We start from the raw sequence: 72,089 nt of genomic DNA, 5'->3' as shown, positions 1-72,089 counted from the left end.
TGGTTTGCTCTAATGTTTCCTGCCAAACTGAGAATAGAAACGATGGTTGGTCGCAAAGTATTTACATGTCCAAATCTGGCAATGTCTTTTATAGAATCAATGACTGAGTAAACCATTGGATGTTTCTCATGTGAGTGGGCCTGACTCACTGTACCTAACTCTTGAGGAAGCTGGGCGACATTTTGGGGTTTTTGCGTTGGCTCCGCCGAGCGGCTGGAGCTTGTTTTGTGAATAACACTTTTCCTTAAAGAAACTTTTGCATTGATGAAAGATTACTTTTGCATTGAAGTTCCTGGACAGATTGAGAGTAGACACTATGGATGACCGCAAAATATCTACATGCAGCTCACACAAAGGATGTAATTTATGAAGTCGACGGATTATGTAAGTCATGGAATATACTTTTATGCAGACTCTGAGTGAATTGACTCGATCATACGGGGAACCGGGATGCCGGTTTTGTTTCTTTTTGTATTGGTTCAGCCTAGCGGCATGAGCTTGTTCTATTGAATAACACTCCTTTGGAACAGCTGTGGATTAATCTGTTCGTTCTTCATACTTATTCCTCCTGCTGGCTGTAGTTTGTTTTGTTGAGTTTTTTTACGAGACTTTGGAATGATTACGTCATCCGCTGAACTCATACAGCTGGCTCACTGAATATTCGTTTGTCTGTCCGAGGAATCTGAATGGTTTTATATCAGCTGAAATTTGTTTTGTGGAAGATCACACCTTTGAGACAGTTCTGTAAATGAATCTACACATTCTTTGTGTTCATTCTTCCTATTGACTGGGTTTATTTTACAAAGTATTTTCTGTTATGTAATTTTGCCTCACAAATTTGTGAGGCAAAATTGAGCAATCCGATGGCAAAGTTGTCATGGGGACTCGTGGGCGTTCATGGACCTTTTGAGTTTAAAGGGATTGTCGCTGGTTGGCACTTTCGTGCACGGGGTTAATGCGCACGTTTTTCTTTTTTCTGTTTGTTTTGTTCGGGGAGATGTTCGGGGTTGATTGTTTCACTAATGGGGAATGTGGTCTGTATAATTTAGTTTTTGACACACAATTTATTTTTTCTACAATATCAATATGTCAAATGTTAATATGAGTGTACTGTCTCTCTCCACATGGAATGTAAATGGGTTGGGGCACCCCATAAAAAGTAGGAAGGTTATTTCTTTTCTTAAACGTAAGAAATGTGATATAGTGTTTCTTCAAGAAACACATCTCTCCCACAGGAAACTGAAAAATTTGGGAAGATATGGGGTGGACATGTTTTCTTTAGTACTGGCTCAAGTAAGAGCAAGGGAGTCATTATATTGGTAAATAAACATCTACAATTCAAATTTCTCAAACAGATTAAAGATAAATTAGGAAGAGTAATTATTGTGTTAGTTGAAATTCAAGGGCAAAGGTTGATTTTGGCTAATATTTACGCACCTAACGCTGATGATCAGGGCTTTTTTATAGATCTTGAAGGGATGTTGCAAGCCGCTGGCACCCCTCATGATATAATATTGGGAGGAGACTTTAATCTTTTGATGGATTCAGTCCTTGATCATAGTGAAGCAAAAGTGTGCAAGCCCCCTAGAACAACACTGATGCTTCACAGGATGTGTAAAAATCTTGGTCTTGCAGATATTTGGAGACTTTTGAACCCATCTGGTAGGGACTATACATTTTTTTCATCAGTCCATAAGATTTATTCTAGAATAGATTTTTTTTTATTATATCCAAATCCCTCATTTCATCTGTTGTTGATTGCTCAATTGGAAATATCTTAGTCACAGATCATGCTTTGGTGAGTTTAGAGGTGATGCCACATATAGAGAAAAATAAATCTTATAGTTGGTGCCTTAATGTGTCCCTTTTGCAAAATCCTGATTTCCAACAAATGTTAAAGACTGAAATCAATGTTTATATGGAGACCAACTGGTCCTCAGTATCCTTTGTGGGTGTGGCTTGGGAGGCACTTAAGGCGGTTCTTAGGGGCTGGATCATACAGTATGCATCATTCACCAAAAAATCCAAAGCATGTGAACTCTTGGAGTTGGAAGGGAATATTAAAAGTGCCGAGGCAGAGCTGAAGCGCCGAATGTCATCTGATGGCCTCAGGGAATTGACCCAATTGAAATATATTCTATCGTCTGCCTTTTTGGGGCATAAAAATACTTTGCTACTGTCCTTGGTGTCTATTCTCAGTTTGGCCGGAAACATCAGTGCAAAAGCGATCTTCTGTTGATGTAAGAGTTTCTGATCGCGTTTCTCTCTTATCGAATTCGCAAAATCCAGGAACAAGAAAATATTTCTAGAAAGTTTTCCTTTGCTCCTCACCTCGCGTAACACAAGATCTTTATTGGACGATCTCAGAAATTTGGCCAGAATTGATCGGGCCTGTCTCCCTCAGCCGATCTCCATGCCGGAACCCTGTGAGCTCGCTCGATTTCCAGTTTATGGCCTGTTATGTCGAGCAGATTCGTGAAGAGCTCGTCCAGGAATTTCACCATATCTCTGCCCTCTTCATGCTCAGGAATTCCAACAATCCATATATTGTTCCTTCGGTTCCTATTTTCGAGATCTTCCAGTTTTTCCAAAATGTATTCCAAGTCTGTTTTGGACACGGGCAGATTAGCGGATAATTCCCTTTCCGATGACTCCAGATAATCGATTCGTTTCTCAACATCTGCCACTCTTGTGACCAACTCAGAGAATTTTGTTTCCATCGCCGTAAACGATCGACATATTACAGCGAGATCCTCCAAGTCAGCAACAACCTTCGTCAGCATCACCGAGATGTTGGACAGTTGATGCTGGATTTCTTCTCCTGACGTGCTTCCCAAATCGAGTCCCTTGCTCGCAGGGCCGCCAGAGGCCTCAGCTTGAGCACGTAAGTGTCTTTTAATGTCTCCAGAGTCTGAGGATTTTGACTTCTTTGCCATGCTTACCTCAAAGAGCACCTTATTTTCATCCTGCCTCCGAAGGCAGTATTTTCGTGGTTTGGTACGCAGCACCGGTTTCGTGGTTACGGCAAAAAATCTATTGCCCTCTTGTGGTCTGAGGTTTGTAACTGCCAGAGCAACGCAAGAGCGCACATAATGTATGTACAACAGGACCACGCGTTGGCCAAGCGCTCGTGTCTGCGTATGTTCGTGAAGTATGTTTCCGCCTTTAAGCAACATTTAGAAAAGTATACATTTGAAATGTATACTTAGAGGGAAACACTATATAATCCCATTAAAACAACACATTGGCTCTGCAGATAAACATGTCTCAAGGTGGCTCTCCAGGAGCAGGGTTAAGTCTCCTGCTGTACACAGTTAATGCATGCATTTCCATGTTTTTTATTATCATGAAGAATTATGCTCGCGATGTCCTTTGCTTTTAAACCATGAGTAACGCAAGTCTGCAATTCAGCCACTGGTAATCTACCATCTACAGGATTTCATGCTAAGTGTTCAGTTAGTTCTGAAGACCTGAAGAGGGTCTAGAATTCAGACTCTCCAGTTGGTCGGCTGCTTCTCTTAGAAGACGGAACAAGCCAGCCATTCTCCTCGACGGCTTAAACGCTAATAATGTGAGATAGTGATGGGTCGTTCATGTTCATTCATTCATTTTGAACAAATCTGTTCTTCTTGTGACTCAGAAGAATGAGTAGTCTCAGAGAGTGATCCGTTCATTTTGTATTGGCCGCGCATGCGCATTGCGTAACCTCCGTTTGTAATTAAATGGAATATTGCATTTTTTATTTGTTTATTTATCTGTTTTTATTAATTGGTTATTATTTTGGTTATCAAATTGTTGATTCTTTTTATCTATTTATCTACATGATTTCTCAATTGAATTATTTATTAATCTATTGATTTATCAAATGATGTTTATAACTGATTTATCAATTAATTTATCAATTTATCAATTGATTTATCGATTCATCAGTTGATTTCTCAATTGATTATTCTGTGTCACATATGGGCCCCCATACTTATCAGCATATCAGTGTGCATGTAAATACGCTCACTGACACAACTGATTTGTATTAAAAGCACGGCCGAAACACCAGTTTTTTAAAAGAAATGCACAAACTAACTGGCCATTTTTTGTCTGAAACATATGTTATTCAATATTATTTTCTTGTTTGTTGAACTTCGCCTTTCGCCGAATCCCAGCCGTGCTGACTAACTTTTGTTAAGGTTCACGAACTTTAGACTACACCAGACTTTGTGCTTCATTCACTTTCATTAATAAGCGTTTGAACGTGGTGGGAGCCCCTCCCCATAGTGGAACCTTCAAAGTTAAAAAAAGGTTCCACTATGGGGAGGATCCTGAGAGGGGTAAAACAAGAGACTGCTTTGTTTGAGTGGAAGTCAATGGAGGAGATGTCTTGCTTTGCTGAATAATTTGCTCATGTATGAAATCATTAAATGTTCATTTAGAAGTGAGCTATATTTAGAGTTTACTATGAAAAATAGCTGTTTTATAAGTGAAGTCACAGACAATTTTGCGACAGGTATGATTTGTTTTATGACACCACCTATTCATTTTTATGGTATTCACAAACTGTGACTGACAGTCGCAGATATTGAAGTATAGTCTCTGTGGTACAATAATGGCCGTTTCCCAATATGTTGGCGTTTTCAAACCAGGATGGGCGTTTTTCATCTATCCAATTAAAGGAAGTATAGGTCTCTGCAGAACAGTGATGGGTGTTTTCAAATCTGTGGGCATTTTCAAACCGGGATGGGCGTTTCTAAACTATCCAATGAAAGTAGGGAATCTCAGTGTAGAAATCAGTGGGCATTTCCAAACCAGGATGGGCATTTCTAAACTAACCAATGAAAGTAGGGAATCTCAATGGTTTGAAAATGCCCATTGAGGGGGGCCTGGGTAGCTCAGTGGTAAAATACGCTGGCTACCACCCCTGGAGTTCGCTAGCTCGCTAGTTCGAATCCCAGGACGTGCTGAGTGACTCCAGCCAGGTCTCCTAAGCAACCAAATTGGCCTGGTTGCTAGGGAGGGTAGAGTCACATGGGGTAAATTCCTCGTGGTCACTATAATGTGGTTCGTTCTCAGTGGGGTGTGTGGTGAGTTGAGCGTGGTTGCCATGGTTTGCCTATGTCTCCACGGCGACGCGCTCAACAAGCCACGTGATAAGATGCGCAGGTTGACAGTCTCAGACGCGGAGGCAACTGGGATTCGTCCTCCACCACCTGGACTGAGGCGAATCACTACACAACCACAAGGACTTAAAAGCACATTGGGAATTGGGCATTTCAAACTGGGAGAAAAAGGAAAAAAAAAAAAGAAAGAAAAAGAAAATGCCCACTGATTGGGAAAAGCCCATTTTTGTTCCAGAGTCTCCAAATATCTGTACCAGGAGCAAAATTTGAAAAACATTTGGTGAACTCTGACCTGCGAAAACAGATAGCCAGAAGACTATCCTTTTGGCTCAATACTAATCAAATAATGGTTTACAACGTTGCAGAAAAGTGGGAGTAGATGGTATATTTCAATATTTTTAATATCATATTGTTATTTTTTATTTTAACACTAAAAACAGAAGCCCTAGAATGAGACATTGTCGTTGCAATTTCACACGCTCAAAGCATAGCGAATACAGCTTCACTAGTGGGGGAATGTACTTTTTGGTGGAATGGATTTGTGGGAACTACTAAACATGTATAGGCCTTTGCATTTTTCCTTGCTTTGCAAACAGAACACTCAAGCCTCCAGATCGTGTTTTATCACAAAAGATGATCTATGACTCCCTCTAGTGTTCAACTACTTAAAGGTACACACAGTAATTTTTAAGGCCCAATCACTGAAAGTGCAAGGACCTATTGTTCTTCTAAGGATTATTATTATTAGGGCCCGAGCACTGAAAGTGCAGAGCCCTATTGTTCTTCTAAAGATTATTAGGGCCCAAGCACTGAAAGTGCGGAGACCCTATTGTTCTTCTAAGGATTATTATTGTTAGGGCCCAAGCACTGAAAGTGCGGAGCCCCTATTGTTCTTCTAAGGATTATTATTATTATTAGGGCCCAAGCACTGAAATTGCGAAGGCCCTATTGTTCTTTTAAGGATTATTATTATTTAGGGCCCGAGCACTGAAAGTGCGGAGACCCTATTGTTCTTCTAAGGATTATTATTTTTATTATTAGGGCCCAAGCACTGAAAGTACGGAGACCCTATTGTTCTTCTAAGGATCATTATTATTAGGGCCCAAGCACTGAAAGTGCGAGGCCTTATTGTTCTTCTAAGGACTATTATTATTAGGGCCCGAGCACCGATGGTGCGAGGACCCTATTGTTCTTCTAGGCGTTTATTATTTATTTCCCAAATTAATCGCATTTTTGAGGGCCTAAACATACTCGAAAACTCATGAAACTTTGCACACGCATCAGAAGTGGCGAACATTTACATTCAGAATTAGGTGTGGCAAAGTGGCTCGATAGCGCCACCTACAAACTTTCAACGATATGCGGTTTCACCTACACATACGAAAATCGGTACACATGTGTAACATGCCAATACCTACAAAAAAGTCTCTTGGACCCATGGAAGGACAGGAAGTCAGCTATTTTGATTTTTCTCTTCAATTTTTGCTCAGTTTTTGCCATTTCCAGGCTTCGTACTTTAACGAACTCCTTCTAGAGATTTCATCAGATCTACTTCATATTTGGTTATTCTAATCTAAAGGCCTTGGCCTTGCGAAGCTTTTGAGTTTTCACTGCACGGCGTGGCCATGACGGTCTGACAAAGTTCGATGTTTCGCCATGAAACAGGAAGTTGTTATAACTCATATATACAATGTCCAATCTGCCCCAAACTTCACATGTTTGATAATAGACCTGGCCTGAATACATCTACATGCCAATATTCAGTTATAGTCATAGTGCCACCTAATTCCAGGTCTTGTACTTGAACAAACTCCTCCCAGAGATTTAATCAGATCAACATTATATTTAGTCAGTCTTAATTTAAAGGCCTTGGTGATGTTAAATTGCGAAGCTTTTGAGTTTTCGTTGAAGGGCGTGTCCGTGGCGGCCTGACAAAGTTAGATATGAAACAAGTCACATTTTTGAGGCCTAAACATGCTCGAAAACTCATGAAACTTTGCACACATCTCAAAAGTGGGGAAAATTTACATCTGATACTGGTTTTAGAGTTAATTGTGGCAAAATGGCTCGATAGCACCACCTACAAAATTTCAACGAAGCAGCCCTCACGCCATATTTCACCTACATGTAAGAAAATCGGTAGGCATATGTAACATGTCAACACGTACAAAAAAGTCTCTTAGAACCATATCCTAAACCCAACAGGAAGTCAGCCATTGTGATTTTTCTCTTCAATTTTTGCTCAGTTTTTGCCATTTCCAAGCCTCGTATTTTAACGTACTCCTCCTAGAGATTAAATCAGATCAACATCATATTCAGTCACTCTAATCTAAAGGCCTTGGCAATGCTAAATTGCAAAGCTTTTGAGTTTTCTTTGAACAGCGTGTCCATGGCGGCCTGACAAATTTTGATGTTTCGCCATGAAACAGGAAGTTGTTATAACTCAAACATAAAATGTCCAATCTGCTCCAAACTTTACATGTTTTATAAGAGTCCCGGCCTGAACACTTCTATATGCCAATATTCAGTTATAGTCATAGCGCCACCTACTGGCAACAGGAAATGACATGTTTTACACTGTGATACACTCTTAACAACATTTAATTGCTATAAAATGCTAAAAAAAATTGGAGTGACATTCCCCTGGCACAGCAGCCCCAACGTGCACCAGGATACGAGGGCCCGTTCATCGCTTGCAGCTTTAATTTTTTCTTTTTCTTTTTTATTATTCTTTTCAAGGTTTTCGGGACTTTTGGGTACATAACATGCGTGAAAACTCTTGAAAGATTGTACACACATCAGAGTCGCTGGCCATTAGGGTGTGTGTGTGGGGTCTCTGCGACACCACCTAGAACATGGGCATGTTCGGGGGGCTATGTAGTACATCCCTTTTGAGCTACAGTCACCAAACTTTGTACACATATAGATCTCATGAAGCTGGATAACTTTTGCTCTGATAGTCATAAGCTCTGCCAAAAAGGAAGTTGGCCATTTTGGACTGTTTGAAAAATGCATGCTCAGGAATTTGATATACTCCTCCCAGGAATTTTATGTTACAGGTACCAAATGTGGGTGACATCATGCCAAGACATTGACAATGCTAAATTGCAAAGGGATTTTTGATATATCAAAAGGTGTTGCCATGGCAAAGCGATAAAATAACGTCAAAAAAATGGAATAAGGAAATGTCTCATATATTCTGCATGCATGGCATGATTTTACATAAAAATTGAGCCAAATGTTTGTCCTTGCAGGCTGATCACATTGATGTGGCTATTGTGGGTCACGGCCATAGCGCCACCAACTGGTGGAAGGAAGTGCGTTACTTTTAACAGACTTTGAAATATACCTATTATGTTAACCTGAATTGCTTCAAAAGATTTTAGAATAATGTCAAGACAGTGCAGATTTAAATTTCTGAAGGGATTCTTGATATCTTAAATAGTGTTGACATGGCAATGTATTAAATGTCATTATTCCTTTTTATGTATATTCACATGTTTTTGAGAAACTTGGCATGCTTGAATTTTCATGATATTTTGCACACACATCAGAGTTGTCAGCCATTAGGCCTGAGAAAAAGTTAACACATGGGCGTGGCTGGGGAGCTCTGTAGCACCACCTTTTGACTAAAGTTGTGTGGGTCAGTTTCTTCTACGATCACCAAACTTGCTACATATATTGTTCTCATCAAGCCGGACAACTTTCAAAATTACAGTCATTAGCTCCGCCCAACAGAAAGTCAGCCATTTTGGATTGAATGTGCATTTTTTGAAAATTGCAGGCCCTGAACTTTTGAATACTTCTCCTAGGGGAATCATGAGACTGTCACCAAATTTTGGCAATATTATGCCAAGACATTGAAGATGCTAAATTGCGAACGGAGTTTTGATATATCAAACAGTTTTGCCATAGTGACACAATAAATTAAGGGTAAAAATGTGAAACAGGAATTTCCTTATATCTTCTATGTGAATTGTATGATTTTGATGAAAATTAAGCTGTATGTTTGGTAATGGGGGCTGATCACATTTATATGGCTATTATGGGTCACGGCCATAGCACCACCAACTGACATCAGGAAGTGTGACACTTTGTGTGACTTTGCAAAAGTTTTCTTATATTTACCCTCTCAAATGCATGTGGCCACCATGCTTTGTTTTCCTAGAGCCACCAGGTGGCGATGGCGCCGTAGTGCTTGGGCCCGTCATCGCTGCTTGCAGTTATATTTATTATTATTATTATTATTATTATTATTATTATTATTTATTCTTTTCGAGGTTTTCGGTACATTTGGGGTACATAACATGCGTGAAAACTCTTGAAAGTTTGCACACACATCGGAGTCGCTGGCCATTAGGGCGTGGCAAATTTACAGGTGGCGGGGTGCAGGACAGGCTCTGCGGCACCACCTAGAACATGGACATGTTTGGGGGGGCTATGTAGCACATCCCTTTTGAGCTACAGTCACCAAGCTTTGTACACATGTAGATTTCATCAAGCCGGACAACTTTCACACTGACAGTCATAAGCTCTGACCAAAAGGAAGTTGGCCATTTTGGATTGTTTGAAAAATGCATGCTCTGGAATTTGATATACTCCTCAGAGGGATTTCATGTATACCAAATGTGGGCGACATCATGCCAAGACATTGACGATGCTAATTTGCGAAGGGATTTTTGATATATCGAACGGTGTTGCCATGGTGAAGCGATAAAATAACGTCAAAAAAATGGAATAAGGAAATGTCTCAAACCTTCTGCATGCAGAAAATTAAAAACATCAAAATTGAGCCAAATGTTTGTCCTTGCAGGCTGATCACATTGATGTGGCTATTGTGGGTCACGGTCGTATCACCGCCAACTGGAGGAAGGAAGTGTGTCACTTTTAACAGACTTTGATATATCCCTATTATGTTAACCTGAATTGCTTCAAAAGAATTTAGAATAATGTCAAGACATTGCAGATTTAAAATTCTGAAGGGATTCTTGATATCTTAAATACTGTTGCCATGGCAATGCATTAAATGTCATCATTCTTTTTTGTGCATATTCACATGTTTTGAGGTATTTGGCATGCTTGGTTTTTAAAGTTTATGGTTAATAAACATATGTCTTAATTTTTTTATAAATAAAATATAATACAAATATCAAATGAAATGTAAAAATACTAGAAATACTGTCATTTGTCTCTGCTCAGCTCTGAGTGGCAATTACATGAAATTTCCAATAGAGGTCAGCCAAGCTCCATTGTTGAATGATTCCCAAACACTCAGTGACTCACTCTCATTTCAGGCTTGGTTCTACAGGGGTGCTTGAGGGTGCTAAATAAAGCTTTACTTACAGCACCCTCAATTGCAGACCAGGGCAAACTACTGCCCGCGGGTCCAATTAACATGAACGTTTTTTTATTAGATCTTTCATTTATCTGGCTTTGGGACCTATCTCCTATCCACAAGCTTGTAATATGCTCAGGGTTGCCAGATAGTAGATGGAACACCCCAAGCAGAAATGTATACTTGCACAAATAGGAAATATTTCGCCTTTTGTCATACTTAAATTATGCAGTCTGGTAACCTTGCTTTGTCCTCTTCGAAAAATAAATAAATCAAATACTTAGCACTCAATAGTGCAATATTATGCTCAAAGATGTGTGATGCAGCCACTCCGTGTCCATTTGTGAGGCAACATGTGCTGTTTAGTGCCAAGTCTGCAAAACATTTTAGTGACGAACTTTAGTAAAATCCCAATAGATCTTCGCATCATTCGCACACGGAGAGGATATTCGAGCAAAACCAAGTGAGAGGAATACTTTGTTCTTTGTGTTATTTGTGAAATTCTGATGTCCCTCACACCTGTATGCAAATGTTACTCTGGTTATTCAGTTGTGCAGTAGGCTTTTCAGCTCTGAATACGTTTATTAGTTTTCATTCTGCTAGAAGCTGGCGTGACTTGTGTTCATGGTGTTTGTGTAATAATCGCATAGTCTATATTAGCTAATATTCAAAATATTTTCTTGAAATTTCAGAGCAATGTTTGAAATCATGTTATGTGCCGTTCACATGCTTGAATGCGTTTGTTTCTGCACTAAAATTACACGCAGTGTCTTGACTCGACGTTTAACAGTTTAAGTTATTTTTAACTTGACAGCGTCTAAAACACGAACAAGCCATCAAAGACGTCTGTCTAGCGCACGTTTACATTGAAATCATTTATAAAACAGCGCGGACAGACACATAAACGCGCTCAATGTGAACGACCCCTCAGTGTAAAGGCGGGTGCACACTGTACGATTTATAATAGTCCTTTATGATTGTTGCTTGTCAGACTGTACGATATGAACGCATTGATATCGCCATGGCACAGTGTGCGACATTATGTCACACTGCACGATACACATCGTAGCCGACTGTGGTCCCAATTGTTCCGATCAATGAATCTGACTCACGTTACGGGAGTGTTGCGGAATAGAAGCGAAACGGCGAAATTTGCCCACCACGGAGGAGCATTTTTTCTCTCTCTCTCTCTGAAAGTCAGGACATCAGCATTTCCGTTGCTCTAATACCACTCCATCACGAGCATAGGCTAACATTTACAAGAAAGATGGATTTTGTCAAATAGGCCTACAAAAAGAGAGCCTGATCAAATACAGAAAAGTACAGATGTTGAGAATGAATGCAAGTGCGGGAGGTAGCCCACAGTAATAATGAGCTACCACAAGCAAATATTCATTGTGGAAAAGACTTGTGGCCCGAAAAATTACAAACTTCTCCATTCACATTGGAGAAAACAAAAAAGGTGGGTTATAGTACGTCTTTCTCCTCTTATAGATTATTAACCTATCAGCAAAATTTAGAAAATTCATAAAGGCTGATAATATATCACGCTTGCAAATTCCCTATGGATAATGCACAAACATAATATATATTTCTATAATTGTATCCAACTGTATTTGCTGATTTGGATTAAAACATCCCATAAATACTTACCAGTATAAATTGTTCAATCTTTCTATTTTATATTATTTATTTATTTATTTATTTATAAATAAAATTGGTGTGATGTGAATCTTAACCAAAGAAGTTTACAGACGTTTAAAGTAAATTTACTAAAAGTAAAATAGTAATTAAAATAACGTTGTAAAGAAAATACATGATAAACGTAAAGGGAAAAAAAAAAACGAGAAAATGCAATCATTTATTTATTTTCGTTTTGTAGCCTAAGCTCTGTATTTATTTAATTAAGAGAATAATGCTTTCATATTGCTGACGTGTTACACTTTTCTCCAAGTATTTTCTGTTTATTTATTTATTAAAACTTTTTATATAAAATGAAAAGAAGAAAAAACATTTTTGACATTTAATAATATATTTACTAAATGTTCATCCAGGCTGAACAGCCCCTCAGTGTAAGACTAGAACTCAAGTCAAGTGAGCTTTATTGTCGTTCTGCTATATTTAGAGACATACAAGGGAACGAAATGTCATGCCTCACAGGACCACGGTGCTACATATATAAACATATTACACATAGACCTATCTAACTTACATACTTTACATATACTTTACATTGCCTATACTTTATTATTTGCTACTGCACATCTTCACCCTGTGTGCTGAGAATGACACAAAATTATGACACACTTATTATTTAGATTACATGAATATTAATGCGTCTCATAAGCTTCGAAGTGGAAAAAAGAATTAAATGAGCAAATTGTTGCATGACACTGGTACTATTTTTTCTTCCGCTCATCTTGATGCCCAGAAATGCTCAAATACACCAGCAGTCAGACAGCGCCCACCCTTTCAGTCACAGCGCTCGTTCAAAGAGGGAGCAATGCTTCCCTGAGGTAATGACAGAAAAACAGCATCTGGAGTTACTCACACTAAGTAATGACAAGCCTAAATGTGACATGTATTATAATGGGCTTGTTTGACAATTGTTACAGGTTTATTTAAATTCAGAATTGTTAAAACATTGATAATGATCTTTAATCCTTGTTAATAAATGATACCCTTATGAAAACTTACCATGGCTTTACTGTAGTAATATTGTATTAGTAACCATGTCTGTAGTAACCAAGTTTTTTTTTTTTTTTTCAGTAACCAAGGTTTTGATAAAATTAACCATGGTTTTACTACAGCATTACTGTAGTATCCATATGGTAACTTGGTTTCAGTAATAGTAACCATATAATAATATCTATGGTCCATTTTGAGGTTTTATATGTGGCTTATACTAACTCATTTTTTAAGGGTAAACAAAGCAGCCTAATAATTTTCTGTTTAGGCCCATAAATATATATATATAAAAATTAAGTAATAATAAAGTTGCTAATTTTATCCAAAGAATTCGTAAAAAATCAGTTTAATAGAGGTATCGGTTTTGGTATCGATATCGGCGATATTGGCCTAAAAGTACTCGGTATCGGATCGAAAAGTAAATAAGTGGTATCGTCCATCTCTACCATCATGCCTTCAGAATCCTTCAACAGTGCACGTGAATAGGCATCTAAAGTCAGTTTGTCAGATTCATCAGCCAATCAGATTGATTTATTTGTTCTTGTGGGTGTGGTCAGTGTGAACCTGCAGTATTCTAAACTAATTTATGACCTCATTTACCCTACATTAATTTAGAGGCTATTTAAACAGTTGTGCACATGAATAACGAATCACTCCCAATGGGAAGACACCGCGGAGACCACACCCAGCCCGAGGGGGAGGAAACTGTGTGGAAATATGTTACATGGTCTTACCGAGTTTGTCGGCAGTGTCTCATATGGAGAAGTCCCCGTGGTAGGTCCTACCCAGGGGGGGAGGAGCTCTACAAACACGGCGACAGGGGGCAGAGGGGCCTCTGCCCAAGGAAGACGCAGGTTCACCAACGGGGGAACTGTCTCGCGGAAGATACATCACACGGGGTTACATATGGGCAACCAGCGCATGTGGAGCACCTACTCCAGTATAGGGCCAACTTAGCACATGTACTGGGCCGGCAACGAGTTTCTCCACAAACTCGTCTGCCACAGGGCTAAGAGGAAAGACATCCAGAGTCCACGACTTCGTGAACATGACTGGGGGTAAAAAGCGCATGTCTTTGCCTCTGGGAGGAGAAAGGCGCTTTACGCAAGCGGTACACCCGGCCAGCTGTCCACAACTTACCTGCTCGTTCCTGACAACACACGGGATGAGACCGGCTTAACCCAGAGATTGTAGAACCTCACGAAGGTATTTGGTGTTGCCCAGCCCGCTGCTCTGCAGATGTCTGCTGTGATCCTCTGTTTGGAGACAGTGCTCCCTTTCCGCTGTCCACCAAAGCAGACAAAGAGCTGCTCAGAGCATCTAAAGGTCTGCATGTGATCCAAGAAGATGCGTAAAGCACGCACCAGACACAGCAACGCCAAGGCTGGGTCTGCCTCCTCCTTGGGCAGCGCTTGCAGGTTTACCAACTGATCCCTAAATGGGGTCGTGGGAACCTTGGGCACATAGCCCGGTTGGGATCTCAGGACCACGTGAGAGTATGCTGGACCGAACCCCAGGCACGTGTCACTGACAGAGAATGCCTACAGGTCCCTTACCCTCTTGATGGAGGGCAGTCTTCAAAGAGAGTGCCTTTAGCTCAACTGACACCAAGGGCTCAAACGGGCTACGGAGAGATCCCATGAAGGAATGAGGCACGGTCTGGGAGGGTTCAGCCTCCTCGCGCCTCTAAGGAACCTGATGATCAGGTCGTGCTTCCCAAGAGACTTACCATTGACTGCATCATGGTGTGCTAATATAGCGGCCACGTACACCTTCAAGGTGGAGTGGGACAGCCGCCCCTCCAGCCTCTCCTGCAGGAAGGAAAGCACTGACCCGAAGGTGGAAGCCCAGCCGAGTCCTCAGTGGCCGACTGGATGAGCCCGCTCTCCGATGCTGCTATCGACAACTCATCCTCTTCATGAGCCCAGAACAAGACCGCAAACTTGCCCTGAGAAGAGCCGGCGGTCTCATCCTGGAACTCGACCGGGGCGAACGAGCGTGCTGAGGAATGGGAGGTCCGCGGGGGCATACCCGACGGAGCGTCTCCCATTGGGGTCTCCAAATTGCTCCCAGTGCTAACCGACGCGGCCTCAAACCCATAGGTAGAAGGACCGCGGCAGGGAGCTGCTGGGGTGGCTTTCCCTCTGAGGAAGGAAAGCTGCGACCGCAACGTTGCCATGGTCATGTTCTCGCAGTGAGCCATCCAACCACGTGTGGGCAGCGCCCAAGCACGTAAAACAGCGATCGTGGCCGTCGGAAGCAGAGTGATAAAGGCCACAACTAGGAACTATACACAAACGGAAAGGCATCTTTAAAAAGATGCTCTCCATGAGTGCCACTCTTTTACAGGAAAATATACTCTTTCATGGAAGAATATACTCTTTTAATCTGTCGAAGCGCCCAGGGGCGTTCTCTGCACTCCACTTGTGCGAGAGAGGAGAAGCCGCTGTAATGCGGCATAAATCCAACAGCTTGTAGAGGTGAATGAGACAGCGTGGGAATTCAGCTCAGTGAATACACAACCGCTCGGCTCCGAAGAGAAAATCTGAATGAGTGGTTGCGAGCCAGCTCCTTTTATACCCGTATGTCTGGGGGAGTGGCATACAAATTCCACTCACCAATTCTCATTGGCCTTTTCTCAAAGATCAGAGGTGTTTGGGGCTCCCAAGAGTGACCCCTAGTGTCACTACATCGACACAATGTTGAGTGAGTGACAGATAGGGAACCCGTGAGCGACAGTTTGTGCCCCGCGCTCCCCTAGCCTACGAATCTGAAAATGGCAATATATGCTGAACATTTGTATTCTGAAAGTAAGTGCTCATACATGATTTACTGATATAAAAATTTCAATTATATACAGTAGATATATGCAATATACAGAATATGACAATATGACAAAAATGACAATTTTCATATATGTATCATGTTTTTTTAAACACTTGTGGAATTAAATGTGTACATAAATACTCAAATATATGAACTCTAAGTGTATTTGTTTGTTAAAAGTTTGTATCCAAAGTTAATGGATTTCATTTATTTTGACAGTGCACAGAGAAAAAAATGCAACAACAGAATTGCAACGAAATTACAAACCTAAATGAATTCTGTGCTCATATTAAAATCTACTTAGACTACCTTAACACCTAATGCCATGAATTACATTTGTTAATTTAATTTAAAGCCGGTTTATGGATAAATAAAAATGGTAAATAATTTCATTGCAATATAATCTTTAGATCTACATATTTGTTTTCAATAAATAATTATATTAAATTATAGCAAAAATGTCAAATAAATCAGTTAGCAAAAATTTTTAAATTACAGTTAAAAATGTAGATAGATAGATAGATAGATAGATAGATTGATTCTCTGAATGGTGATTCATGAGACTGTCACCAAATTTAGACAACATTATGCCAAGACATCGAAGATGCTAAATTGCAAACAGATTTTTAAATATCGAATGGTGTTGCCATGGCGATTCACTAAATTAATGGCAAAAACAGCCAAACAGAAAGTGTCTCATATCTTCTGCGTGTAATGTGTGATTTAGATTAAAATTGAGTTGTATGTGTTTTCTTGGGGGCTAATCACATGGATATGGCTATTGTGGGTCACGGTCATAGTGCTACCAACTGGCAGCAGGAAGTGTGGCACTTACAAAAGACTTTGAAAAAGTTCTCTTACATTTACCCAAATTGCATAAATTGTTTAGAAACTTTACTTTAAACATAGTTTACTTAAACATAGTGTGAAAAAAAGTTTTTTTTTTTTTTTTTTTTTTTTTGCTATCAATTTTCTGTGTATTCAAGTTTCTATTCGCTTAAAGAATTTGTTAACTTACATTACGTTTCGTTTGCAAATCTACAGTATATTAAACGTTTCTCTGCATGAGGCTAATTAGATGTGTACATTTTTACAGTCGAACAAACACAGAGGAGCCTGTGCATTTTTTCACCAGGCAGATACTCTTCATCTTCAACCACTGCTCAGGGCCTTCACCTACATCTCCTCACTCGTATCGCAGAAACTCCGCAAACAACAGGTAATTCCAGTAAGATAATCGCTTTTCTACACCAATTTAAAATGTTTAATGCTAACTTCAAATTGTACATCTTAAAACCAGCTAACATTTGTGAGTGTTGGTTTATATTCAGCTTCATCAATTGCATCTACAGTTTTAGTGTTCAGTCAGTGTTAGAGACGATATGAATAAATACATCAATATCATGTGAAGCATAAATTTTGGTAATGAGTTTCACTGTTGTGATTGCCCCTTGCCTTACACCATACTTTTCTCATGGGAAAATACTGTGCTTTCTCATTGTCGGGCAGTGGCAGAGAATTCCCACGGATTTTTCACCGGAGAGACAGTTCATCTTCAAATGCTGCTCAGGCATCACTCACGCGGCAGAAACTCAGCAGGCAACAGGTAACTCCAACAAGTAAATCTCTTTTCTACATGTTTTAATGCAAATGTCTCATTGAACCCCTTCGTCTTAAAAGGAAACCAGCTTACATTAGCTGAATGTTGGTTTATGTTCACTTTTCAGCTTAATCAAATGATTTTAGTAGTTCACCCAAAAATGCTATTTCTCTTGTCATTTGGCCTTCTCGCCACTTATGCCTTCTCAAACTCATATGACTTTCTGTCTTCTATGGAACACAAACTAAAATTTCCACTCAAGTCATATGGATCACATTGATGCTGCCTTTATGGATCTTGAAAGTTTTTAACCTCACTGACTTCCATTATATGGACAAACACACATCATATATCCATCAAAAATCTTTGTGTTCCTCTGAAGAAAGTCAAATGAGTTTGACATGGCATAAGACTGCATAAATGATGAGAGAATAATCATTTTTGGTTTGCCTCAAGGAGACACCTTGATATCAAAATGTGTAAGTTGGTTTGTAAAAATGAGTCACATAATTATAATACTGTTGCAATATGTAGCAGGGTTTGCAGCTGTTGAAAACTGTCTCGTCATGAATCTTAAATGTAAACTAGCCATACATGTTGCTTATCTTGTCGGTTACAATTATACTATTTATTTTTATTTTTATTTTTTGTCTAACAGGATAGGGTCATTTAAATTATAGTCCTGGCAGGTCTACAACTTTAACTGAAAGAAGAGTCAGAGGTTTTCAAGGCAAAAAAACAAAAAAAAAAAAAAAAAAATGTAGGAAACACATTTGGATGTTATTATTCATATAGAACCATTTTAACATATCCACTGACATTCATATACAGTGCATCCGGAAAGTATTCACAGCGCTTCACTTTTTCCACGTTTTGTTATGTTACAACCTTATTCCAAAATGGATTAAATTAATTATTTTCCTCAAAATTCTACAAACAATACCCCATAATGACAACGTGAAAGAAGTTTGTTTGAAATCTTTGCAAATTTATAAAAATAAATAAATAAATAAAAAATCACATGTACATAAGTATTCACAGCCTTTGCTCAATACTTTGTTGAAGCACCTTTGGCACCAATTACAGCCTCAAGTCTTTTTGAGTATGGTGCTACAAGCTTGGCACACCAATTTTTGGGCAGTTTCTCCCATTCTTCTTTGCAGGACCTCTCAAGCTCCATCAGGTTGGATGGGGAGTGTCGGTGCACAGCCATTTTCAGATCTCTCCAGATATGTTCAATCGGGTTCAAGTCTCAGCTCTGGCTGGGCCACTCAAGGACATTCACAGAGTTGTCCCGTAGCCACTCCTTTGTTATCTTGGCTGTGTGTTTAGGGTCGTTGTCCTGTTGGAAGATGAACCTTCGCCCCAGTCTGAGGTCCAGAGTGCTCTGGAGCAGGTTTTCATCAAGGATGTCTCTGTACATTGCTGCATTCATCTTTCCCTCGATCCTGACTAGTCTCCCAGTTCCTGCCGCTGAAAAACATCCCCACAGCATGATGCTGCCACCACCATGCTTCACTGTAGGGATGGTATTGGCCAGGTGATGAACGGTGCCTGGTTTCCTCCAGACATGACGCTTGCCATTCAGGCCAAAGAGTTCAATCTTTGTTTCATCAGACCAGAGAATTTTGTTTCTCATGGTCTGAGAGTCCTTCAGGTGCCTTTTGGCAAACTCCAGGTGGGCTGTCATGTGCCTTTTACAGAGGAGTGTCTTCCGTCTGGCCACTCTACCATACAGGCCTGATTGGTGGAGTGCTGCAGAGATGGTTGTTCTTCTGGAAGGTTCTCCTCTCTCCACAGAGAAGCGCCGGAGCTCTGTCAGAGTGACCATCGGGTTCTTGGTCACCTCCCTGACTAAGGCCCTTCTCCACCGATCACTCAGTTTGGCCGGGCGGCCAGCTCTAGGAAGAGTCCTGGTGGTTCCAAACTTATTCCATTTACGGATGATGGAGGCCATTGTGCTCATTGGGACCTTCAATGCTGCAGAAATTTTTCTGTACCTTTCCCCAGATCTGTGCCTCGATACAATCCTGTCTCGGAGGTCTACAGACAATTCCTTGGACTTCATGGCTTGGTTTGTGCTCTGACATGCACTGTTAACTGTGGGACCTTATATAGACAGGTGTGTGCCTTTCCAAATCATGTCCAATCAACTGAATTTACCACAGGTGGACTCCAATCAAGTTGTAGAAACATCTCAAGGATGATCAGTGGAAACAGGATGCACCTGAGCTCAATTTTGAGTGTCATGGCAAAGGCTGTGATTTTATTTTTTTTTTGTCATTTTTTTTTTTGATTAATATTTTATTAATTTTCAAAACAAAGAAAAAGAAAACATATATACAGTGAATCGACATTAACACTCACTACTTCCCCTCCCCGATCAAGAACCCCACCCCAAATGAACATCCCAGTGGTCTTACATAAGTACACACATTTACAGAGAATAAAATAATAAATAAATATATACATATATATATACACTCACATATATATATACACATGTGTGTATATATATATATATATATATACACATATGTATATGTGTGTATGTGTGTATATATATATATCTATACACATACATATATATACATACACACATACACATACATACACATACATACATAAACATATACACACACACATATACATATATATATATATATATATATATATATATATATATATACATACATACACACACACATACACATATACCTATAATAAACATACAACTCTAAACTATACCTCTCTCTCCACAGACCCTCTACGAGAGCCCCCAAAAATGTCAAATATCTACCCCATTTCCCAATAAAAGAATCCCATATCCCCAGCCTTCTACATGATACCTCTTCGAAGGCTGCCACCCTTCCCATCTCCTCGCACCACTCCCGAATTGAGGGTTCTCCCACCAACTTCCAGCCCCATAAAACAATCTGCCTGCCTATCATCGCACTAGTGAGGATCCAATTGTTTATGTATTTATCACCTACGTCGATGACCGCCCCATCACCCAAAACACAGAGTCTGGGGCAAAATGAAATCCGAATGCCCAACACGTCACACAGAACACTCTGTACCTTCAACCAAAATTCCTGAATCTCAGTGCACCACCAAAAAACATGGGCCATGTCTCCTTCCTCTGATTGGCATCGCCAGCAGGTGGGTGTGTCTTTAAGACCAAGCCTATACAATTTAGAGGGGGTCCAATAGAACCGATGTAAAATCTTGAATTGTATAAGGCGCACCCTTGCATCTCTCGATGCAGTTTTTATGTTTTTTTAAAATCCTAGCCCATTCTCTCTCCTCTAATTCCAGGTTTAAATATTTCTCCCATAATCTCTTGAGAGTGGTTGAGACTCCATCCCCCAGACTCTGAATTAATAAGGAGTAATACACTAATGCCTCATGGCCCTTTCCAAAAGCAGAAATCACCACTTCTAGAGTATCTGCTGCTTTAGGGGGGTGTATGCTACTCCCAAAAATAGTACCGAGCAAATGGCATAACTGAAGATACCTAAAAAACTGAGATCTGGGGATCCCAAAATATTGAACCAGATTTTCAAAGGATCTCATCACACCGCTCTTGTAAAGATCACCGAGTGAATTAACCCCCCTCGCAATCCACTCTGACCAACAAAAAGGGGACTTATTAATGCATAGTTTGGGGTTTAGCCATAGGCTCGAGGCAACATTTAGATAAATATCTGAATTAAACACTCTGGACACTTTTGTCCATACTGAGTGTAATTGTGAAATAATGGGTTGTGATTTAACTTCTCTATTTAGTTTGATGGAAAGGCTGTGCAATGGCAAAATAGGGGCAAGGAGTTCTTGTTCAATGCAGAACCAGGGAGGGGCTCTTTCAGGTGGAAGCGACCAATGAGCCAAATGTCTGAGACCGAATGCATAATAATAATAAAACAAAATCTTGGGTAAGCCTAGCCCACCTTTGTCAGTCGGCCTATGTAATTTATTGAAATGTAGACTGGGGCACTTACCACTCCAAATGAAAGACTTCGCTATGCTATCAAATTGCTTGAAATAAGAGAGGGGGACATCTACAGGGAGAGACTGTAGCAAGTAGTTAAATTTTGGAATACAGTTCATTTTAATAACATTAACCTTCCCAATCATCGATAAATGTAATGAAGCCCACCTGTCTACATCGTTCGAAAACCGTTTTATTAAAGGGTCAAAATTAACTCTGACTAAATCAGACAAATTTGTTGGGAATAAAATGCCCAAATACTTAATGCCCTGTTTGGGCCACTGGAAGGCGCCTGGCTGGAAGGCCGTTACTGGACAGTATGCTGTCAAAGCCAAAGCTTCGGATTTAGACCAATTGACTTTGTATCCTGAGAACTTGGAAAAGGAATTAATAATTCTGTGGAGGCAAGGCATAGATCTAGTGGGGTCGGAGACAAATAATAAAATATCATCTGCATAAAGCAGAAGCTTATGCGCCACACCTCCCGCCATCACCCCTGGAAAATCATCATCTTTTCTTATCGTGGCTGCTAATGGTTCCAGGGCAAGACAGAACAATAATGGGGAAAGAGGGCAACCCTGACGGGTGCCCCTATCCAGAGTAAAATATTCTGAAATTAATCCATTTGTTTGTACCGCTGCTACAGGGTGTTTATAAAGTAACTTAATCCAACCAATAAACATACTCCCGAACCCATATATTTCCAAAATCTTAAAAAGATAATCCCATTCTACCATATCAAACGCCTTTTCGACGTCAAGTGAGATGGCAGCGACCGGAGTCTGATCATTCGCCACTGACCACATGATATTGATGAGACACCTGATGTTGTCCAGAAGAGCTGCGGCCCCATATAAACCCCACCTGATCTATATGTATAAGAGATGTCATAACCTTACTTAATCGGTTAGCCAAAATTTTAGCCAGGATTTTTACATCTAGCTGGATCAGGGAAATTGGACGGTAACTTTTACACTCGCTTGGATCTTTGTCCTTTTTAAGAATCAGACTGATCCGGGCTTGTGTCATGGTTGGTGCTGCTTTCCATTCTTTAATGATTCAGTATAAACTTCTAACAAAAGTGGAGCCAGTCCTGTAGCATAAGATCTAAAACATTCAGTGGCAAAGCCATCTGGCTCCGGAGCCTTGCCTGTAGGTAGGGACTTGATTACCTCGTCAAGTTCCTCCAAGATTATCTCAGAATCAAGAGAGTTTTTTTGCTCATTCGTCAGTTTAGGGAGTTCTAATGGTTCCACAAAGTTCCTAATATCCTCATCAGTAGACGAAGATATAGAACTGTAGAGATCAAGATAGAATTCTTTAAAAGCATTATTAATATCAATGGCTGAGGTAAACATTTCACCACCAGCAGATTTCACTGAGGGAATAGTAGAAAAAGACTCTCTCTGCTTAATATATCTAGCCAAAAGCTTCCCTGCTTTGTCCCCTGACTCAGAGTATGACTGTCTTGCCCTGAACAACCAAAACTTCACATTCTGTGACAGAATAGTATTATACCTGTATTTCAATCGGGTCAATTCTCTGAGGCCATCAGATGACATACAGCGCTTCAGCTCTGCCTCGGCACTTTTAATATTTCCTTCCAACTCCACAAGTTCTCGTGCTTTATGATTCGACCCCTAAGAACCGCCTTAAGTGCCTCCCAAGCCACGCCCACAGAGGATACCGAGGACCAGATGGTCTCCATATAGACACTGATTTCAGTCTTTAACATTTGTTGAAAATCAGGATTTTGCAAAAGGGATACATTAAAGCGCCAATTATATGATTTCCTTTTCTCTGTATGTGGCAATATCTCTAAACTCACCAGGGCGTGATCTGAGACTAAGATATTTCCAATTGAGCAATCAACAACAGATGAAATGAGGGACTTCGATATAAAAAAAAATCTATTCTAGAGTAAATCTTATGAACTGATGAAAAAAATGTATAATCCCTACCAGATGGGTTCAAAAGTCACCAGATATCTACAAGACCAAGATTTGTACAGATCTTTTGAAGTGTCAATGTAGCTCTAGGGGGTTTACACACTTTTGCTTCACTGTGATCAAGGACTGAATCCATCAAAAGATTAAAGTCTCCTCCCAATATTATGTCATGAGAGATGCCAGCAGCTTGCAACATCCCTTCAAGATCTATAAAAAAGCCCTGATCATCAGCGTTAGGTGCTTAAATATTAGCCAAAATCAACCTTTGCCCCTGAATTTCTCCTAACACAACAATGACTCTTCCTAATTTATCTTTAATCTGTTTGAGACATTTGAATTGTAGATGTTTATTAATCAATATAATGACTCCCCTGCTCTTACTTGAGCAAGCACTAAAGAAAACATGTCCACCCCATATCTTCCCAAATTTTTCAGCTTCTTGCGGGGAAAGATGCGTTTCTTGAAGAAACACTATATCATATTTCTTGCGCTTAAGAACAGAAATAACCTTCCTTCTTTTTATGGGGTGCCCCAACCCATTTACATTCCATGTGGAGAGAGATAACCCATTCACATTAACATTTGACATATTGATATAATAAAAAATAAAAAAAATGAGTGTGTCAAAAACTAAATTATACAGACCACATTCTCCATTAATGCAATAATCAAACCCCGAACTTCCCCCGGAACAAAACAAACAGAAAAAAGAAAAACGTGCGCATTAACCCCGCGCACGACAGCGCCAACCAGCGACAATCCCTCTAAACTCAAAGAGTCCATGTACGCCTACGAGATCCCCCGCGACAACTTTGCCATCGAAATGCTTGAGTCTGGTGCTTCTGCACAAATTTTGTGAGGCACAATTACAATAACAGAAAATACTTTGTAAAACATACCCCAGCCAACAGGCAGAATAACAGAAAAAACATGTAGATTCATTCACAGAACTGTCTTGAAGGTGTGTTCCTTCACAAAACAAATTCCAGCTGATATAAAGCCATTCCGTTTCCTCGGACAGACAAACAATTGTTCAGTGAACTGGCTGTTATGAGTGCAGTAGATGAGGTAATCATTCTACTAGGAGGCATAAGCACAAAGAACAAACATATTTAACCACAAGTGTCCCGAAGTAGTGTAATTCCACAAAACAAGCTCCAGCCGTTAGGCAGAGCCAGCACGAAAAACAAAACCGGCATCCCGGTTCCTCGGATGATCAAGAGCCAAACTAACTCGGAGGCCGTGCGGAAAAAAAAACAAACAAAAAAAAATACACCATAACTTACTCAGCCCGTCAACTTTATAAAAGACGTCCTTTATGTGAACATATAGATATTTTGTGGTCATCCAAAGTGTCCATTCTCGAATCTGGCCGGAAACTTCAGTGTAACAAAAAATCTTCCGACAATGCAAAATCTCTCAATCTCAAAATTTCTTGGAGTCATGCCATAAAACAAACTCCAGTCGCTAGGCAGAGTCAACACAAAAAGAAACAAAAATGGCACCCAGCTTCCTCAAATAATAGAGTGCCTGAACCACGAGTCAGTCCACTAATATAAGAAACATCAAATGGCTTACTCCAATGTATTTATAAAGGAAAGTACCTGTTTTGGACAAGTAAATACTTTGCGACAATTCTTCGTTTCTATTCTCAGTTTGGCCGAGAACATCAGAGCAAACGAGATCTTTTTCTGATGTAAGAGTTTCTTGTATTCCTTGAACCGATCGCGTTTCTCTCTTGTGGAATTCGCAAAGTCGCAAAGAAAATAGTATGGTTCTTCCAAGAATGCTTCCCTTTGCTCCTCGCCTGGCGCAACACGAGATCTTTATCGGATGATTTCAGAAATTTGGCCAGACTGCATCGAGGCCTATCTCCCTCAGCAGTTCTGTGAGCTCGCTCGATTTCCAGTTTATGACCTGTTATGTCGAGCAGACTCTGGAAAAACTCGTCCAGGAATTTCACCATATCTCTGCCCTCTTCATGCTCAGGAATTCCAACAATTCGTACGTTATTCCTTCGGCTCATATTTTCGAAATATTCCAGTTTTTCCGAAATTAATTCCAAATCTGTTTTGGACGCGGGCGGATTAGCAGTTAATTCCCTTTCCGATAACTCAAGATAATCGATTCGTTTTTCAACTTCTGTCACTCTTGTAAACAACTCGGAGAATTTTGTTTCCATCGCCGTAATCGATTGACGTATTACAGCGAGATCCTCCAAGTCAGCAAGAACCTTCGTCAGCATCACCGACATGTTGGACAACTGACGCTGAATATCTTCTCCCGACGTGCCGTCCAAATCGAGTCCCCGTCTCGCAGTCCCGTCAGAGGCCTCAGCTTGAACACGTAAGTGTCTTTTAATGTCTCCAGAGTCTGAGAATTTTGACTTCTTTGCCATATTTACCTCAAAGAGCAAGTATGTAATTGGGTGTATCGAATCTCACTGGATCACAACATGAAAATAATTAAAAAACTAGCAAAGTTCACAGAGCTCGTCATTCACACGTCTGTCTCTCACATGGCGTCACGTGAACACCCCTTCGTTTTTTATTTTTAATAAATTTGCAAAGATTTCAAACAAACTTCTTTCACGTTGTCATTATGGGGTATTGTTTGTAGAATTTTGAGGAAAATAATGAATTTAATCAATTTTGGAATAAGGCTGTAACATAACAAAATGTGGAAAAAGTGAAGTGCTGTGAATACTTTCCGGATGCACTGTAAATGTATGCATTTGGTACAGTGGTTGAATAGCTGTATGCTTCAAATGAAAATTCTCTCATCATTTACTCACCCTCATGCCATCCCAGATGCGTATGACTTTCTTTCTTCTGCAGAACACAAATGAAGATTTTTAGAAGAATATTTCAGCTCTGTAGATCCTCACAATGCAAGTGAATGGTGACCAGAACTTTGAAAGTACAAAAAGCACATAAAGTTAGCATTAAAGATATGAATACGACTCCAGTGGTTTAATCCATGTCTTCAGAAGCTAAATTATAGGTGTGGGTGAGAAACAGATCAATATTTAAGTCATTTTTAATATGAATTAAATAAAAAAAAAAAAAAAAAAACTGCACAAAATTGATGCACTGTATTTTTAAGCAAATCCAGCACATTATTTTTTCACCCTCTTTCTTTAAACGAATATCAATACCTGTATACATCTTAATAAAATATTCAAAATCACACCAGAACATTTTTGATAGATACTGTCAAAAAAGAGGTGTACAATGCTTTCAATTTTAATGTTACTAAAAGCACATTTTAAATCAGAGTCTTTCCTAAATCATGCAATAACCTGTTTAACAGGGTAAATCCTGTGAATAATCTAAAACAAGACCTCACAAATCTTATTGGTCACACAATATCATCTTGTAATTTTAAAAGTTTCTTCCTAATCAATATTTAGAAATTGTGAATTCCAAAAAATTTTGGCTGAGGGAACTGCAACATTTTGACAGATTTTCCAAAGATAGCTGTTAATCATTTTTTATCTATAATACTTATACCTTCCAACTTAACAATGGAATCAACATTTGGTCTTGAAACAACGTTACATTTTAATAATTCAAGTTCAAAAGGAATAGCACCAATCACAGTCATAAACTCCTTAATGGATACTGGGAAGGAAAACTTTTCAGAGAATTCTGAGGATGTAAGTAAGTTGCCATTACTGTTAAATATTTGTCATCAATAAAAGTTCTTTTTTAAACCAAATGTCAAAAAAAGAAAAAAAAAGATTTATTTCTGTGCTTAATGTATTTATTGTTCCAAATTAAACCTCTGTGAGGGGAAAGGTTGTGCTTATACATAATCATCCAAGATAGCAACACCTGTTTATGGAAATTAGATGATTTAATGGGAAGTCTGCTGACATCAAAGTTACAATTAAGAATAAAGTCAATGCCTCTGATTTTCTTAAAAATTATATGTGGGATGTAAAACCATAACTTATCTCTAGAACGAATGTAATTTTGAATCCATTTGATTTTGAGGACAATGTTGGATGATTCAAAATCGAGTACATTTAACCCACCTTGATTAAATGGATTACAGAGAGTTTTTTTATTCAGATAGCGAGGCTTATTCCTCCAATGAAATTATATGTTTTTATTTACCTGATTAATTAGGGATTTTGGAACATCTATGAGCATTGCAGTATCTAGCAGTCTTTGATCAACATTCTGGGGGCCTGTAATGGCTTGTTTTGATTATCGGGGATTATTAGATGTTAAAATGTATTTAGTTTCTTTCACGTACTGTTTGTACACTAGATAACTTAATTTTATAAAGATGTGACCATTTAATGATGTGCCAATTTTATTCTGACATCTTGCATTGCTGAGCTGTTGATGGTCTTCTTAGCCGCAGGGGGTAGCAAGTAGTTCAGCCGCATGCCTTTCTGATGACGTCGCGGAAGACGAGCGCAGCGGCCATTACACAGCGCGTTTATGAGGAAGGTCGGAAGAAGCGCGAGGCGTCAACGGACAAAATCAGCGGATCCGACAAAAAACATATTTGAACAGAGAGCACTTACCACACATGACTAGTTAAAAAAAACACCGTGTGTCGAAATCTGGTGTTTAATGAAATAATATCCGTGTTTAACAGCAGTGAGCGGCGGCCCAGCCCAGCGCGTGAGTGTGGTAGAATTCATTTCAAGAGGATACTAATAATCACCGATTAATAATCGAAGAATCTGAGAAAATAGTGGAAGAATCGCGCCGGTGATGGATGATAAAGCGTTCACGAAGGATTTAGACCAATGGGTCGAGCAGCTGAACGAGTGCAAACAACTCACCGAGAACCAAGTGAGAACGCTCTGCGAGAAGGTACTGAACAATAGTATCATTTATACTTATGATTACATTTTGTTAAGTATATGTAGAAGATACAATATAGAAACAACATGGTTAATTTCAGATCATTTTCGTCATTTAATGACTTTTTTTGTGCTTGGTTTTAAACCGAATGCTTCAAGGTAAAGAAGGCTTAAGAACATTGTAATGATGGAGAACTGGTTTTATCCTTCTGGAGTCCAAAATCATTGGCTTCCGGTGTTGGCCAAATCAGATCGACATTCAAAATGAAATGACGATGAAGTGGTAGCCAAAATGTTTGACCCCGCTATAATGATGCTGTTTGTTATATGGTAACGTTGAGTTCATTGTATTTCATGAGTCTGTCGGTGTCAGCATTTCAGTTGATTAGTTGATTTATAAACGGAGTCATTGTCGTTATTATACCATCATTTGAATCTTGCAGCTTCGCGTATTAACCCTTAAATCAACACACACGTACAGTATCGTCTGTTTCTGTAAAATGTGGAAGACTTCAAATTACGTGTGTGGTTAAAGAATAACCTCGATTAAATTCACTTTATTTACTTTGAAACGAGCACTACAGCAGTTGTGTTTACATGTGATACAGGCATTACCCCACTGAACCCAGTTACTGTTAAACTAGATGACATTATTATGACTTCACGCTTATTTACTCAAATGAACGGATGATTGAGTCTTCAACCGAGCTCTTGAGAACATAAAACGATTTACCAAAACTAGACAGTGTTACAAAGTGAAGTAAACAATACAAGCTAGAACAGGTACAACCTTGTTTTAAATGGATTTTTGGTTCACCCAAAAATTTTCTTATTATTTACTCACCCTCAAGATATCCCAGATGTGACTTTCTTTCTTCACCAGAACACATTTGAAGAAAAATATCTCGGCTCTGTAGGTCCTTGAAATGCAAGTAAATGCAAAAAAAAAATCTAAACTAAGGGGGCTCAGTGGTAAAATACGCTGGCTACCACCCCTGGAGTTCGCTAGCTCGAATATCAGGGCGTGCTGAGTGACTCCAGCCAGGTCTCCTAAGCAACCAAATTGGCCCGGTTGCTAGGGAGGATAGAGTCACATGGGGTAACCTCCTCGTGGTCGCTATAATGTGGTTCGTTCTCGGTGGGGGCGTGGTGAGTTGAGCGTGGTTGCCGCGGTGGATGGCGTGAAGCCTCCACACGCGCTATGTCTCCGTGGCAACGCGCTCGACAAGCCATGTGATAAGAAGCATGGGTTGATGGTCTCAGACGTGGAGGCAACTGGGATTCGTCCTCCGCCACCCGGACTGAGGCGAATCGCTACACGACCACGAGGACTTAAAAAGCACATTGGGAATTGGGCATTCCGATTTGGGAGAAAAAGGAAAAAATAAATAAATAAACTAGCCACAAATTTGACACTTGTTATTTTCACATGCAAATGAGCTTGTGGTTCACTGCAAATGTTTGCCAGAAGTTTGCAGCTCTTCACCGATAATGGTAAACCTCCGGCAAACCTTTGGCAACAAAGGACAGTTTGCCACAAATTTCTTTTGCATGTGAAAATTATCTGTGGCAGATTTGCCGCAGGTTTGACTCTCTTGAAGCTCCAAAAATCACAGACAGTCAGCATCAATTTCATCCATACAACTCCAGCAGTTAATGTCTTCTAAAGCGAAATTATCGCTTCTGGTCTGAAAAAAATAAATATTTAAGTGCTTTTAAACTGTAAAGCATCGCTTCCAGTAAGCTTCATGAGAGCGCTGAGTTCAAGAGGTCTCATGTGACATTCGTGTTGCTATGATACCGACGTAATCTCACGTTCTCCACTTTGTTGAGACATCCAGGATAAGCATGCAAATGCACTATTGTGAGTAAATACAGATCTAAACCAAAACCAACCATGATACTGTACAGCATTCCTCCTCATTTGTAAACAGCACTGTTCATCCGGCTGTGATGCACTTGTGTCAGATCTCACATGAACATGCCATCGCAATTACGTCACACGCATACTGCTGCTGAACGGAAGCATTATTTAGAGTTTTAAAAAGTACTAAAAGTTTTCTATATTTTGCACCAAAAGTGATCGTGTTGCTTTAGAAGACATTAACCGCTGGAGTTGTATGGATGACGTTTATGCTGACTGTCTGTGATTTTTGGAGCTTCAAAAGAGAAATTTACATTCACTTGCATTATAAGGACCTACAGAGCTGAGACATTTTTCTTCAAATGTGTTCTGGTGAAGAAAGTCATACACACCTGGGATACTATGAGGGTGAGTAAATAATGAGAGTATTTTAATTTTTGGGTGAACTATCCCTTTAAATAGAACACAAATAGGAGTTTTTTTTAGATGACTCCGTCAGTAGTAAGGATGGGTTTTTATTGTCGTTTTATAGGTTTATAGGTGTTGTTCATAACGTTGATGAGTTTCTTTATTACTGAGATACAGCCTGTACTTTACATTTAAAATTACTTAATTTGCTTGCATGAGTCATTGTCATAAATATAATGTAGATCACACAAACAGGTGTTTCCAAACTGTCCAATACAGAGTACCACCATATAAGTGGGTATGTGCACAGTGCAAAATGGTGCTTTTCGCAACATTACTGGCTACAAATGTCTCTTATTGGCCAAGAAACTGTCTGTGTATTATTTAATTATTTAGTTTAAATTAAGTTTTACTGTCACTTGCATTTGAAGCATCATACACTAGTCCAGGGGTTTTCCAACTTTTTAATGCCAAGGACCCCCAGATATGATTATATGTTTGTGGGGAACCCCTTCCTAAAATTTAAAAGCAGCTTTATATTTTCATTTATAAAACCCAATTGTACTGTGTGAGAAAGTGTGACATAACATTAAAGATAGCATATTTGCTTTTATATCGTCATTGTACGAAAGCCAAAAGATATGACAAAAATATTCTCCAAAAATATTTATTTTGTAGTTACAATCTTTTTTCTTATCTTATTTTCACTTATGTTAATACCTGTAGAGAAAAATGTTCAATTAAATTCAGATGTATTTGTACTGTATTTTGCTTTCATAATATTGTTTAAAAGTATCTTTACTGAGAATATGGCTTTTTACAAGTAGTCATGACATGCATCTTTTTAAAAAAAATGTATTCCTTGGGGTTCACTTATGTTAGATAAGTTTATGGCACAAAACAGTCATAATGTAGTATTACATGACCTTTTTCTATCCTGTCTTTGGCCTTCTGTTTCAACTAGGTATAGCAGCAGGCCGGAGATCGCCAAATGGGGACGGAATCTCCAAAAGAGGGTGTAGTTACTGGAGAAGTGGGCAGGGTTGCTCCAAAAGGGGGCTGGTCCACACTGCCACACATGGTTAGGGAACGGGTTAGGTTAAGGGATCTCTAGATGTCTGTTGGCAGTCTGGAACTCCCGCCCCTTTTTGGAGCTTTTCCATATTTTTTATGTAAGCTACACCTCCAAAAAACAAACGTAGAACTTTGTTACTTTATTATCACTGTTATATCGAAATATTATAATTAGGGATGCACCGATACCACTTTTTCTCTTCCGATTCCGATATCGGAAATCTCAGTATTGGCCGATCCCGATCTAATACCAGTGTTGTTTTTTTGCATAATCAGTTTAGAATATCTTTACATTATTGTGTGGAACTAATTGGGAGTACTCTTTAATATATAAAGAATCACAAACCTCTAACTACACATTATTTCAATATAAATGTATAGCTTATTAAGAAAAACTTTTAACTAGTATACTGGATAATGTAGCAGCAAAATTAACAGTAATTCCAATATAAGTCATCAGTAGAAAAGAAGCCGTTTTTTTTTTGCAAATTTTTTTCAACTTGTATCTGGACTTTAAAGGATTCAGATCTCTTTTTTTGGTTCAGTTTATTTGTAAGATTACAGTTCACTTTTCATTCACACAGTTATTTTTTGGAACCCATTCAACTTAAATATTATTATAATTTGTAAACAAATTATGATAATAATAATATATTATAATAGTAATATATATTGATATATCTCAATCGTGCACCTCCAGTGCCATTCTAAATGCATAGTATAAGTGAACCGAACTTTTGAGCATCTACATCTGAGATGATGTTCGTGAGTAGTGCTCAAATATTGCGCACCACGTGAAGGCTAAAAATAGCCACGAGTGTGTGTGTGTAAACAGAGCAGCGCCACTCACTAACACGCTGGAGCTGCACGCGCATTTTATATATTTACTTATTAAACACAGCCTTTTGTGATTCACAGAACTATCGCACGTCTTCAAGTGGTTTGAATAAAATGCACGAGTCATATGAACTGCTTTAATTGTGTTTTTATGGTTCTTTTATGTCATTTTTTGAGCTTGACAGTTACGAACATGACTAACACACAGTATCGGATTTGGATCGAGCTTGTCGGACCGATACCTGATCCAAATGTCAGTATCGGAGCCGATACCGATCCAGGTATCGGATCGGTGTATCCCTAATTATAATGGCAGCATTTTAGATTTGTTACACCATTACTGATAGGCTTTTGTACTCAACGAACATGTCTGCGATTGTTTACAATGCTCAACCACTGGAGAGAAAAAAAATGTAAATAAAATGTTTTTTATTCAACGGAAATAGGTCTATCTAAATCAGGGGTGCCAAATTAATTTTGGGTCGTGGTCCTGATTGGACCAAGCGACACTGTTTGGGGGCCGAAGTTTATATTTATAAATTATATATATACTGTGTGTTTATGTGTATATACACTGGCGGCCAAAAGTTTGGAATAATATACAGATTTTGCTCTTATGGAAAGAAATTGGTACTTTTATTCACCAAAGTGGCATTCAACTGATCACAATGTATAGTCAGGACATTAATAATGTGAAAAATTACTATTACAATTTGAAAAAGTTAAAAGTTCAGAACTTCTTATACTACTTCAAGCTGACCTGATACTCGGGTGACGTTTTACCCCACGCTTGCTGTAGTCGGGCACTTCTCACGCACCTTACAGTCTAGCTGATCCCACAAAAGTTCAATGGGGTTAAGATCCATAACAGTCTTTTCCAGTTATCTGTTGTCCAATGTCTGTGTTTCTTTGCCCACTCAATCCTTTTCTTTTTGTTTTTCTGTTTCAAAAGTGGCTTTTTCTTTGCAATTCTTCCCATAAGGCCTGCACCCCTGAGTCTTCTCTTTACTGTTGTACATGAAAACTGGTGTTGAGCGGGTAGAATTCAATGAAGCTGTCAGCTGAGGACATGTGAGGTGTCTATTTCTCAAACTAGAGACTCTGATGTACTTATCCTCTTGTTTAGTTGTATCTGGGCCTTCCATTTTCTGTCCTTGTTTTTTTGAAGACTGTAGTGTACACCTTTGTATAAAATCTTCAGTTTTTTTGGCAATTTCAAGCATTGTATAGCCTTCATTCCTCAAAACAATGATTGACTGACAAGTATCTAGAGAAAGCTGTTTCTTTTTTGACATTTTTGACCTAATATTGACCTTAAGACATGCCAGTCTATTGCATACTGTGGCAACTCAAAAACAAACACAAAGACAATGTTAAGCTTCATTTAACGAACCAATTAGCTTTCAACAGTGTTTGATATAATGGCTAGTGATTTTCAAGGACCAGATTAGCAATTCAGCATGATTACTCAAGGATAAGTTAGAGTGATGGTTGCTGGAAATGGGGCCTGTCTAGATTTGATCAAAAATGACATTACAAATAGTGATGGTGCTGTTTTTTTACATCAGTAATATCCTGACTAATCTTTATGTTCAGTTGAATGCTACTTTGGTGAATTAAAGTACCAATTTCCTTCCGAAACCACAAAATCTGTACATTATTCCAAACTTTTGGCCGTGTGTGTGTGTGTGTGTGTGTGTGTGTGTGTGTTAGGGCTGCAACAACTAATCAATAAAATCGATAATTATCGATAATGGAAATCATCGACAACGAATTTCATTATCGATTAGTTGGATATTTGCAGTAAGCACGGAGAAGCCCTGTCAGTGACGTCACTTCACAGCCCAGTGAAAAATGTGTTGCATTATGAAACTCGTTTCAAAAACAGCAGAGACTAGTTCAAGCGGGAAAAGAAAGGACCCAAGTTGTCCAGCGCAGGAGAACACTTTATAAACACTTCAAAGAAGATGATAATGATCACACAGTTTAATGTGGAGTGGTTACGGCATCAGGTGCGTTTACAGAGTGATTGTGCTGTTTGATGCATGACAGTTCTCTCCAGCGCATCACTTACATTTTTCTGGTATGTTCTATGTTTTATAATGTAAACATGGTATGAATTAAAAATCAGCTGCTTATTTCGCAAAACTGTTTGTTCTTACTACAAGCGAGTCTCCGTTAAACTCTAACGAGCAAGAAAGCACGCGTATACGCATCAATGAAACTGATCACAATGGAGAAAGGGAGTGCAGTCATCAAACTGTCCAACATCATATCACGATTTCAGTTTCAATGTAATCACTTGTGCAGCTTTCATGGATATCAGACTGAAGTCTCAGCAGTCAAGGTGTGCTGGTTTTCTCCTGCTCATGTAAGCACATGTAATACAGTGAGCACCGGGATGAGTCTTTCAGCGCGAGAGTGAATTTGCACAGGGTTTACAGATGATTGTACTATATTAAACTGTATATAATGCTGAATATAATGTATAATAATGCTAAGGGTCCTGATAATGCCACATCATGTAATGTCTGATTTCACTAGTAAATTTATACTATGACAAACATTATTTTACTGGATAAGCCATACACTTTATTTATTTATTTTTTTTTTTTAAAGAATAATTTAGAAACATGTAATCAGTGAAAATACTATTAAAGAACTATAATATTAAAATACTTGTATGTAATCAGTGTGTACAAGCATATGTATCTAACATAATTATGTATTTTTCAGCTGGGCAGAATTATTATTTCTATTCTTGTGTCACTATTTCCCTCTGCTAGGCTGATTTATTTATTTATTTATTTTCCCCACTCCATACACTATGGATCATTTTACTCTTTAATGATGAGCATTTTTTGTTGAGTTTTACAAGTAAAGGAACTGTTTCTAATAATAATAATAATAATAATTTTTTAAAAATCCAAACGTAACTTTTCATGATTCAGGCTTTGTTCAAAGTTTTGTGAGAGTATTGAATTGTGAATTCAGTAATTAAAATCAAACCAAATGCTTAATTCCTTTATCATATCAGTTTTTTTGAAAAATCATATTTGAATAAAATACAGGAAAATAAATTTCAGTTTTTATCCAATTAATCGTAGAAATAATCGAAGATTAATCTATTATACACATACACTTCAAATGTATTGTATGTGTATTCTATACTGTACAATATTCTATATTGTATGTAGTGTATACTGTACAGTGTATGTTGTTGTTTGTATATTGTGTTGTGTGTAATTATGTGTTTATTAGATTTTAAATTGTGATGTGTAAATCAGTTTATTGTAAATTGGTTTATGTCTCATCACTGTCATGACTGCTATGTTGCTCGGAACTGCACCCAAGAATTTCACACACTATTGCACTTGTGTATATGGTTGTGTGACAATAAAAGTGATTTGATTTGATTATCAAAATAATCATTAGTTGCAGCCCTAGTGTATATATAGAGAGAGCGTGCGCTCTGGAAAAAATAAGATACCACTGCAAAATTATCAGTTTCTCTGGATTTACTATTTATAGGTCTGTGTTTGAGTAAAATGAACATTTGATTCATTCTATAAAGTACTGACAACATTTATCTCAAGTTCCAAATAAAAAAATTCCAAAGATGCAGTGTTTTCAGACCTTGAATAATGCAAAGAAAACAAGTTCATGAATATTCATTTGTAAACAACACAATACTAATGTTTTAACTTAGGAAGAGTTCAGAAATCAATATATGGTGGAATAACCCTGATTTTCAATCACAGCTTTCATGCGTCTTGGCATGCTCTCTACCAGTCTTTCACGTTGCTGTTGGGTGACTTTATGCCACTCCTGCAACAAAAATTCAAGCAGCTTGTCTTTGATCACATTTCAGAGGTTTTCAATGGGGTTCAGGTCTGGAGATTGGGCTGGCCATGACAGGGTCTTGATCCAGTGGTCCTCCATCCACACCTTGATTGACCTGGCTGTGTGGCATGGAGCATTGTCCTGCTGGAAAAACCAATCCTCAGAGTTGGGGAACATTGTCAGAGCAGAAGGAAGCAAGTTTATTTCCAGGATAACCTTGTAACCATGCGTCCTTCACAAAGATGAATCTGCCCGATACCAGCCTTGCTGAAGCACCCCCAGATCATCACCGATCCTCCACCAAATTTCACAGTGGGTGCAAGACACTGTGGCTTGAAGGGCTCTCCAGGTCTCCGTCTAACTATTAGATGACCAGGTGGAGGATCGGTGCTGATCTGGGGGTGCTTCAGCAAGGCTGGAATCAGGCAGATTCTGACTTGAACCAAATTGAGTTGCTGTGGCAGGACCTTAAACCCTCCAATGTGGCTGAATTAAAGCAGTTCTGCAAAGAAGAGTGGGCCAAAATTCCACCACAGTGTTGTGAAAGACTGATCTCCAGTTATCGGAAGCGTTTGCTTGCAGTTGTTGCTGCTAAAGGTGGCACAACCAGCTATTAGGTTTAAGGGGGCAGTTTTTCACATGGGTGATATAGGTGTTGGATAACGTTTTTGCTTCAATAAAAGAAATATATATTTGAAAACAGTATTTTGTGTTTACTCAGGTTGCCTTTTTTATGTTATATCATTTGAAGATCTAAAACAATTTAGTATGAAAAATACACAAAAATAGAAGAAATCAGGAAGGGGTGAGTACTTTTTCACAGCACTGAAAACCATTGTTTGACAACCTTAGAGCTCACAGTAGGTTTGTCTTTAAAGGTTTATAAGTTATTGTTAAAAATCAATTCCCCTATGGAAAACATGAGTGGGGTTTTTCCTTCCAGAACCAGAGTGTGGTGCGCACTATTCTCTTGGTTCTTCAGTTCTGTAGAGGAAGCTGAATGTGTGTATCTCCTTCTAAAGAAAGAATCGGCACAATGTTACAAACTTGGCTTGAAATCTAGAAATGCCAGTTTCGGAGTATGTAATTTTTTACATGACCTGCTTCCTTACTATTTGAACTTTAATAAAGCTTTAATGCATTTAACTGCATTTAAGATGTAACGCCGGGGTGTTTCCTTTTAAAGACACTCGACATGCAAGTTTTGCGAGAGTGCTTCTGTATTTACTTTTGTATTATTCCCTCATACTTTGCGATCTACATCACCTGAAGCTGTTTGGAAAGTTTAGAGTGCGTCTGGACTGTGAGTGGTGTAATTCTTCCTCTCCTCAGTCAGGCGTGAACTGCAGTGCTGCTCTCATGGGCCATCAGAGTTCAATGTGATCAAACGACTATTCGACAACTAAAATGTTTGTCGACAATTTATTATTGTTGACGTTGTCTACATTGTAATGTTGAGGTTAGGCTTGCACTGACAGAATTCTTAACACTCACTGACACTAACAGAGTTTCTTGTTGTCACACCTGCAGGCTAAAGAGATCCTCACTAAAGAGTCAAATGTTCAGGAGGTGCGCTGTCCCGTCACAGTGTGTGGAGATGTGCACGGCCAGTTTCATGACCTCATGGAGCTGTTCAGAATCGGTGGGAAGTCACCAGACACCAACTATCTGTTCATGGGCGACTATGTAGACAGAGGCTATTACTCGGTGGAGACAGTCTCACTGCTTGTTGCACTAAAGGTAAATTGCATTTACTACATATTTAAATGGTGTAGGCTCATTGAGTTTTTTACTCAACCAGAGGTCCCCAATCAAAACATTTAGTTTATCCTTTTTTTTTAATTTTATTTTACTGATAAAAGATAAACATAAATTATGATGAAAGCTAAAATATGAAATGACATGTATCAATATTTTCTGAGTAATTTATTATTTTGTAGAGGGGGTCAAAATGGTATTTTCCATCTACGATTTTGGAGCAAAACTACAGGTCAAAAAATAACCGTAGAAAGGTGTCAGCATCTTTATTTTATTGTTACACACAGGAACTAAAAACAAAACGTTTTTCATTTCGGTTCGTTCTGAGCGGTTCAGAAGTTCAGCAGCCTCCTTTCCAAAAGGTTACCGGTTTGAACAAAATAAAAGAATGGTTAATAACATTCTTTTAAAATGACAGTACACTATAGGCCTTCACGGGTCCACCCTAACCCAAGACCTGACCCGGGACCTGTACGGGTTCGGATCCACGTTTTATACAGTTGTCTAGGTAGGGTCCCATTCTATTGCTGCGGGTCCCGGGTCTGTTTAACATTGTGTAATACCTGAGAAGACCCGGCCGTGATCAGACAGCGCTGATGATGATGGTGCTGTGTGTGTGTGTGTGTGTGTGTGTGTGTGTGTGTGTGTGTTGTAACTTAAAACATTTTTTCTAAAAAGCACCTAGTGACAAATCTAGCGACTTTATGGACAAATCTTAGCTACTTTCCGTAGAAGAGTCGCCAGTACTGTTGCGCAAGGTCTTGCTTACTCGCCACAGGGACACCTCTTTGCATCTACTCTATTCAGTGAGTGACAGACAGAGGAGCAGCACATTCATTTGACCACACGGCAGCTGACATAGATGTGAATGAGCTGCGCATGTGCAAACAGAGTTGCCAAGGACCAGTCAATAATCTGTATGGTTTGCTCCTCATTTGTTTTAATTTAAACAATTTAATTTGACCATTATTTTTCATCATTTGATCATTTGACTTGTTAATATAGCCGAAATCGCAGCACAGCCGTTGTCATTGTTAGAAAATCTGGGTTTTAGCAGTGCAGAGCAGCTGCTTGGAAGTGACTACTGGTTAACATGTAGTCTTAATGGGCTGCGTTTCAGTCACTATTTCATACTCGTTCCATTGTCTGACAACAGAAACAGAACAAATATGTAAATGAGAACAGCTTTATTGGGAATTTGGCTGTATTATAATATAGTATGTGAGCACAGAAAGTAGGAAAGAAGCAAACAGATGTAAAGGGCTGACACAAGGCAGAATGCAAATACGACGCGATGACGTAATGAATATGCTGATTAACACATGACGTCATTTAGCGACTTTGAGCAGGCTTTAGCTACTTTTCATTGAAAGTAGTTGGCAACACTGGGAGTTAAGGCACACGAAAGCAAATTAGCAATGCTAACGTTAGCACCCATTGTAATGAACAAGCAATCATTATTATAGTTCAAAAGGTCAAACAGTCGAAGCTATTTTATGTGAGATACAAAAAAACTGCAAAACTGATTCTAAAAAAGTTGTGTATGTCATCTGTCACTGTGACAGCAAGTGGACTTTTGAAGCTGAAATAATGAGTGGATTAGCTATGCTGTTTCAATCAGCAAGAGAGGAATCACAGAAAACCAGGATGTATTTTACCAACTTTCTTGGCAAGGAGGATGGATTATATGTGTCACGGCCAGGCACAGGGGAGAAGGCAACTAACGTTACATTAGGCAAGACACAAAGTTTTGTTTTCACAACTGGTAAATTAACTTGTTAACAGCAATCAGCTGTGAAATCGGTGTTGATCAGGTCTGTGTCTCCCGTCCGGGTCCCAGCTAGGGATGGGCATTTTGGTCATTTTGTCTACTCAAGTACTCGTACTAATTACTCGAGTACTCATCGAGTACTTGAGGGGCAATGACATGTTCATAACTGTATATATATAATAACATGTCTGACAAACGTCTGTAGGTGCTGCATTGTGTCTTGTTGTTCCAGTGTATTGTCTATTCATCATTATAGGCTTTTATAAAATAAAATGTTACAAAATGTACAAAAGATTGCATAATCAAAATATAATGCTTCATATTTTGTCATTATGTGAAGATTCACTGCCCAGCTCGGAAAGAATGTGCACAATGCGTGTCTGTCTGTTCTTCCTTCAGGTTACCGTAGTAATCTTTGTAAGCGTGCACCAGTTTTAGTGACTGTCTGAACCGTCTATTTTCAAATCGCATTTGGCATATCAGGAGACTCCATAACCATCGCATTTTTAATATGTGTTTTAATTTGAAGTTCAGTTTTGAAGACGCTGCATTCTGTTCCATTTAGCTGCGCTCTGTCTAGCTGTTTGAAACACTCGCCTGCTGTATATGCACTGCTTCAGCGCATTGAGTCCACTGCCATACTGCCTGGTGTGTGTGTGTGTTCGTGCGTGCGTCAAAGTGTTCGCTCTTGTGGGGAAAGCCTCAATGCTCCGTATTGTGTCTGCTGTGATTCTTGAAGCATTCCATTCAACTCAGAGAGTCTGAATTTCCACCTTTCAACTGGGGAAAGTGCAATGGAATGACACTTCATATCGGACATCTAACTTAGAAACTCGTGCGGAAATCTTCATTTGTTACGTCGAGATGCAGGTGTGTGTTGCACTTTTTTGTGTTGCTTTTCTAAAGTTGGAGGGCCTATAACTCCAGAAGTGTTAAAGATATTTTAATATCCTTTTAGATTCTGGTTCTGAACAAATTTTATGTTTTGTATCTTAATTTTTAAGGTCCTGTATGGTTAAATCCCAGAAATATTGTTAAAAACCAAATGTGGGTCACATGGTATGAAGCTATTTTTTCTTATCCTGTCTAGGGCAGAAGTACAAATAATGTTAAATACATATATACAGGGCTCGACATTAAGCATTTTGATGTGCTTGTCCACGGACAAGTAAATCAGACATTCATTTGTCGTGTAAAAAATGTACTTGTCCAGAGAGAAAAAAGGACATTTAAGTATTGGTTACATTATAGTACAAGTAGTAACATGTCAAAGTTTCTGTTGTATGTTTTCTAAAATTACGACCGATGCCCAACCTAATAGTATTATACCTATGCAATCAACTCGATTCTCAGAAATGTAAACCGCACTGGGTAGGGGAGGAGGCTATTGTCAAATGGTAGTTAAATTGTTACGTGGTTGTCAAATAAAGAAAAGCCACCTTTTACAGCAGGTGCGCTCGCGCTTCTATGGAATAAGATCTGCTTATTATACATCATGCTATTGCAGAAAGATCTACCATGCACAACACATTGTCACGATACCAACATTTCAGTAGTCTGTAGTGAAATATGATTTTTGACATCAGCTTCAATACCATAACAAATAATAGCCTAACACTAAATAATTTGTAGTTATATGGCTTATTCAACAGTAGGATACGGTCAGTATATAAAATAGCAATAAAAAAAACGATGAATAGAACAAATTAAAAACACTAGAACAAAAATACAAATTAAGAAAAAAAGTGCTTTTTAAACAGCTTTTAAAAAAAATGTACAGAAGTATCAATCATTCAAGTATGATTCAGAATGAAATGCGGCATATAACTATAGGCTGCTGGTCTTCACTGTATGATTATAATACATTAATACTTTTTAAAGCTACTAAAGTTATACAGTCAAGAGCAGTGAGTGTTTTCTCATTTTCTTATGATTGTTCGATTATTATAATGACTTAATAGACGGCAGCAGGTCTATTAGCTTACATTTATACTTACAAGTATGACATTTTATTACAAATCTGCTTTTTTCTCTGCTATTTACATTCGCTTTAGACATCACTCTCTGTGTTTACGTGAATACCTCACCAACACTGGAATTTTGAAATGTATTTGACTGTTCAGGTGTGGATTAGCACGAGCATTTTCGGAACGCGTATGTTCAGCACACACACATACGCCGCCTGTCAATCAAACAGGGCGCAGCCGTTACTAGATCACTAGCGAATTATAAAATTGCGTGCTCTTATTTCAACAGCAGAATAAGAATATGAACTTTTCTAATAAGTGACACAGGCCTAGGCACAAATATATCCAGTTATATTTTCATTATTGAAGTATATATATATATATATATATATATATATATACACACACACACACACATACACACACACACACACACACAGTGCATCCGGAAAGTATTCACAGCGCTTCACTTTTTCCACATTTTGTTATGTTACAGCCTTATTCCAAAATGGATTAAATTCATTATTTTCCTCAAAATTCTACAAACAATATCCCATAATGACAACGTGAAAGAAGTTTCTTTGAAATCTTTGCAAATTTATTAAAAATAAAAAACGAAACAAAAATCACATGTACAAAAGTATTCACAGCCTTTGCTCAATACTTTGTTGAAGCACCTTTGGCACCAATTACAGCCTCAAGTCTATTTGAGTATGATGCTACAAGCTTGGCACACCTATTTTTGGGCAGTTTCTCCCATTCTTCTTTGCAGGACCTCTCAAGCTCCATCAGGTTGGATGGGGAGCGTCGGTGCACAGCCATTTTCAGATCTCTCCAGAGATGTTCAATCGGGTTCAAGTCTCGGCTCTGGCTGGGCCACTCAAGGACATTCACAGAGTTGTCCCGTAGCCACTCCTTTGTTATCTTGGCTGTGTGCTTAGGGTCGTTGTCCTGTTGGAAGATGAACCTTCGCCCCAGTCTGTGGTCCAGAGCGCTCTGGAGCAGGTTTTCATCAAGGATGTCTCTGTACATTGCTGCATTCATCTTTCCCTCAATACTGACTAGTCTCCCAGTTCCTGCCGCTGAAAAACATCCCCACAGCATGATGCTGCCACCACCATGCTTCACTGTAGGGATGGTATTGGCCAGGTGATGAGCGGTGCCTGGTTTCCTCCAGACATGACGCTTGCCATTCAGGCCAAAGAGTTCAATCTTTGTTTCATCAGACCAGAGAATTTTGTTTCTCATGGTCTGAGAGTTCTTCAGGTGCCTTTTGGCAAACTCCAGGCGGGCTGTCATGTGCCTTTTACTGAGGAGTGGCTTCCGTCTGGCCACTCTACCATACAGGCCTGATTGGTTGAGTGCTGCAGAGATGGTTGTTCTTCTGGAAGGTTCTCCTCTCTCCACAGAGAAATGCTAGAGCTCTGTCAGAGTGACCATCGGGTTCTTGGTCACCTCCCTGACTAAGGCCCTTTTCTCCCAATCGCTCAGTTTGGCCGGGCGGCCAGCTCTAGGAAGAGTCCTGGTGGTTCCAAACTTATTCCATTTACGGATGATGGAGGCCATTGTGCTCATTGGGACCTTCAATGCTGCAGAAATTTTTGTGTACCTTTCCCCAGATCTGTGCTTCGATACAATCCTGTCTCTGAGGTCTACAGACAATTCCTTGGACTTCATGGCTTGGTTTGTGCTCTGACATGCACTGTTAACTGTGGGACCTTATATAGACAGGTGTGTGCCTTTCCAAATCATGTCCAATCAACTGAATTTACCACAGGTGGACTCCAATCAAGTTGTAGAAACATCTCAAGGATGATCAGTGGAAACAGGATGCACCTGAGCTCAATTTTGAGTGTTATGGCAAAGGCTGTGAATACTTATGTACATGTGATTTTTATTTTATTTTATTTTTTTTTTATAAATTTGCAAAGATTTCAAACAAACTTCTTTCACGTTGTCATTTTTGAGGAAAATAATGAATTTAATCCATTTTGGAATAAGGCTGTAACATAACAAAATGTGGAAAAAGTGAAGCGCTGTGAATACTTTCCGGATGCACTGTATGTGTGTGTGTATGTGTATATGTATATATGTGTGTGTGTGTGTGTGTGTATGTGTATATATATCTCACACACACACACACAGTTGAATTCAGAAGTTTTTTAGTACATACGTCTATTCATCCAATGTTGTACATTTAGGTTGAAGTTAAATTAAAACTCATTTTTTAACTACTCCACAGATTTCATATTAGCAAACTATAGTTTTGGCAAGTCGTTTAGGACATCTACTTTGTGCATGACACAAGTAATTTTTCCAACAGTTGTTTACAGACAGATTGTTTCATTTTTAATTGACTATATCACAATTCCAGTGGGTCAGAAGTTTACATGCACTTCTTAACTAAGTTAACTGTGCCTTTAAGCAGCTTGGAAAATTCCAGAAAATGATGTCAAGCCTTAGACATTTTGCATTTAGCTTCTGATAGGGGGTGTACTGAATTAGAGGTGTACCTGTGGATGTATTTTAAGGCCTACCTTCAAACTAGTGCCTCTTTTCTTCATACTATGGGAAAATAAAAAATAAAAATTAGCCAAGACCTCAGAAAAAAAAATTGTGGACCTCCACAAGTCTGGTTCATCCTTGGGAGCAATTTCCAAATGCCTGAAGGTACCACGTTCATCTATACAAACAATAGTACGCACATATAAACACCATGGGATCATGCAGCCATCATACCACTCAGGAAGGAGACTAAAAGATGAATGTAGTCTGGTGCAAAAAGTGCAAATCAATCCCAGAACAACAGCAAAGGACCTTGTGAAGATGCTGGAGGAAACAGGTAGACAAGTATCTATATCCACAATAAAACGAGTCCTATATCGACATAACCTGAAAGGCTGCTCAGCAAGGAAGAAACCACTGCTCCAAAACGCCATAAAGACAGACTACAGTTTGCAAGTGCACATGGGGACAAAGATCTTACTTTTTGGAGAAATGTCCTCTGGTCTAATGAAAGAAAAATGTAACTGTTTGGCCATAATGACCATCGTTATGTTTGGAGGAAAAAGGGTGAAGCTTGCAAGCCGAAGAACACCATCCCAACCGTGAAGCATGGGGGTGCAGCATCATGTTGTGGGGGAGCTTTGTTGCAGGAGGGACTGGTGCACTTCACAAAAAAGATGGCATCATGAGGAAGGAAAATTATGTGGATATATTGAAGCAACATATTAAGACATCAGCCAGGAAGTTAAAGCTCGATCGCAAATGAGTCTTCCAAATAGACAATTACCCCAAGCATACCTCCAAATTTGTGGCAAAATGGCTTAAAGCCAACAAAGTCAAGGTATTGGAATGGCCATCACAAAGCCCTGACCTCAATCCCATAGAAAATTTGTGGGCAGAACTGAAAGCGTGTGCGAGCAAGGAGGTCTATAAACCTGACTCAGTTACACCAGTTCTGTCAGGAGGAATGGGCCAAAATTCCAGCAACTTCTTGTGAGAAGCTTGTGGAAGGCTACCCAAAACGTTTGACCCAAGTTAAACAATTTAAAAGCAATGCTACCAAATAATAACACAGTGTATGTAAATGGACCCACTGGGAATGTGATGAAATAAAAGCTGAAATAAATCTCTCTACTATTATTCTGACAGTTCACATTCTTAAAATAGTGATCCTAACTGACCTAAGACAGAGAATGTTTTCTACGATTAAATGTCAGGAAGTTTAAATGTATTTGGCTAAGGTGCATGTAAACATCTGACTTAAACTGTGTGGAGAGAAAAAAAAAAAAAATATATATATATATATATATATATATATATATATATATATATATATATATAGTGCTGAAGTCAAATGATTTTAGTAATAGACCTACAAATCGCTGTGTATAAATAAAATAATGATGCTGACACCTTTCTGTGGTTGTTTTGCTCCAAAATCCATGGTGAAAATTTTAATTTTGACCCCATCTAGAAAATGGATTACTCATTAAATATTGATACATGGCATTTAATGCTTTGGCTTTTATCGTCATTTAAGTTGTTCTTTCTTCAGAAAGCGTATTTAAAATTTCAGCAGGGGAAGTTTCTAAAATTTGGTTGATTTAACCTGGAATAACATTGCAGTGATCTCCTTTTTTGTTGGAAACAATCTGGAACACCTGGAAAAGTCCTTCACGTTAACAACACAGTTTAACCTCTCATTCGTCTACCTCATTTGTAGGTTCGTTATCCAGAACGCATCACGATATTGCGAGGAAACCACGAGAGCAGACAGATTACACAGGTGTACGGTTTCTATGACGAGTGCTTGAGGAAATACGGCAATGCAAATGTCTGGAAATACTTCACAGATCTCTTTGACTATCTTCCCCTCACGGCACTAGTGGATGGGCAGGTGAGCAATGTTCTTCCTCTGGAAAATACACTGTGTAACTAAAAGCAATGATTGTTAACTTTACTCATATTCATACACTGTGATATTTGTTAACGATGGATGTAACTCTCTCTCTGGAAGATCTTCTGTCTGCATGGTGGTCTCTCTCCATCTATAGACACGCTGGATCATATTCGTGCTCTGGATCGTCTGCAGGAGGTCCCACACGAGGTCAGAACAGCCACAAACTACTGTCATCATGCACTGCTTTAAATTGAAATCACATCAAAATATGTGCCATATATTGAAACTTGGTTAAATGTGTTAAACAGAGCTCAGAGTACAGCACTCTTATTTGTAACTATTTGTAAATATTTAACAAACAAGGGATGGTGATTTGTAGAACTGTTAATGATGAGCGTTCAAAGTAGTGTTCAGCCCTGAAGGATCGTAAAATCAGTCTAATGACAGGCTTTTTAGGAAACGTAGTGGCCAAATAAAGCTCATGAAATCATTGCGATATTCACAGTAGTCCTTAATTTTAGATTGCCTGCAAAATCATCATGATTTTATTGTGAATACTTGATATATCGCCCAGCCCTGAATGTGGAGGGTCTTTAAAGTGTGTGAGAGATATGGCATGTATAAAGCACTTGTTTTCATGATGTTGCTGTAAATCTATTTCAGGGGCCGATGTGTGATCTACTGTGGTCAGATCCTGATGATCGTGGTGGTTGGGGAATATCTCCTCGAGGTGCAGGATACACCTTTGGACAAGACATCTCTGAAACCTTCAATCATGCTAACGGCCTCACGCTGGTGTCACGCGCTCATCAGCTCGTCATGGAGGTACAAGACAATTAAATTAAATCGTCTACTATTCTGTGAAATAGATCGAAATAGATTAATACAAAGCAAAAACTTTTTTTCTTTTTTTTTTTTCAGGGATACAACTGGTGTCATGATAGGAATGTCGTCACTATCTTCAGTGCGCCAAACTACTGCTATCGCTGCGGCAACCAGGCCGCCATTATGGAACTGGACGACACTCTTAAATATTCGTTGTAAGTTACAGTTATGATCGTGAATATTTAATTTCTTTCAGATAAAAGCCATGTGTACTTTTAATTTAAAGGGTGAATCTCTCAAATTCTGCCAAGAATGGATCCCAAAATCAAAAATTTGCATGGAAATGAGCCATATTTTTAAGGCTTTCTTTTTTTGTTTTGATTAATTTTACATTGATATTATTTTCATGACAATTAAGCCACAAACAGCATGAAGATATTTTGTAAGCATTTCATTTTTGTTTCCCAGCCTTCAGTTTGATCCAGCCCCTCGACGCGGAGAGCCCCACGTCACCCGCCGCACACCTGACTACTTCCTGTAAACGAGCACTGGCCTGACCTGAAACACCTCTACAGCAAATGACAGATTACCACAAATCCAAACATGCATACGTCTATTCATCCAATGTTGTACATAATGGGGGATGTGAGATTGAAACACTAACACGGACCAAATGTGCCATACAAGCATTTATTGCCCAAATCCAGTCGCTCTGTCTCAGTAATGCTACAAAGTGTCTTGTTTTAGCCTATAGTGCAATTGCCTGCTGTATAAAATGAATAGAAATGTTCCCTTCATTCTTGAATTGTAAGTTACTCTGAGTATAAAAACAAACATAAGTGAAGACTAGTCTTCTCTCTCACAGTATCACTGGAAAATTGTCCTTTAAGTTGGCAATGCCTGGCATGTGACATTTTATACAAGTGCACAAGCTTATATTCTATCCTGTCTCTTCACTGAAAAACAAACGAAAAAATCCTATTTGGAAAGAATATTGAAAGTGAAGAAGCTTCCGTCGTGGGAGTGAACGCCTGAGTGTGTATTTGGACTGTATCTAACTGTCCCTCTGTCTAAACTGAACATTTTCTTTTCTTTTGTGTTTATTGTCTTCTGTGTATTTGTCAATAAGTGATAGCTTCCTCTTTGATGTATTTGAACTAATAAAGTACTTTTAATCACAAGCTACTCTAAAACAATAGGCTGGTTGTGCTTTTATTTCAAATTGCTAACATGAAACTGCCCTTGCAATCCAGTGAAACAGGATATTCAATGAGAAAAAATGTAGGGTGGTACTTTATTTTATCTCTCTGGAAATGATTGGATGGTAAAAAAGTGGGCATTCCATTTGGAATTGCTTATCCCTGTGCCCCAAGGCTTTAGGTTGGAGGATGTAATGCTCAAAAATATTGGTCTTTCAATGTCTTAGGCCATATTCACACTAATCTGTTTTAGTTTAAAAACTCCAGTCATAATTTCCAAACTATGCGGTAATGGAGCACAATTTTGGTGAAGGAAAATGCCTCTAGAGTAGATGAGTGACGTAAACAGCTAAATCGATGTGTTTTCAAATGAAAAGGGATTATGCGAGGCCTTAGGCTACATCCACGCTAATCCGTTTTGTTTGATAATTCAGTTTTCAGTGTCTAACATCGATTTCCAAAGTATGCGGTTATGGAGAGCATTTTGAAATGCTCAGTTTTGTGGTGGAGGAAAATCAAAAATCTTACATGATTTTGCCTCATTATTAACTACTTTTAAAATGCATACCAAAAAGAAATGCTTTAAAACTGTTAGAGTTTAAGAACTGTATAAACTGCATTTACACGTAAAAACAAAGGAAATCTGAGTAAACACAAAATACAGTTTTTAAAATTATTTATTGAAGTAAAAAAGTTATCCAATACCAACTGGGCCTGTATGAAAAATGATTCATTACTAAATCCCCAAATCTATGAAACTGCATTCATAATGGGGTTCAGTTGGACTTGACACAGGGCTGATTACTGCCAGCCCCGTTCAATTAAATCACCTAAATCAACACCTAAATAGAACTTTTTCAGCAGCATGAAGTTGGCTAAAAGATCACACCCAGTAGCACACTATGCCAGTGTTGATAGAAATTCCAGAAATGATGAGGAAAAAGGTGATTGAAATACATCAGTCTGGGAGGGGTTACAAAGCTATTTCAAAGGCTCTGGGACACCAAAGAAACATAGTGAGAGCCATTATCTCCAAATGGAAAAAACTTGGCACAGTAGTGAACCTTACCAGAAGTGGCTGACCTTCCAAAATTCCCCCAAGAGCACAGCGACGACTCATCCAGGTAGTCACAAAAAAGCCAAGGACAACATCCAAGGAACTGCAGGCCTCTCTCGCATCAGTAAAGGTCATTGTTCATGACTCCACTATCAGAAAGACACTGGCCAAAAATGGCATCTATGGAAGAGCTGCAAGGCAAAAACCACTGCTAACCCAGAAGAACATTAATGCTCATCTGAATTTTGCCAAAACACACCTTGATGATCCTCAAACCTTTTGGGAGAATGTTCTATGGACTGATGAGTCGAAAGTGGAACTGTTTGGAATACGGGTCCCATTACATCTGGCATAAATCAAACATAGAATTCCACAAAAAGAACATCATAACTACGGTCAAGTATGGTGGTGGTAGTGTAGTGGTTTGGGGATGCTTAGCTGCTTCAGGGCCAGTGCGACATGCAATAATTTAAGGAAACATTAATTCTGCTCTCTACCAGAAAAGTCTAAAAGAGAACTTCTGGTCATCAGTCTGTAAGTTGAAGCTCAAGCGCAACTGGATTATGCAGCAAGACAATGATCCAAAGCATAGGAGTAAATCCACCTCTGAACAACTCAAAAGAAGCTAAATTAAAATTTTGGAGTGGTCTAGTCAAAGTCCTGACTTGAACCCAATTGAGATGCTGTGGTAGGACCTTAAACAGGCAGTTCGTGCCTGTTTAAAAAAAACCTCCAATGTGGCTGAACTAAAGCAGTTCTGCAAAGAAGAGTGGGACAAAATTCTACCACAGAGTTGTGAAAGACTGACCTCCAGTTATCTACGGAAGCATTTGCTTGCAGTTGTTGCTGCTAAAGGTGGCACAACCAGCTATTAAGTTTAAGGGGGCAGTTCGTTTTTCACATGGGTGATATAGGGGTGTGTGTATATATATATATATTTGAAAACTATTTTGTGTTTACTCTGGTTGCTTTTGTTTCATGTTATATCTCGTTTGTAGATCTAAAACAATTTGGTATGAAAAATACACCTAAAAAAAAAAAAAAAAAAATTGAAGAAATCAGGATGGGGGCAAATAATTTGTTTTTTTTTTTTTTTTTAACAGTACTGTAAATAAAGTTCAAAATAATAATCAAAGGCTTTTATAAACCAGAGATAAAGGTTTGTCACAGCTTTTTGTTTGCAGATTCAGAGTGTTTCTGCACGTACCGCTGTTTTAATTTCTGTTACCCTTGTGGAGATTTATGATGTATGGTCCGGTTCACTTTAGAGCAGTGCCCTTCGAAGCTATGGTTCGGTAAAACCCAACAACATGACTGCCATAATTGTTCTCCCTTCAAAGTGCCATCGAGCGAAATTAAAAACGTAATGAATTATTCTGTTTTTTTTATTTGCAACATCTTATATAATCCTTAATATTCTATTACAGTCCTAGTTATACATATTATGGAATAAAACAGAATTGGATGTTCATTTATTCTTAAGGTAAGAGGTAATAAATTCTCAATCTTTTTGTAAATGGTTAGATAAAAATGTGTCCTCATAAATGTAAAAAAGAAAAATGCCCCTGAAAATCAAATCCAGGGGGCAAATATTTACATTTATGCTTTTGGCTGATGCTTTTATCCAAAGTGACTTACAGTGCCCTGATTACAGGGACAATCCCCCTGGAGCAACCTGGAGCTAAGTGCCTTGCTCAAGGACACAATGGTGGTGGCTGCGGGGATTGAACCAACAACCTTCCACTTACCAGTTTAGTGCTTCAGTCCACTACACCACATAGGCTCTTAATGTACAAGATCATTTCTCACACTGCCTTCAGAGGCTGATTTCAGCTGTTTGGAACAGTTTTCAGTGGATTATGAAAAACTGAACTGCCGCTGGCACACCAGAGGCCTTTTGACCGGGACGTGGAAGCTGAAGTTCAAGTTTTCCCTTCAGAGCATAATACCTATACCAATGATAACACATCTTTTTCAAATCCATCGTTATTTCCTACTCTTGCCTTAACTTTTATACATTAACCGGCAATATACTCTGCATTAACCGTTGTCAAGATAGCATAGTTCGAATTCATGACTAAATAGTTTTTTGCAAAGTGAAATCAGCTAAAAGGGGGTGAATTTTTTTTTTTTTTGTAAGCATATGGACCAATCAAAAGTCAAATAAGTCATATTAGGTACATCTTACAAAGGCTGAGTTTGTTTGTAATTTTTTTATTTGAACACTAATTTCAGAAATTGAAAAATATATATTTCAATTGCAATTGCAACATTTAAATCACTGAGTCTGGATAGGGTGATTCTCATAAGTGTATTAGACAGAATCTGATTTATTTGATATTTTATTATAAAAAAAATAAATAAAAAAAAATCAGATTCACCCACACTGTATTCCTTGATGCAGACTGCAGCTGTATGTAAACACCCAAAAGGAAAAGTATGAAAATCTTTTAAATTGAAATGACAGACATGCTTGGACAATGTGTCCTGATTATAGCGTATGTGGAGAATTAAACTGAATTTGTGTGTGCATATATTCATATTAAACATACGACTGATAAAAAAACTTGTTCTGGAGACCAGAAGCAGCTGCATTCTGTTTTATAAATCCAGGTGGCGCATTACAGAAACATCCTAACTTTGGAATCCTATCTTATTTGCTTCGTTACCATGGCAATTTCAATTAGGATCTAATTTAGGACAAAAGTTATTACAGAATAACATTTCTAAGTGCATTATCATATCTTAACTAAACTACAGTTAGGATTTGCTTCTGTAAAATGAAATTGTGAAAACCCTAACTCAGCAGATCAGATCTTAATGTGAGACAGGACGTTTTCTGTAATACAGGTGAATATTCTAATGTTGTGGAAGGACCTTTGCCCTGTATATTCAGCGCAGTGTCCATGAGTGTCCCGGCCTCCTCCAGACCCACATCTGCTGTGGGGAGTGTAGGATGATATCCAGATTTCTTCATCCAGTCGATAAGAAGCTAAGGAAATTGCATGAATTATAAGAATAATACATACACGTTCATTTTCAGCTTCTCTGGTGCAAACAGACCTCAAGAATTAGGAATCCCTCACTAGCAAGCTCCACGTTTTGAGGAATCTCCTGTAAACGGTTCTTCTACTTGGACATCTCAGAGCGATTTTTACAACCTGTAGTGGCACAGTACAGTCCACAGATTTAAACAGAAATGCAAAGGTCATTAGGTTTGATTCTGAAGGAACATGCAAACACAAATGTACAGCTTGAACAATCTGGACAAAAGCATGGGGAAAAGGACTTTGGCAAGACTTTGGGTCATTTCCAAAACGTAGTGAGCTGCCTCACTGTCTACATAGGCAGCTGTCTTCTTTGCCAGCGTCCTTACTGAAATGATGCCATATAAGAGAGCGATTTGGAATGCCCTACATAGGCGGCAGCACCGTGCATCATTCAAATGTCGCTGCTCAGGCACAGCACACGGGACACTCGACTCGCAACTGATTTCAATACAGGGTCATTCCACAAAATCGGTGCCTTTTCAACTTAAAATAGAAGTTTAATCTTTTTATTTTTTTATCTATCCATGAAATGAAGACAGCTTAAAATGACAATAAATTGTATTGTGCCATCTCAGGCTATGTCATTTCTTATTTTATGACTATTTACCTACCTCATGTTTTGATATTTTTGTCATCCTGTTACAGACAAGCGTTACAATATACTATAGTTTTAATTAGAACTATGTGATAGTTTTCACATATATGAGCAGTATTGTAGTCCCTCTTTTCATTGGGATTGTTTCAAATGTTTTTTTTTTTTTTTTTTTTTTCAATCTTATATTTGTTATTCAGATGACCAAGAACATCCTAATTTTGGAGGGTGATCTCATGTCAACTAAGAAAAATATATATTTTTACAAGAGAGATATTAAAAGAAGGGCTTTGTCCAAAATACAATATAGTTAAAGTTACAATGGAAAAACCTGGAAGGCCATTTCAAATATCATTTTTACAGTTTCATGAAATTAATGACAGCAACAGGACTGACCAGAGTAACAGGGATGACAGGACACACATTCTTCGGCATACACTGCACATACTTGTCTACATAATATTGTAAAGTTTTACCTTTTTAAATTGCATTATATTGTTTTGCACTTACCTGGCATAGTTGTATTATTGAAGCACATTACATTTCTAAGAGATCTAATGTTTTAAGGGTATTGTAATTAGACCCATGCATCCATCCGTTTGTGTGAGTACGTCCCCTCACAGAACTTAAACTATACTGATCTGGTTCAATTATTAGGCAAGGACGATGATCAGATCTTGGTCTTCCTATCATCATCTGAAACCAGACCAAGATCTTGATGCTGAAATTTGGTTTCAACTTCTTGAACATTGCAAGATTGGGGCGAGGGTCTGCAGTCACCTTACTGCTCTTTTTTGTAATTGCACTTATATTAATGCATTGACAACAAGTTATGGAAAAATTTGTTTTATTGAGACTGATCATCTTATCCTTGTCATTGTTAAAACCAACTGGCAGCATTAAAACCAAACAACAACAGCCAGCACATAAAAGGAGCCAACATTTCACCAAAGGCAATAAGGTAAAAAACTGGTAGCTTATGGTAAGCATAACATTTTTGTAGCTGTTAAAATTGACAAAATAAAAGAATAAGAAATCATTCTATTCTGCCAAGAACTTCCTGTGCGCATTTCTCATTGTGTCCATGAGGAATCGTTTTTGCTTTTTAAGTTTGTTTTTTGTCTTTGTCTGCTTCCTACCAGTGGTCAAACGGCTCACATCATCCCGTTCAAAGAACAGCCTCACACAGTTCTTTATTGCATCAGCTGTCCGAGTGTTTCCTTTTCGTGTGAATGTGAGGGGATCTTTGTCAGAGTATTTCCACCTTTTCTTTGAGAATCCCAAAACCTTCTCTGCGTACTTTCTAAGCCTGTACTTCTGTACGATCTTTACTCCTGCACATATTTGTGCAATTAACTGCCTCTCTTTTTCACCAGTGGCATTGCGATACCGGTCACTGAGGTCTTTGGTAAGGGCCGTGTGGAAAAGGATACGTCTTCCAACCACTTTGGGCAAAGTTATCAGCTCACGGTTGACCTTGGATTTTGGGGACAGTTAATTTTTTCAGCAGCTGTTGGTATCTCTTCTTGAATTTCTCCTTCTCTTTACATTCCTTTTGCAGCCCTCTTTCTAGGCGTAACTACAAAACAGTTATTTTTTTCTGGTGTCTTTTTGAATGTTTTCTTCCTGCTTGACGTTGCCTGAAATGTAAGCATAAACACAAAAACTGACCCTGATATACAAGTTGAATTCCACTAGGATAAATCTAGGTCTTGTGTAGTGTACTTTTACTATGTCTATTCTTGAATGCATTGTCCTATGCCTCACTGCACTGCTTATACTGTTTGTCTGTGTATGTATAGCATAGCTCAATGTTCCCTTCTTCAGTACAAACTATTTTTTTTTTACCATTCTGACCTTGAAGAACCAGCCTCTTGTCGATCTGGCTGTAATGATTCTGGGCTCACTGGAGGTGTGGACTGGCTGCTGAGTGCAACTGAAGCTGCCTTTTTAGCTGCCCTACACTTTGCCTGGGCTGCTCTCCATTTTTTTTTTTTTTTACCCTCTCTCTCTCTCTCTCTCTCTCTCTCGCTGTAACTTCTGCTCCCTCTCGCTGCACTCTTTTGTGTTTTTTTTTTATTCTGCTCTCTGTCTCTCCTCCATTTCTGCTTCTCCCATTCAAGGTATTTTGCCCTTCTTTCAGGATCTGCATCTCGGCGAGCGCATTAGCGCCTTTGTTTTTCTGCTGCACTTAAAATCGCATAAAACCATCATCTGTAAAAGTGTATTATAGTGCAAATATAAAATAAAAATCAACACAATAATGTTAAAACTATTTAAATAGTTAATACTTTACCAGATGCATGTACCAACAATACTAATACTAACAATACTAACTAAAAATGTAACTGATGCTCATATGCCACCCACACTGAATGATATAGACATTAGCTCAATAATACACCTAGGATGACCTTTAAAAATATTTGCATTTTACACAGATAAACTTTAAAAACAGTGTGGCTAAGGTGACACCTAATCTATGTCATCCTGTTACCCACGTCAAAACCTGTTACTCTGGAACAGGAACAGGTTTGACGATTTAAAGCTAATAGGTCAAGGCCACAAAAGCACATGTTATACACTTTGAAAGGATATTACTTGTAGATATTGATTATATTAAGTTAAATATATAATTGTTTAAATTTATACTTTAAAAATAATAACAGTTTTGACATTGCATGATGTCAAACCTCATAAATCTTCAAAAATAGAACATTATAGAAGAGAGAGAGAAACTTATCTGTGTATTAACTGTTGGAATCCTGGTTGAGAGATGTTGTCACTTCCTGGAAGTGATGTCACTGGAATGTACCATTATTTTACAAGGGTTTTTGTTGAGGGTAACAGGGCTGACATAAAATCAGGGGACACCAATAAAATTATTTATATTTTTAAAAAATAATGTATACTTATGCCAATACATTGCTTAACAATGAGACTATACTTAGAACAATATGCAAATGTGATTTTTGTATCATTTTGCCTTCAATTTGCAAATTAAAAGTCCTGCTGAAAAAGAACAATCATAGCGAGGGACAGGCCAAAAACCTTACCCTTATCAGCATAAATGCAATTTTAATTATTTAAAATAATATTCAATTGACTTTAATTGAATGTAATATTGATGAAAGTATACATAGTATTATTATGTTTATGTATCACAAATTTATTTGTTGTTATAGTAATTCTACGTCTGATTATTTCTTAGGGACGCAAAAGGCACCAATTTCATGGAATGACCCATCACCTGTGATGCGAGAGAAATGACGCGATCCTTTAATGAGCTTAAATACGCACAGCACACACACATTTTGAGTAAAATAGTCAGTTTTGTGTCATATTAAACTGTTATTTATCAATAATTTTCAGTACTGAATGGATTATATTTATAATCTAAATTTCTCTCGCTTCGTCCGCCATCTTGGATTTATTTTTCCACTGAGCTCATGCATTCTGGGATCACCTACGATACACATGATGCTACCTTAGAATTTGGCCAAAGCAAGATATCTTAAGAGGCAGCATAATTAAGATACCTACCTTTTGGAACAGCCTTCTCGTCGGGAGCACGCCTATGATGTCTTAAAATGCTTCCTCCAGAGGACGCTCACTATGTTTTGGAACAGACCCATAATTCCTAAAAGTTCCTATTGACTAATCTAGTCATCATGTTTTCATTATTTTTTATTGTTGTGTATCAGATGTTCGTTCACTCACCCCATCAGTGTCTTCTGACTGTCACATTTAAATGTGTTATTGTTCATGTTTTCATTCATGTTCTTCATTTAGTCATGCTTCCTGTTCCTGTTTCTGTTTCTTTGTCATGTGATCCTCTTGTTTCATCATGCTTATTAGTCCTGTCTTTTCATTGTTGTATGTTTATGAGTCTTGTTATCAGTTCTATTTTATCATTGATTCTTGTTTCATTGCCTCATTATCTTGTTATTAGTTCAGTTTTCCCATTGGTTGTCATGTTTCCCTTGTCTGTGTATTAATAGCCCTCATGTTCTCTTGTCCAGGGTTGAGTATTGTTGGTGTAATGTTGTCAAGTCATTTATGTTAGTTTTGAATTCACGTTTGGCTACCAGAGGCCTGTACCATGAAGCCTATTTTGGTGGCTAGCCAGATAAGTTTTAGATTAGTTTGCCTCAACCCCAGGTTTTAGGTACCATGAAAGTTGGGAGCTTTTAGCGTGTTCATCTCCATAGTAACTTCGTTCTGGATTACAGATGGCTAACAGGTGCTGAACCAATCAGCAATGAGAAATTACATCTCTGACACAATCAAGCCATTCCCCCCTGTCTCTTAAAGCACACTTATAATAAAGTCTTAGAAATCCACAAAATTGACTTCATGATAAATTATTTATTTGAGAATCTAAATGTAGATTTTCAGCAGATAGTGTTGTATTTGATTAAAATATAATTGCTTTAGCCAAGGCAAAAATATCTTTGCCTATAAAACAGCCAGTAAGATGGATTAATGATACCTGCAAAAAAATAACTGTTTTTAAAATATTAAAAGCGCAAGATTGCTATGGAAAGGGGTGAAAGTAAAAGTATATCACCTTTTTTTAAATATTAAATGAAATGGGACATCATACCTCATTTGAACTAATTTTGTTAAAAATCAAGAATCTGAAGGGAACAATCTAAATTTAACTAAACTAAATATGTTTTGTTCAGTTTTATTTCTTAAGGACAATGGCATTTTAGCCAAAATAAGGTCTTTTGGATGTATTTCTGTTGTGCAGTTAAATATTAAATTAACCTGACTAATCAATTCATTCCAATAATTTGTCAATTTAGAGCACTCGTATAGAATCTGACTGTGATGAGCCTTATTTTCTCCACAGTTTCTCCCCTTTTACCATGTTATTGTATTTACTTTGAATAGCAGGTGTTATAAAAAAAATCTAATTTTTATCTTCCGAGCATATTCCATCCAAATACTGGATTTAGTATGGAATTTATTTTTAGTTTTAATTCATCCTCCCACCTACATATTTTATTCAGAATGTCCTGTATATCTCTTTCAAATGCACTCTTTAAAATTCCTAACATTTTTTATTGTATTAGATGTATTGTATTTATCAATTATAATTTATTAATGGATGCATTTCCTTTTATTTCTTTAACTTATGTTAATATCACCTTATCTGTAAATCATGAAAAATGTGAATTTGGAAACACTTTTTTTTTCTTCTTTTTTTCTAGGTTTGAAAGGTATTCATTCCTTTATCAGTGAACAGTTGGTGATAATTTGTTCAGACCTCTATTTGCCCAAAACTTAAATGTATTATCTAATCTATTTGGCATGAAAGCAATTTCTTAATCTTAATTTTACTTTCTTTTTTTCTAACCAACTTCTAAAAAGTACTGTTTATACAAATCATCTATTGATTTAAATTTGTTGCTTTGTTTGGGTAGGAACAGGGATATACTAATAGGTTCCCCCATTTGATAAATTTCCATCTTCCTCCATTTCACTTTAGATTCTTCATTCATCCAAAACAACATAGGTTGAATTTGGGCAGCTTTATAATTTATTACATTTGGGGATTCTAGTCCTCCAAGCCTTTTTGACCACTTAAGAATTAAGACTTAAGGTTTCCTATTATCCCATATAAACTCCTTTTTCAGGACACTGTATTTTAAAGATAATTTTGTAAAAATCCAAATAACTGTACAGATCTTTATTGTAAAGGGTTTAAACAATGTTTTCCATGCTTGTTCAATGAACCATAGACAATTAATGAACATGCACCTGTGGAACGGTCGTTAAGACACTAAAAGCTTACAGACGGTAGGCAATGAAGGTCACAGTTATAAAAACTTAGGACACTAAAGAGACCTTTCTACTGACTCTGAAAAACACCAAAAGAAAGATGCCCAGGGTCCCTGCTCATCTGCATTACACACAGACACACAGACACACACACACAGACAGTGTTGGGGAGTAACAAAATACATGTAACAGGATTACATATTTAAAATACAAAATATAAGTAACTGTATTCCACTACAGTTACAATTTAAATCATTAGTAATTAGAATAGTTACATTCAAAAAGTATTTTGATTACTGAAGAGATTACTTTGCATTTTATTGTCATTTGTTTCATTTAATATTTAGTCCTTTCAGATGGAAAACATTTATACATATAAATGATGCGATCCAAAGAGCATTTGAACAGCGGTGAAACACTTTTTTATGATGTGTTACATTCATACGAGCAGACAGAGAAGTACGTTTGAAGTAAGTTTGGAGCAGAAGAAATAGAAATAAACCTTGGGTAAACTGTCAGCTTTACACTAAGCTAAAATGATATTTCTAGCCATTTTACATGCACATGTTACCAGACACGATCATATTTTTTATCAAGAAAATTCACGTTGGATCATAATTTCTTTTTTTCTAGTAAGACCTTTGATATTAGGGCAAAAATCGTATTCTTGATGATAATTTTTGTATTTTCCTGTAAAAATGTCTAAACATCCTTAAAACAAGATCAATTTGATGTATCTTGTTTTAGAAACAACACTGCATAAGATATTGAGGTTTTTCAGAGAATGTATTTTTAACATGTGTATTTTGTCACTGTACTGGCAGAGTTTTTATAGTCAAAACAAGTGAAAAAATCTACCAGTGCTGAAGAAGTAATCCAAAGTATTTAAAATATGTTACTGACCTTGAGTAATCTAACGGAATACATTACAAATGAAATTTTACAGCATGTATTCTGTAATCTGTAGTGGAATACATTTAAAAAGTAACCCTCCTGTGTGTGTGTGTGTGTGTGTGTGTGTGTATGAGAGAGAGACCTAGAATTAGTCTTAAAATTCTTAAGTGGTCAAAAAGGTGTTGAGGACTACAATTCCCAAATGTAATAAATTATAAAACTGCCCAAATACAACCAATATTGTTTTGGATGAATGAAGAATCTAAAGTGAAATGGAGGAAGATGGAAATTTATCAAACGGGGGAACCTATTAGTATATCCCTGTTCCTACCCAAACAAAGCAGCAAATTTAAATCTATTAATACAAATATTATCTATTGTTCTTTTAGAATTTGGTTAAAAATAAATGGTAAAATTTAAGAGCATTAATTTACAAGAAATTGCTAAAGATTCTGATTTCATGCCAAACAGATTAAATGTATTATCTAAGTTTTGCAGAAAGAGGTCTGAAAAGATATTACCAACAGTTCACTGATAAAGGAATGGATACCTTTTCAAACCTAGCAAAGAAGTATGAGCTTCCAAATTCACAGTTTATTTACAGGTAAGAAGATATTTATTAACAGAAGTAAAAGAAATAAAAAAGGAAATGCATCCATTAATAAATTATATAACTGATACATACAATACAACTAATCCAATAAAAATGTTAGGTATTTTATAGAGTGCATTTGAAAAAGATATACAGGACACTCTGAATAAAATGTATATGTAGGTGGGAGGATGAATAAAAATAAAAGAATTAGTTCAGCAAGAATAGGATGAAATATAATGCATTCCATACTACTCAATCCAGTGTTTGGAGGGAATATACTTGGAAGATACAAATGAGATTTTGTATAACACCTGTTATTCAAAGTAAATACAATAACATGGTAAAAGGGGTTTGTTGGAAAAATTGTGGAGAAAGTCAGATTCTATACGGGTGCTCTAAACTGACAAATTATTGGAATGAAGTGATTAGTCAGGTTAATTTAATATTTAACTGCACAATAGAAATGCATCCAGAAAACCTTATTTTGGGTAAAATGCCATTGTCCTTAAGAAATAAAATTGAACAAAAAATATTTAGGGTAATCAAAATAGCAGCATTGAAACAAATAACAAAAAACTGGCTTAAACCAAAACCCCCACAATTTCAAAGATGGAGAGAAACTATTTCAGAAATATAAGTAACATTTAAAATTAATAATACAAGTCTGGAATGTGAGCATAAATTGGATTTGCTTAAAAATCTAAATTAATTTCGATTGTTTCCTTCAGATTCTTGATTTTTGAACAATTTGGTAAAATACGAGGTATGATGTCCTATCTCATTTAATATTTAAAAAGAGGTGATGCCTTTTCACTTTATTTGAAATAAAATATATCATGTAAATAAATTACACATGTTATTTATAGAATGTTGTGAGTGGTTATTCACAATAACATTGTGTTTTTTTAAATTTGTTTTTTTTTTTACTAAAGGATACTATTAATTAAAGTGAGCACTTGGAATACTGTATGCAAAAAATTGGTTTGCAATAAGACGTATTTGTTCTTTTTATTAATGACGTATTTTGTGTATTGCTTATTGCTTTTATTATAACTTTAAAATACTGTGTGTTCATCTCTAGTCCTGAAAGAAAGAAAGAAAGAAAGAAAGAAGGGGTTTGGGTGGCATTCACCCCTTTCCATAGCTATCTTGAGCTTTTAATATTTAAAATGTTTTTTTGTTTTTTTTGCAGGTATCATATTAATCCATCCTACTGGCTGCTTTATAGATAAACAAACAATATATTAGGCTATATTTTCAAAGATATTTTTTGCTATGGCTAAAGAGGGTAAATGAAAAGCAATTAAATTTTAAATAAAATACAACACTCTATCTACTGAAAATCTACATTTAGATTTTCAAACAAATTATCATGAAGAGTTGATCTTGTGGCTTTCTAAGATTTTATTTGTAAAGTGTGCTTTAAGAGACACGGGGGAGTGACTTGCAATAGAGATGTCATTTTACTCACAGCTGATTGGCTCAGCATCTGTTAGCGATGAACAACGCTAAAACCCGACCAACTTTCATGGTACCTAAAAACCAGGGGTTGAGGCAAACTAAACTATAAATTACCTGGCTAGCCACTGAAACCAGCTTCATGGTACAGGCCTCTGGACAAGAGAACATGAGGGCTATAAATACATGACAAGGGTAACATGACAACCAATGGGAAGATAACAAGGCAATGAAACAAGAACCAATGATAAAATAGAACTGATAACAAGACTCATAATCATAAACCAATGAAAAGATAGGACTAATAAACATGGTGAAACAAGAGGGTCACATGACATGAAACAGGAAGCATGACAACAATTTAAAGACATGACTAAATTAAGAACATGAATCAAAACATGAACAAAAACACATTTAAATGTGACACTGACGGCACATCGGGCAAAACAATGGCCTGCAACAGAAGCAGAAGAAAGACATGTAACCAGAGCAACACAGATAACCAATCAAGTGCATGTTTCAAGGTGTCCATCATCATTGCTGACCAAATATTTTAAAATATTTAAAAATCCTTTAAAAAAAAGATGCATTCACCTGAGAAGTATCATAATATATTTAGACTTGCTTTTAGAGAATGTATCTTAAATATAAGTGTATTTTGTATATAAGTGTATTTCTTCACTTGGTTATACTTCTGCGAGTGCAGTAAAGATCAGATATACTTATATTCAAGATCTATTCTCTAAAAGCAAGTCTAAACATCTTATATGCTACTTCTCAGGTGAATGCATCTTTTTTTAAAGGATTTTTAGATATTTTAAAATATTTGTATTTTTAATATTATATTCAACATTCTCAGATAACAATGTTTTCTTCTGCAGTATAGCTGCTAAAGTAAATGTATGTCTTAAATGAGTTTTAGATATTTATATTGGAAAACAAGTCAAAACAAAAACAAATCAAAAACTTATGTTGTTTCAGTGTGTAATGGGGCGAAGACTACCCTCTCTCACCTTTTTGTTCACTTTAATCCATCTTTAACTCACAAAAAAACTCTCTCTCTCTTATTAATAAAGCTGCATATTGCAAATTTTCTTCACGATAATAAACACACAATGACACATATATTATGATTCAATAAGTCATGAGCCATCACGTTATAATGTAGCTGCAGCAAGCAGACGCGCTCGAGGGATGAGCGTCCCCACGACAGAGTGTTCATCAGCTGGATGAAGTTTCGATCTCTCCCTCTGAGATCTTGACATTCACACAACTCATAGAAGAGGCGCTGACTGCACAGAGAAATGCCAGTTTCGGAGTTTGTAGTTATTTACATGATCTGCTTCTGTATTATTTGAACTTTAATAAAGCTTTAACGCATTAAATATAATTGCATTAAAGATGCAACGCCGGGGTTTTCTTCAGCAGAGCAGCAATTCCAGCTCCACTTATTCCACAACGAGAGTGCTTCTGTATTTACTTATTTTGTATTTTTGCATTATAATACCCTCATACTTTGCGATCTACATCACCTGAAGCTGTGTGGAAAGTTTAGAGTGCATCTGGACTGTGAGTGGTGTAATTCTTCCTCTCCTCAGTCAGGCGTGAACTGCAGTGCTGCTCTCATGCACCATCATTAGAGTTTAATGTGATCTCATGTTACGTTAAATGAGATCAAACAACTATTCGACAACGAAAATATTTGTAGACAGTTTTGTTGTTGATAATGTCGAATAATCATTTCAGACCTAAACTGGACCTCGGAGAAGTGGAAGAAGGTTGCCTGGTCCGATAAATCCTGTTTTCTTTTACATCACGTGGACGGCAGTGTACGTGTGTGCCATTTACCTGGGGAATTGATGGCACCAGGATGCACTGTGGGAAGACAGACGACAAGCCGGTGGAGGGAATGTGATGATCTGGGCAATGTTCTGCTGGGAAACCCTGGGTCCGGCCATTCATGTGGACATCAATTTGACACATGCCACCTACTTAAACATCGTTGCAGACCAGGCACACCCCTTCATGGCAACGGTATTCCCTGATGGCAGTGGCCTCTTTTAGCAGGATAATGCGCCCTGCCACACAGCATACATTGTTCGGGAATGGTTTGAGGAACATGATGAAGAGTTCAAGGTGTTGACTTGGCCTCCAAATTCCCCAGATCTCAATCTGATTGAGCATCTATGGGATGTGCTGGACCAACAAGTCTGATCCACGGTGGCTCCACCTCGCAATTTACAGGACTTGAAGGATGTGCTGTGAACGTCTTGGTGCCAGATACCACAGGACTCCTTCAGGGGTCTTGTAGTGTCCATGCCTCTGCGGGTCGGCATTGTTTTGGTGGCACATGGAAAACCAACAGCTATTTAGGCAGGTGGTCTTAATGTTTTAGCTCATCAGTGTATATCGCTCCAAGCAGTTTAAATCTATCCAAACACACATTATGTTCATAGACTTACATTAGAAAAGAGCACAAGTTTGTCTGATAATGTCACCATTTGATTGGTCAGTAACGTTTTTAGGGCGGGGCTTAGAAAAGGACAGTGGTACACTTGCAAACTAAGAGCTTCTTAAGATCAAACATCTGCTCCAACAAAAGAGCACAAACTCACTTTTCACTCCTTCTTGTGTTTGGGCACTTCCTGTTGGTCTGGAGCTTGAGCGGCAGTCTGTTGGTCAGCAGCTTCCGTCTCCTCTTACAGCTTTCATTCGGGGTCTCATCGACATCAGCGCCATCATGTGTTTGAATCTCTTCACCCTGAAACAGTGCAATTAATGGTGGAAAATCACAGACAGACTCAACATCACACTTCTGTACACATAACTGTGGCTCAGAATATGACATATAATCTTACTAACCCTTTAAAAGATGCTGGGGAGATTCAGTATTATTTTTCACACTTACTACATATCAATTTATTTATTTATTTATTTATTTTATTTAGTATGCCCAAAGTGTCCAACTCACTCTTGTTTAAAACAGCTTATAATATAATAATTCTTTGAATCTTTAGTTAATTGTTTTAAATGGATAGACACATTTCATTGTCATCATCTGATGCTGTATGAAGCAGTTTTTTTTAATAAATACAACTTTGAGGTAAATAACTCTTGTTCACCCCGACAGTAAAACCTGGGCTGAGTTTCCACGTCTCACTGCTCATGCGATGTTTTCGTTCCATTTTCTGCTGGAGTAATGATGACTGTCTCGGCTTTAACACAGTCTCAACATAGATGGATGGCTTTAAACATAAACATAAATAATGTAAGAACTAAAGTGTGACATTTAATCATGCAGGCACTTTTAAAGGCAACAGTTGTGTTGTTGTACCTTGTCATTGTGTTTATGTTGTTGAGTTCTTCAGACTTGCTCTTGTTTTACTCTTTCAGATTCATATGATAGGCCTGTAAACAGACATTACAGTATACACTTGCAAGTATTCTGGAGTCACTGTCTGGACAGTGTGTGCAAAAAACAAAAAGACAATTACTTAGAAATCCTTTCTGTCCTACATTCAATTGAAAACAGTTCAAGGACAAGATAATTCATTTTTTAAGTAATCAACTTTATTGTTTATTTATTATTTTATATATTAAATATACACTCATTCTATGTTTGATGCTTGAAAAATCATAACACTAACTTATTGAAACCATAAAATTATTGAATTTATTTAAAAGAAAATGCTATCATAATTGGATAAACAGCATAACACCACTGACAGTTTGAAGGGGCCCTTCAAAAATAATTAGGATTTTATCAAATTTTACAAAAGTGTACAAACAAATTGTTGATGTTTCAGTTACTGACAGTTAAATGATCTGATCATAGTTTATAAATGTAACTTTGAACACATTTTAAGATGACATAAAACTACAATAAATTGCCATTTGTTAACATTAGTTAACAACATTAGTTAACACTAACTAACAATGAACAATACTTTTACAGCATTTATTAATGTTTGTTAATGTTAATTACATGAACTAATACATTTTTAAATTCTAAAGATGTATTTGTTAATATTAGTTAATGCAATATGAACTAACATTAACTAACAATGAACAATTGTAATTTTATTAGCTAACGGTAACAAAGATTAATAAATGCTGTAATAAATATATTGTTCATTGTTAGTTAATGATAACTAATACATTAACTAATGATAACAAATGGCACTTTATTGTAGTGTTACCACTTATGTTAAACACTTGATCTACTCCAGTCTATTTTGAAGGAATGACATATATATAAGTATTCTAGCTGTTGATATTATGATGTGATTCCAAGTTATTCCATACTGTTATGGTATTTATATAAATTATAAATATTTATATAGGATTTTCCCATAGCAGTATCTATGGCAGTATCATGAGTCCTCTATTATTTATCCTGTAATAAAACTGCTACTGATTTCTAAAGTAAACTAGTCATTTTTTGTTTGTTTTGTAAAAGTAAATGGAAAACCTTTTATTAAATTAATCATGACCATAAGTTACCTATTAACGAGTGTTTCCATGAAATTAAACATGTCGGTAGTGTGTAAACATTACCACAACTCAACACGGAAGAACAATTTTTCTAAATAAAAGCTAGCAGAAATGTTAACGAACTCATATTATGCTCATTTACAGGTTCATAATTTTATTTTGGGGTGTACTAGAATAGGTTTACATGCTTTATTGTTAAAGAAAACATTATTTTTCTCATACTGTACATTGCTGCAGCACCTCTTTTCACCCTCTGTCTGAAACACTCTGTTGTAGCTCCTGTCTCTTTAAAGCCCCCCTTTCTGAAAAGCCTAATCTGCTCTGACTGGTCAGCTGGCCCAGTCTGTTGTGATTGGTCAACCACTCAGAGTGTGTGTCGGAAATGAAACGCCCTTTACCAGTTTCAGCTCCAGAGGCTTTTTTTAATTTTATTTGTATTAAATCCACTTTTTAAACAAACATTCATTTTTAACAAAAAAAAAAAAAAGAAAAAAAAAAAGAATACAATACAGCATTTAAACACAAGGGGGCGCTTAATACAGTCTACACACAAATTTTAAGGAGGTTACAAATTATAACAGTTTTGATTGCCTTTTGTTTTAAGGAATAACGAACTGAATCAATATAATGTTCCATTTCCTTTCTGAAAGCTATAAAAAAAAATTTTAGAAGAAAATTTACATTTGTGAATATGAAATTTTGCCAATAAAAGAAAAAGATTTATAATATATACATGACTATCTTTGTCTTTTTGTTTCTCTAGAAGACCAAACTATACATGTTTCCATAATAAAACAAACTGAACATCAATACACTTGACAATAAAATCACATAAATTTAGCCAAAAATCCTTTACAAATGGACAGTGCCAAAATAAACGAATCACAGTTTCAGTGCAGCTGTCACAAAAAGCACAGCTTATATTAATATTATCTTTACATTTGACAAGAAAATATTTTACTGGGTATATACTATGTATGAATTTAAATGATACTTCCTTAACATGGTTTGTAATTAGAAACTGATTAGGTATGAGCCAAGCCTTTTTCCAGATAATAGTATCTGTAAAATATGAACACACATATGATTCAGTCACAGCATCTCTTTGGAACAGAGCTCTTATGGATCTATTTTTAGATGGAGAGGAAAAACAAATTTTCCCTATATATGAATTTACCATATAGGACAAAGACCAATGATGAAGATTAAATCTTGACTATTGTCTAAACAACATACAGAGCCTGAGAAACTGCACCAAAAATGTTGCATAATCCCCTGGTGTTACAGGGATATTGTAGTGAGACAAAAACTCATCATAAGTGAAAAGGCCATTTAAATTAAATAATTGATCCACCAATATCATGCAATTATCAAACCAATATCTAATAAAAAGAGACTTATGTTTATACAAGATGTCCTTATTATTCCATATATAATATCTATGAGGTGAGAAATTGTGTTTGTATATCATGGACCATGAAATAAAGGCTTGGTGATGAAATTCAGCCAGTTTCACTGGTATTTGATCAATATCATAATTACAACTAAGGAAAAAAATGTAATCCACCTAAATTTGAAATAATGTGGAAGGGGATAAAATTCCAGATGGAAGTAGGATTTCTTAGAATATCTCTAAGACAATTAACTTGAAATGTAATATTTAAGATTTCGAAGTCCAAAAAGTGTAGGCCACCATTTTCATATGAATTCATATGCTCCAGAGGCTTCGCTGAGGCAGGCATTATGCAAATGCATTACACAGAGATGGAGCTATGTCAAGGAAGTAATGGCTGGACTGTAAACCAGGCGTTTCAGGCAGTTCAGGAGCAGTGTTTTCTGTGGGAGAGAGTAACTCCCTTTGGCATGGACTGTGTGATTTGTTTGCAGACCTTTTACATGCACAAACAGCTATATTACACATTAAAGGAAAGGTAAAATCCCAAAAAGCATAATAAGGCCTCTTTAAATTACTCTTATTTTTATTATATAATAATATATGTATGGTCAGGGTTGGGATTGTTACTTTTGAAATGTATTCCACTACAGATTACAGAATACATGCTGTAAAATGTAATTTGTAATGTATTCCGTTAGATTACTCAAGGTCAGTAACATATTTTAAATACTTTGGATTACTTCTTCAGCACTGGTAGATTTTTCCACTTGTTTTGACTATAAAAACTCTGCCAGTACAGTAAGACAAAATACACGTTAAAAATACATTCTCTGAAAAACCTCAATATCTTATGCAGTGTTGTTTCTAAAACAAGATACATCAAATTGATCTTGTTTTAAGGATGTTTAGACATTTTTACAGGAAAATACAAAAATTATCATCAAGAATACGATTTTTGCCCTAATATCAAAGGTCTTACTAGAAAAAAAAAAATTATGATCCAACGTGAATTTTCTTAATAAAAAAATACGATCGTGCCTGGTAACGTGCATGTAAAATGGCTAGAAATAGCATTTTAGCTTAGCGTAAAGCTGCCAATTTACACAAGGTTTATTTCTATTTCTTCTGCTCCAAACTTACTTCAAACTTACTTCTCTGTCTGCTCGTATGACAGAGGTGGTAAAAGACGCTGGCTACCTCCCCTAGAGTTCGCTAGTTCGAATCCAGGGCGTGCTGAGTGACTCCAGCCAGGTCTCCTAAGCAACCAAATTGGCCCAGTTGCTAGGGAGGGTAGAGTCACATGGGGTAACCTCCTCGTGGTCGCTATAATGTGGTTCATTCTCGGTGGGGCGCTTGGTGAGTTGAGCGTGGATGAAACACTTTAAGCATCCGTGGCAACACACTCAACAAGCCATGTGATAAGATGCGCAGGTTGACCATCTGGGATTGACGGCAACTGGGATTCGTCCTCCACCACCCGGACTGAGGCGAATCACTACGCGACCACGAGGACTTAAAAGCGCATTGGGAACTCCAAATTGGGTGAAAAAGGGGAAAAATCCACACAAAAAAAGACGCAGTTTTGTCTCTTCGACTGCCATCTCTATTCCACTGTTTCAGCGGAAAGCCAAAAGACTGATTTATACTGCTGTTGATTTTAACAATTTGTCATCGCTTCCATGGCTGTGTCTCGTTTGGAAGGCTGCATCCTCTGGAGGTCGCATTTGTCGGCCACATACATCATCAAGGCTGTCTCGTTTCAGAAAAGCGAGTAGGACACTCCAAATGCAGCCCTTGAATGCGACCCTCTTTCACAGGAATTCGGAGGATGCATGAGGTGTATCCTTTGTGGGCACTCACAACCCACAATTCTTTGCTTCAACGGAAATGTCTAAAAATAATTATGCCAATTTGCCCGTAAATATGATGTTCAAACGGAAGTAATGTTAATTCCCAAATTCTAGTACCTCAGTAGATGGGTGCAGATTATATAATACGTATAATTATATTAATATATAATTAAAATAAAGTATTAGACTAAAAGTACACCTGTAAAATATATTTTCTTTTCTCTTTACATCATTATAACTCTCCTAAAATGTACCTCATACATTCCCTTCCAGAGGGACTTTGTTCTCTTCTCACTCAAAGCGCTCGCTTGTTAAAGAGTGGTGTGCTGTCATAGCAACCATGTTACGTTCTGTTTCCGTTTGTCCTACGAAGGCCGTCTCGTTTAAACAAGGCTTGTTTAAAGGAGGACACTCGGTATACTGCAGCCTTCAAAGGACGCGTCCTACCTAGCACGCAGCCTTCGAAACGAGACACATGTCTGGAGGTTCCCCGGTCTTCTTCTCTGTCTCCGAGTCTTGTTAAAATGGTGTTATTTAATGCACGCTCTGTGAATAACAAGGCTCTAAACATAAACAGAGTGATGGTTTCCTCTTTAATCAAATTACTCCCAAGGGCTATGGGCTGTTTGATTTCATACGACTCTCTGGCAGAGGTGGGGGTATTATAGTGCTTTACAACCTAAAATACAACATAAGTCCCGTGTCTGTACCAAAGTTCACTTCATCTGAGTCCCTCATTCTGAGTGTCTCTGCCCCACACACTACCATCATCGCTACAGTCTATAGGCCTCCAAAGACTAATGAAGTCTTTTTGACTGAGTTTGCTGATTTGTTGTCTCTGCTGTGCCTCAAGTTCAAGATAATTCTTATTTTGGGAGACTTTAACATCCACACTGACTCAAAAGACTCAGTATTGATGAAGGACTTTCTGTCTTTATTGGAGTGTTTTGATTTGATCCAGTTTGTTGACTGTTCTACACATCACAAAGGTCACACCTTTGACCTTGTTACTGCAAATGGTTCTTTTGTGTCTGAGTTTTCCTCTGTTGATTTAGGTATTTCTGACCATTTAGCCATCTTTTTTAATATGGAACTACCAAACATGAATTCTTCTTCTCACACTGTAAAATATCGTAAATGGAAATCTATTGATTTGTCAGCTTTTACAAACTCTATTGTTTCTTCTTTAAGTTGTTTTTCTTCTGATCTTCTTGAAGACAAGATTTCTCTGTTAAACACTGTTCTCTCATCTGGCTTAGATGATTTTGCTCCACTGAAATCACGGACTATCTCTTCTTTGCGTTCTGCTCCCTGGTATAATGACAGTCTGTGCTCAGAAGGCTGCTTGTCATTAAATGGAGTGAAAGTGCCATCTTTCTGGCCTGAATGTATATTACCAGTCTTGGAAAGACAACTTACATGATTATAAAGAAGAAATCAGATCAGCCAGAACCTGTTATTTTTCTGAAATAATTTTAAATAATCAAAATAACCAGAGACATCTATTCAATACTATTAACAGATTGCTCAAATGTAATTGTTCTACCACCTTGCCTGCATCACCTCCACTGTGTAACATGTTTTCAGACTTTTTTAGCACTAAGATAGACACTATTCGGAAAAATATTCTTGCTACCACATCTGTTTTTTCGGTTTCATTTCTCAGCCTGTCTTGTTTCTCCGGAACACCTCTCTCAACTCGACCATGTTACTCTAAGTAATGAGGTATCACGTATGAAAGCTACCAGTAGCATAGTTGATCCTCTACCGACTAGTCTATTCAAATCCTGTTTTGCCTCTCTGTGTCCCATTGTTTTGGACATAATAAGTGACTCCTTGTGTACTGGTGTTGTGCCTGCAGCATTTAAAATAGCTGCTGTAACTCCAGTTCCAAAAAAGCCTAATATGGATTTGGAGAATTTGAGCAACTTCCATCCCATTTCAAATCTTCCCTTCCTTGCAAAAATCTTAGAGTGAGCTGTTGCCTCTCAATTACACAATCACCTCATTGTCAATGATCTCTTTGAGCCATTTCAGTCTTGTTTTCGGAAATTTCGTAGTACAGAAACGGCTCTAATCAAGGTCACTAATGACTTGTTAATGGCTTCAGACTCAGGCTCTTTTTCTATTCTCATCCTTCTTGATCTCAGTGCCGCTTTCGACACTGTTGATCACACTGTTTTACTCACCCATCTTGAATCTGTCTTTGGTGTCTCTGGTACTGCATTAAACTGGTTCTGGTCCTATCTCTCTGATCGTAGGCAGTTTGTCTCTCAAGGTGGTTACAGCTCTGTGATTGGTTCAGTCCACTCTGGTGTCCCACAGAGTTCAATTTTGGGCCCTTTACTTTTTAGTATTTATATTTTTCCTCTTGGTCAGCTTTTAAGTTCACTGGGTCTTAATTATCATTTCTACGCAGACGACACACATACATTCATTCTAATCCTGGTGAAAATCTGGCAGACACCTTTTTTTCAAACAGCATTTCTGAGATAACACTTGGATGACTCAACATTTTCTTTGTCTTAACAGTAATAAGACAGAGGTTATGCTTATTGGATCTCTTCATCAGCTTCGGAAGGCTGGCTCCTTAACTCTGTCCACTGAGGGCTCAGTTTTGGAGCTTCAAACAAAAAT

At 37.7% G+C, this 72,089-nt stretch overlaps 1 protein-coding gene across 1 annotated transcript; it reads left to right on the top strand.

The window, feature by feature from the left end:
* Window positions 1-27,918: 27,918 nt before the first annotated feature.
* Window positions 27,919-48,273, top strand: LOC127432649 (serine/threonine-protein phosphatase 2A catalytic subunit beta isoform). The gene is made up of 7 exons (XM_051683971.1): window positions 27,919-28,335; window positions 37,882-38,091; window positions 46,076-46,249; window positions 46,370-46,459; window positions 46,916-47,077; window positions 47,174-47,292; window positions 47,546-48,273. The coding sequence occupies exons 1-7, from the start codon at window positions 28,234-28,236 to the stop codon at window positions 47,616-47,618; spliced, it is 930 nt and encodes a 309-aa protein (XP_051539931.1). The 5' UTR covers window positions 27,919-28,233; the 3' UTR covers window positions 47,619-48,273.
* The last annotated feature ends 23,816 nt before the right edge of the window (window positions 48,274-72,089 follow it).

The sequence above is a fragment of the Myxocyprinus asiaticus genome, chromosome 42 (genome assembly GCF_019703515.2).
Source record: "Myxocyprinus asiaticus isolate MX2 ecotype Aquarium Trade chromosome 42, UBuf_Myxa_2, whole genome shotgun sequence".
NCBI classification, from domain to species: domain Eukaryota; kingdom Metazoa; phylum Chordata; class Actinopteri; order Cypriniformes; family Catostomidae; genus Myxocyprinus; species Myxocyprinus asiaticus.
The sequence above is the reverse complement of the archived record's forward strand: the minus strand, read 5'-3'. Positions and strand labels throughout refer to the sequence as shown.

Excerpts from the sequence above, each read along its gene's own strand:
- LOC127432649 (XM_051683971.1), top strand. The coding sequence starts at position 28,234 with ATGGATGATAAAGCGTTCACGAAGGATTTAGACCAATGGGTCGAGCAG. Across the intron at positions 46,250-46,369 it reads CGGCACTAGTGGATGGGCAG|ATCTTCTGTCTGCATGGTGG; the intron begins GTGAGCAATGTT and ends TCTCTCTGGAAG. Across the intron at positions 47,078-47,173 it reads CTCATCAGCTCGTCATGGAG|GGATACAACTGGTGTCATGA; the intron begins GTACAAGACAAT and ends TTTTTTTTTCAG.